This window comes from Ipomoea nil, unplaced genomic scaffold (assembly GCF_001879475.1).
Source record: "Ipomoea nil cultivar Tokyo-kokei standard unplaced genomic scaffold, Asagao_1.1 scaffold3384, whole genome shotgun sequence".
In the NCBI taxonomy this organism is placed as follows: Eukaryota; Viridiplantae; Streptophyta; class Magnoliopsida; order Solanales; family Convolvulaceae; genus Ipomoea; species Ipomoea nil.
Genome location: NW_017619812.1, coordinates 680,728 through 752,816, shown reverse-complemented (window position 1 = coordinate 752,816; position 72,089 = coordinate 680,728). Strand labels below are relative to the sequence as shown.

The 72,089-nt window shown below is 41.3% G+C and overlaps 1 protein-coding gene, 1 long non-coding RNA gene and 3 other non-coding genes across 5 annotated transcripts; 3 read left to right on the top strand and 2 right to left on the bottom strand.

Annotated features, from left to right (window-relative positions):
- Positions 1 to 24,737: 24,737 nt before the first annotated feature.
- Positions 24,738 to 35,266, bottom strand: LOC109171006. Its single transcript, XR_002052513.1, has 3 exons — positions 35,254 to 35,266; positions 33,452 to 33,453; positions 24,738 to 24,848 (listed from the first exon to the last, which is right to left on the bottom strand). It is a non-coding gene; the product is annotated as an uncharacterized LOC109171006 (long non-coding RNA).
- Positions 35,267 to 35,556: 290 nt separating this feature from the next.
- Positions 35,557 to 35,643, top strand: TRNAS-GGA. Its single transcript has one exon. It is a non-coding gene; the product is annotated as a tRNA-Ser (tRNA).
- A 1,358-nt stretch (positions 35,644 to 37,001) lies between these two features.
- TRNAT-UGU lies at positions 37,002 to 37,074 on the bottom strand. Its single transcript has one exon. It is a non-coding gene; the product is annotated as a tRNA-Thr (tRNA).
- A 1,671-nt stretch (positions 37,075 to 38,745) lies between these two features.
- Positions 38,746 to 38,818, top strand: TRNAF-GAA. The gene has a single exon. It is a non-coding gene; the product is annotated as a tRNA-Phe (tRNA).
- Positions 38,819 to 39,551: 733 nt separating this feature from the next.
- Positions 39,552 to 42,956, top strand: LOC109170968 (30S ribosomal protein S2, chloroplastic-like). Its single transcript, XM_019320102.1, has 3 exons — positions 39,552 to 39,747; positions 42,458 to 42,639; positions 42,693 to 42,956. Exons 1-3 carry the CDS (start codon positions 39,552 to 39,554, stop codon positions 42,954 to 42,956), a joined length of 642 nt encoding a protein of 213 aa, XP_019175647.1.
- Positions 42,957 to 72,089: the final 29,133 nt, after the last annotated feature.

The window sequence follows — 72,089 nt, the reverse complement described above, 5'->3', positions numbered from 1 at the left end:
TATATATATATATATATATATATATATATATATATATATATATATATATATATATATATATATATATATATATATGGTGAGCTGTGGTAGGCTCCCAAATTAAAACCTTACAAACGTAGTAGCGGGAGTAAGGATCAATCCCACGAGGAGTAACTAGTTTAATGTATGTGTTCAAATTAAAGTAAAGGGGGGTTTGGTATGAAGGCGATAATCAAAGAAAAAATAAACGAATAAAGCAATGAAAACAATATATTGAAAACACTCAGAATAGAAAACCTTGGTTAGCAAAGATCCACCATCGGAATTTAACACTGATCATTGACTCAAAAAGGTAATTGATATGCAAATGAATATTTGTCGTGAAATTATTTCATTTCCGTTTTCCCTTAGTTGTAGGTAACTAAAGCACACGCGGTTTAATTACCCCTAACTACTAAATAACCTAAGACAAGCGCTATAGATTTAATTTAATAGCAGCAATAGGAACTAGGAAAACCGACAAACTAAATAACACAAGCACAAGCGGTTGCTTTTAATTTAGGAAAATATTTTTCCTGAAATCAATTATCACTAAGCCGTCAATAATTAACCTCAGTTGCTACTGAATATTAGAATAATTTGTAGCACAACATTATCTAATATAGCAAAGAATTATATCAAATAGGTTAGAAGAATATTTAATACCCAAATGCATAAAAATTATATAATAAAATAAATAAATAATCTTACAGCATAATCAATTCCGGGGCTTCAATTCACTAAACCAAGCTAAAGAAATTAGTAATGAATGGACATTGATAACAGCTTTACAGAATAATCGAGAGGGGAAGAATGAACGATTTTACAATAGGAAATTCCTACTATTTATAGCATTCTAAAAATAGGCTCAATGAACCTCAACCATCCATTTTCCTACTCTTCAGCCTCACGTCCGAAGTCATCCGCTTTGTCTGCTGCCTTAATCGCATGATGGAATTGAAACATTCAATTTGCTTTTGCTGGACCAAACTAATTATAATATATATATATATATATATATCGTACTATATATGCTATAAATTATATATTATATATATATATATATATATATATATATATATATATATATATATATATATATAGTACTATATTAGCTCATTAGTTATTAAACTCTAAAAAGAACTAATTTTTGAATAGTAAGAGATAATTAATGCAAAATTATTATAAAGATGTACCTAAAATATGAGTGTAAAATATGCCTATCAAATTACCCCACACTAAAACATTTGCTTGTCCCCAAGCAAAAATATTATTTGCGAAGTAAATAAATAAAATCCCCAAAACTCATAACATATCATGAACAACAATCTGAAGCACCATGCAATTAATAAGATACAACCCCTGTCTGAAAATTGAGAAAACTAAATAAGTAAGCTCTCACAGGAATATCACTCATCACTCAAGTGTTTGATGGGTATAGATTTCACTCATGTTTATTCCTATAAAATTGCTCTACCATAGGCTTGCATATCTTCTCAATCACCACTACAAGAGTCATGCATGACACAAATCATAAGGGCTTTCCATAGGTTGTAATGGGGCTAGGGTTAAGGTAGGGACTATTTTAGGAAAGTAGCTTAAACAAAACCTTCAAACTAGAGGAGCAAATAAATACACAGAATCCAACACCTTCATTTTCCATTCAAAAACACTCCTAGTGAGGCTCCAACATGAGTATCATTCTCGAAAGTATAGAACACTTCCTCAGTAGTACCATAATTTCCCTTTACTTCATTTATTTAGAAGTAACTTCAACTCAAAATCAATTGCTGATTCTTTCTCATTTATTTCAGCAATATTTTTCTTTTTCAAACATATATTCTCCATTTTTCCATTTTTTTTTTCATTTTTTTCAATTTCCATATTTTTTTGGAATCATGAATTGTCTTCGTTTTCTTTTTCATAGAAGACCAGTGACAAAACGGCAATGAAGATACAACCCACCTCATTCTCCATCATATTAACACAAGAAAGTGACCTCCCCCACACTTCTTCCTCACAACCTCACGTAGATTACACGAATAATTCAAAATTTGCTCCACTAGTTATTCAGCTGGGTGAAGGCATTATTTTTAGATATAAAAGTCTTGTAATGTGGTTCAAAATAAGAAAAGAATGGCCATAAAGCTCAAAGTGGTTAACAAGGGGAAATAAATCATAGGACAAACCGGTTATTTGGCTAGTGAGGCTCAAGATCAAATAATGGCCTTAATCACACTTGAATCATGCATGGTCTAATTAGCTTTAAAAGAGAACCAAGGCAAGTTCTAGAGAAACAAAATTATGAAAGAAATCGCACAATAGAAAGAAAATAAGACCGAAGTGTCAGTCAATGGCTCAAAACACTCACAGGTTTATTGCTTACTTAATATAGCCACTACATATCAAACAAGAAATGCTAACAAACTAGTCATAATTTGCCAAACTATTTATTCAATCATGTTATGAATTCCAAGAAAGGAAAAATAAAATAATTTTTTCAAAATAATACTTATTTTGCATAAAATACTAGTAAAATATTTGTGAAAATTTTTGAAAATTTTGACATATGCAAACAAATAATAAAACTAAATTCCCTCCCCCACACTTATTATCAACATTGTCCCCAATGTTGAACAAAAAAGCACAGAAAAAGGGTTATTGAATGAGAAAAGGGAATAAAAGAAAAAGAATGGAACAAACACACCTTAGGTTGCCTCCCAAGCAGCGCCTTTGTTTATCGTCGTTGGCTCGACTTATGATATTTCTTTAAATTTCCATCGTCTTTTTGAGTACCTTCGATGATTATGAGTATTCAAAGAAACAATCCCTTCATGCAGATTAGTACTCAAAGATGATTTATTATTTCTTTCTTTTTCATTCGAAGCAATTTCATCAAATGTAACAAAGTTCAAACAATCAACAAAAATTGCAAAATTATCATCACTAGGAGATTTCATGGTATCATAAATATTAAAAGTCACAAGTTTACCATTAGACTCCATAGTAAGCATACCACTATGAATATCAATTTTTGTTTTTCCGTTTTTTTAAGAATGGCCTTCCTAACAAAATATGATTATTATTTTCCATATCAAGCACATAAAAATCAGCAGGAAAAACCAAGTTATCAACTTCAACAATCAAATCCTCAATAACACCCCTAGGATATGTAGTAGATCCATCAGCCAATTGAATTATTATACTAGATTTATTCAGGGGTCCAAGATTTAAAGAAGCTTAAACAGAATATGGCATGACATTATTAGAAGCTCCTAAATCTAACATAGCATTTTCAAATTTCACCCCACTTATCATGCATGGAATAGTAAACATACCTGGGTCTTTGCACTTTTCAGGAAGATTGCTTTGACTAGCCATAGAGACATTCTCTTGCACTTTCACTTCCTCAATTCTTTCATTATTTCGTTTCTTTTTCATAGTGCGTACCTCTTTTAGAAAATTTGCATAGCGAGGTACTTTTTCCATAGAATCTAAAAATGGTTTATTCGCCTCACATTCACGAAAGGTCTCATACAGATCATTATTTGAGTTTCCTCTTATTGTTTCTAAAAGAGCTTGAGGAAATGGGGGTACTAGTTCATAATCAGAAAAAGATGAAAGCTTACCTTTGGACTTCTCTTTATTGTTGGCAATGATTCCTGCACTTATTTCCTTGTTTAAATCAACATTCTTTTCCAGCGACATACTATCAACAGTAATTGAACTTACACTCTCTTTTGGATTAACCACCGTTTGAGAGGGTAGTTTGCCAGAACTCTGTGCTTCCAACCGACTAACCGTAGTTGCTAGTTGGCCCATTTGTCTTTCCAAGTTTTGAATACTAGCATTTGTTTCTTGAATACTAGCCTTTGTTTCTTGACGGAATATTTGTGTTTCTTGTTGAAACTGCAGAGTGTTAGTAGCAAGAGATTTAACAATATCTTCTAGATTCATACCTGAGCTAGAGCCTTGGGTCGGTTGTTGTCTTGAAGGAAATGGTTGTCTATACTGTTGAAAATTAGAACGATTCTGAACAAACTGGTTCCCTTGTGAGTTTCCATAGCTAAGGTTTGGGTGATCCCTCCGTCCAGGATTATATGTATTAGAAAATGGATCATACTTACCTTGAGGTTGTCCAGGAAAACCTCCAGCCGTGTTGACTTGTTCAATAGGTTGTTCTTGAAGAGTTGGGCAGGCATCAGTTTGGTGCCCAATTACCGAGCAAAATTTCACATGCTTTTACAGTTTGCATATTACATACAACTAATTGACGAACAAGAGTAGTTAAACCAGAAATTTGTTGTTCAAGAGAAGACATATTTACCTCATTCACTTGCTTAGACGGTTGGACAAATCTATTGCCAAACTGTTGAGAATTTGCAGCCATGTTTGCAATTAGAGTTCTTGCATCTTCTGGTGTCTTGTCAACTAAAGCACCACCGCTTGCGGCATCAATCTTGCTTCTATCCATTGGAAAAAGTCCTTCATAAAAGTATTGAATGAGTAATTGATCACTAATTTGATGGTGTGGGCAACTTGCACATAGTGTCTTGAAACGCTCCCAATATTCATACAGGGACTCTCCATTGTTTTGCCTTATACCACATATTTTCTTTCTAATGTTGGCCGCCCTTGAAGCTGGGAAATATTTTTCAAGGAACGCAGTTTTCAAGTTATTCCATGTGGTGATGCTCCTGGAAGGTAGATAAAATAGCCAATCCTTCGCTGAATCCTTCAACGAAAAGGGAAAAGCTCTCAACTTGAGTTGTTCTTCAGTAACCCCGGTGGGTTTCATACTTGAACACACCACATGGAATTCCTTTAAGTGCTTTTGAGGATCTTCACCCGCAACTCCATGAAAAGAAGGCAAAAGATGAATTAACCCAGATTTCAGTTCGAATTGTACATTAGCATCCAGAGCAGAGAAAGTGATGCATAAAGGTTGGTGATCTAAATTTGGAGCTCCAAGCTCTTTTAAAGTCCGATTTTGAGCCATGGGTTCCACTTCTAAATCAGAATTGGCGAAATCGGTAGCCAGATCACTAAACTCAAATTTTCTCAAAGATTGTTTCTTCCACCTACGTATAGTTCTTTCAATTTCCGGATAGTACGGTAAGATTTTTTGATTAGCAGATCGGGTTATAGGCATAAAAAAAGAGAAAATATATTGCAGCATTTATGTAAAAGCACTGAAAGAAAAGAAAATTATTCTTTTTGATTAAAAAAAACAAATAAATAAATAAATATATAAATAAAATAAACAAATAAATAAGTGAACACAAAATAAACAAGAAAGTCTCCCCGGCAACAGCGCCAAAATTTGGTGAGCTGTCGTAGGCTCCCAAATTAAAACCTTACAAACGTAGTAGCGGGAGTAAGGATCGATCCCACGAGGAGTAACTAGTTTAATGTATGTGTTCAAATTAAAGTAAAGGGGGGTTTGGTATGAAGGCGATAATCAAAGAAAATAAACGAATAAAGCAATGAAAACAATATATTGAAAACACTCATAATAGAAAACCTTAGTTAGCAAAGATCCACCATCGGAATTTAACACTGATCATTGACTCAAAAAGGTAATTGATATGCAAATGAATATTTGTCTTGAAATTATTTCATTTCCGTTTTCCCTTAGTTGTAGGTAACTAAAGCACACGCGGTTTAATTACCCCTAACTACTAAATAACCTAAGACAAGCGCTATAGATTTAATTTAATAGCAGCAATATGAACTAGGAAAACCGACAAACTAAATTGATGGGGTGAGAACCCCGGCCCAAGAAAAGAGGCCCAGAAAGAATGCATGGGCCGAGTCAGGACTCGGCCCAGGTCCAAAGAAGGAGGCCCAGTTCGGAGCCCGGAAGGACGGCCCAATGCCGAACGGGGGCGAGGAGTCGGCCCAGGCACGGCCCAGGAGAGGACCCGGTCCAGAGAGCCGTTGAAGGAGCCTTCAGAGCAGTTAAGGCAAGGAGCCGTTGAGGCATTAAAGGTCGGACTCGGTCCGCCAGTTACCGGCCAGAGAGAGCCGTTGGCAGAGTCCGTAACGTCGCCCAACGGCTCGGCGCATTAAATGTAATCTTGAAGTCGGCCATCATGAGCCTTTAAGTCAGTAGAGGAGGAGCCACTATAAAAAGGGCTCCTCCACCCTTGTAAGGGGCAGATTGAGAAAACCCGGAGAGGGAATAGAGAGCACTATTGAGCATCATACTTCACTAAAATCTAGACTTTTTGTGAAAGGTGTATCCTCCAGCTTAAGGTTGTGTTGGACCTCCTTGGGCCCGAAAACCCAAAAACCATCACTGGCGCCGTCTATGGGAATCGAAACGAAGAGTCGCGTGTCCTCTTGAGTAAGGTGAGTCCAAGGAACAATAGTTGAATTAGGCAAACTCCAGACATGGCTGGAAGCGAGGAACAGTCGAGCCGTCAAGACAACGGATGAGAGGCCGACTTGAGAAACCAGCTGAATAGAAGAAATGCCCGAAGCCATGAAAACGAGACGACACCGCCGCCGACGCCGCTGAGAAACCCGCAATTACCTCAAGTGCTGCTCACCCCGGAGCAGTTGCGTTCAATCGGACGCGCCTGCGCGGAAGCGAGCCTAGGAGTGAGAGAACAGTCCATCACTCGGCAACTGCAACGCGAGTTGCAACCGCCTCAGAGGCCAGACAATCGGCAATTGAGCCGACGGGCTGAAAGCCAACCGGTGCAATCCGTCCATTCCCGGCTAGGTCCCTGCGTCGGACGTCGGTCGGCAAGAGAGCGATTAGGCCGGAAGGAGCCCAGTCGTGCCCCGTTAGTCGCCCACGACCGACAAGCTGCACGAGAGAAGAGCCGAACCAAAAGAGCCAGGACTGAGACTCGTCGTGTGGAGCAACCTCCCCGCAACCCCGTCCAACCGGCTGAATCTGAAGTCGGCGAAAGCACGGAATCCACGGGAAATCGCACCCGGGAGAGGATCGAAGTGGCCAACCTAGTACAGGAGGTACGAAGTCTGAAAGAGCGGATGGAAGGAAAAACCAAATCCTCAGGACGTACGTTGCTGACCGCCTTACCCTTCTCGGACGAGGTTATGGCCTTTAAGATACCGAGCGACTTTAAGTTCCCGGAGCAAGCCACATTCGACGGATCAGGCGACCCGCGAGAACATCTATTGAGTTACCAAGCTAAGATGCAAGTCCTAGGAGTGCGGGATCCGGTCATGTGCTGTGCCTTCTTACCTACGCTGAAGGGGCCCGCCCAAAGATGGCTTGTAAGTCAGCCCCCAGGGTCGATTCACAGCTTTGAAGAACTGGCAGACCGCTTCATGAGCCACTATGCCGCTAACGTCAAGCCACAGAAGGATCTGACGCACTTAGGCGACATCCATCAGGATGAAGGCGAGTCCTTGAAAGCCTATCTTGCTCGCTGGCAGAAGGAGATCCAGTCGATAGAAGAGGTGGAGGACCAAACAGCGCTCACCTTCTTCATTGAATCTTTGCGATCCGGACAGCTGTATCGAGACCTAAGGGACAACCACCCGGCGACATACGCGGAGGCTGTCCAGATGGCCAACAAGAGGGCCAACACAGAGTAGGCCATGAAGCATAAACGGCAGCGCGAGGTCGGTGGGTCCGCCAGCGGAAAAAGGACGCGGGTGGAAACGAGAGAAAGGCGTTCGGATGCCGCCCGGCGACCCGAGGTCAGGCGACCGTATGACCGACCCGTCGTTCACACCTATCGACCGGTTCTAGAGCGACCAGTCCACGAAGTACAGGCGGTCGGCGCGCCTCCGCCTCCGCCGATGGACGACCGTGCAGCGGACGAGGATACGGGTAAGACTTCTAAATATTGTCGCTATCACAAATCTTATACTCACAGCACAGAAGAATGCTACTATCTAAAGAAGATTATGGAGGGGATCATCCAGCAAGGGACACCGCCCCCTAACCAATGGAAGCGAAGGTCGACCAGTCGAGGAGGTGAGGGACCCGTCGCCGACTCAGAAAACAGCCGAGGCAAACAGCCGGCTTCCGAAGAGGACGAAGCCCAATGGCGCCAGAAGCCGGTCATTAACATGATAGTCGGTGGGCCAGAAGGCGGCGATTCCGCGAACACCCGAAAAGCCTGGGCTCGGCAGCTATATGTCGGAACAGTCTATGGTCGAGAAGAGAGCTCCAAAAGATATGCCGGGAGCCCATCGTGTTAACCGATAAGGACCTGCCAGCCGGGGAAACCCCGCATCGAGACGCGTTGGTCATCGCCATGGACATCAACGGTGTGGTCGTTCGCCGAATCCTGGTCGACACCGGGAGCAGCGTCAACGTACTGTACCTGGAGACCTTTACCAAGATGGGGCTGACCCGAGAACAGCTCAGACCTGTGAACACCCCTCTCGCCGGTTTCACCGGGGACTCGGTGGAGGCGGAAGGGTCCATCACTCTTCCTGTGGAAATCAGCAGCTATCCGGACGTACAACGGTTGAGCATGAAGTTTATCGTGGTCGATCTAGCCTGCTCACACAACGCCATACTCGGCCGCCCGGGTTTGGAAGACCTCGGGGCCCTGATCTCAATTGAACATTTATGCTTGAAGTTTCGCACGCCAAACGGAATAGGAACGGTGCGTTGTGACCGCAAGGTCGCCCGCGACTGCTATCTGCAAGCATGTAGAGGAATGGGCAAGCGTGGGATGCAGGTCCACGAGATCACCGAGAGGCCCCCTAAGAAAACAGTGATACCTCGCCCAGAGCCGGCCGTCGAGCTAGAGGAAATTGAGATCGACTCAGCACAGCCGAGCAGGCGAGTGAGAATCGGAGTCGGCCTCTCGGAGAAGTCAAAGGGGGAAATCACGAGAGCACTCCAAGAGCACCGGCAAGTTTTCGCCTGGGGCCCAGAAGATATGCCCAGCGTAGATCGATCGATCATATCGCATCGACTCGCCGTAGACCCGGAGCACCGGCCGGTCGTGCAAAAGAAACGATACTTGGCCAACGACCGGAGGGAGTTTGTGAAGAGAGAAGTCAGCACGCTGTTAACAGCCGGGCACGTCCGTGAGGTCAAGTACCCGGAATGGTTGGCTAACGTGGTCCTTGTGCCCAAGCCCCCGACGTGGCGAATGTGTGTAGACTACACGGATCTCAACAAAGCATGCCCAAAAGATCCGTTTCCTCTGCCCCGAATCGACCAATTAGTCGACGAGACGGCCGGGTCGGCGCTGCTTAGTTTCATGGATGCCTTCAGAGGGTACCATCAAATATTCATGCACCCGGCGGACGAGGAGAAGACCGCCTTCCTAACTCCGGACGGAGTTTATTGCTATCGAGTTATGCCATTCGGACTCAAAAATGCCGGGGCTACATACACCCGAATGGTCGCCCGGTTGTTCCACCACCTGCTAGGAAAATCGATGGCCGCATACGTCGACGACATGCTCGTCAAGAGTCGAGAAGAGGACAAGCACGCGGAAGATTTAGCCGACTGCTTTAAAGTAATGATAAAGTACAACCTCCGATTGAACCCCAAAAAGTGTGCGTTCGCCGTCCAGGGCGGTAAGTTTTTGGGCTACATGGTCACCAAGCGAGGCATTGAGCCTAACCCAGAGAAAGTACAAGCCATCCTCGACATGCAGCCTCCTACTACTATCAAGGACCTACAACGCTTGTCCGGACGACTGGCCGCTCTCAGCCGTTTTCTGAGCAAATCGGCGGATAAGACTGTGACTTTCTTCGAAGCCATGAAGAAGAAAGAAGGATTCGCTTGGACTGTCGAATGCCTACAGTCGTTCGAAGAATTAAAACGATATCTGTCGACTCCCCCAGTACTGTCTACCCCCCAGGAGGGCGAGCCCTTACTGTTGTACCTCGCCGCCTCGGCCAAAGCGGTAAGTTCGGTGTTGGTTCGAGAGGAGGACCGAGTCCAGCACCCGGTTTACTATGTAAGTCGCTCACTGAAAGCTGCCGAAACACGGTACACCGCCCTGGAAAAGATCATGTATGCCTTGGTGGTCACCGTGCGCAAGTTGGCGCCTTACTTCCAAGCCCATACCGTCCGGGTCCTGACGGATCAGCCACTTGGGAGCGTGCTACGGAACCCCTTGTCCTCCGGCCGGCTGGTAAAGTGGGCCGTCGAGTTGACTCAATACGGGATCGAGTACCAACCCAGGCCCTCCATCAAAGGCCAAGCTTTGGCCGACTTTCTGGTCGAGTGTACCGCAAGTGAGGAGGAGAAGGAACACGCCTCGGAGAGCCATCCGGGCGAATGGTGGGAGATGCATGCAGATGGAGCATCAAGTCGACAGCACTGCGGAGGTGGCGTTGTGCTCATCACTCCGGAGGGATTTCGGCTGTATTACGCCTTAAGGTACCTGTTCTCTGCATCGAATAATGAGGCCGAGTACGAAGCAGTGTTGAACGGCCTCCGACTCGCCAAGGAACTAGGAGTCGAACGGCTACGAGTCAAAACCGACTCTCGACTAGTAGTCGGGCAGATCTCGGGCACGTGCGAAGCTAAGAACGCGAGGATGGCATTGTACAAAGAATGTGCCATTAAGATGTTGAAGGGGTTCGAAGCTTATGAAATAGAATACATATCCCGGGCGGACAATGTAGAGGCCGACATCTTGTCAAAGATCGCCCTGGAAGGGGTGCCGAACCGCTTGATAATGATTTGCCAGAAGGAGGAGCTAAGTCGGCCGAGTGTCGAAGAGGCGCCGCTAGATGTCCAGCAAGTAAACATCGAAGGGTGGGATCGAGAGAAAAACCCGGAGATGTTCTGGATAGAGGACATCCGGCGATTCAAGGAAACGGGCGAGTTGCCAGTTGACCCATCAGTCGCTGCGAGGGTTCGACGGAAAGCCCCCTCCTTCCGGATCGTTGACGGAGACCTGTATAAACAGTCGTTCGGAGGACCCCTGTTGAAATGCCTACTTAAGCCTGAGGTCGAGAAGGTAATGGATGAAGCCCACAGAGGCATTTGCGCTGCGCACCAGGGTGCTCACACGCTCGCCCGAAAATTGGTCGTTCAAGGGTATTACTGGCCGACCATGATGCGAGATTGTGTTGAACGGATGTCCAAATGTGGCGTTTGTCAGGCATTCGCCAGGAAAGACACTCGGCCAGCCACCTTCTATACGCCGGTCACCACTGCCATTCCCTTCGCCAAATGGGGAATAGACCTGTTGGGACCGCTACCCGTCGCCCCGGGAGGATTGAAGTTTTGCGTCGTGGCCATCGATTACTTCACCAAGTGGGTCGAGGCGGAACCCTTGGCTACCATCACCGAGTACCAGTGTCGACGTTTTCTATGGAAAAAGGTGATTTGTCGCTTCGGTTTGCCCGAGCACATCGTCAGCGATAATGGGCGACAATTTGATTGCCAGGCATTCGCCGAATTCTGCCGCCGACACGGCATTAAGCATACCAAGGTGTCGGTGGCCTACCCCCAAGCAAATGGGCAGGTTGAGAATGTGAACCGAACCTTGGTCGATGGGATCCGGAAGAAACTCGAAGACGTCCGAGGACACTGGGCGGACGAGCTTGATCGAGTCCTATGGGCCTATCGCACTACCCAGCGGCGAGCAACGGGAGAGAGTCCGTTCTCGCTCGCATACGGCTTTGAGGCCAAGGTTCCTGTCGAAGTGGTCGAACCCACCCACCGGGTTCGCACCTACTCGGACGCAACAAATGAGGAGAGCCTGCAGATTGAGAAAAATTTCCTAGAAGAAAGAAGGGAAGCCGGGAGTGCGCGAATGGCTGAGTACCAGCAGGCAGTGAAAAGATACCGCGACCGTAGAACTCGCCCGCGAACCTTCCAGGTTGGCGACCTAGTGCTACGGGATCGACAAGCCAGCCAGCCTACCGAAGGAGGCAAGCTCGCGGTCAAGTGGGAAGGGCCGTACCGCATCGCGGCTGTAGTTCAGGCCGGAACTTACAAATTAGAGACCATGGAAGGCAAGCTTATAGATCGTATATGGAATGCTACGCATTTGAAAAGGTTTTATCAGTAGCCAATGATAGGTCATGTATGAGATCGAGGATTCCAAGAAATCTGAATAAAGTGCGTGGATTGCAGCCAATCGTCCCAGGGACTCGGCGAGAGAAAGATAGGAAACAAGGGCCCAGACCCTTAGACGTTTCCGTGAAAAAGCCAAAAGGAGTCGCCTCGACTGAGGGACTCGGCAAGTATATATAGAAACAACGGGGCACTGACCCTAAACCGTTTCTGAGAACAGAAAAAGCCTAAAGGGTCGCCTCGACTGAGGGACTCGGCGAGAGAAAGATAGGAAACAAGGGCCTAGACCCTTAGACGTTTCCGTGAAAAAGCCATAAGGAGTCGCCTCGACTGAGGGACTCGGCAAGTATATATAGAAACAACGGGGCACTGACCCTAAACCGTTTCTGAGAACAGAAAAAGCCTAAAGGAGTCGCCTCGACTGAGGGACTCGGCGAGAGAAAGATAGGAAACAAGGGCCCAGACCCTTAGACGTTTCCATGAAAAAGCCAAAAGGAGTCGCCTCGACTGAGGGACTCGGCAAATATATATGGAAACGACGGGGCACTGACCCTAAACCGTTTCCGAGAACGGAGAAAGCTTAAAGGGTCGCCTCGACTGAGGGACTCGGCAAAAGGAAGCTAGGAAACGAGGGCCTCGACCCCCAATCCTTAGACGCTTCCAAGAGAAAAGCGTAAAGGAGTCGCCTCGACTGAGGGACTCGGCGAGAAAGGGCTGGGAGACAAATTGTTTCTCGGAGGAAGCATAAAATAGTCGCCTCGATTGAGGAACTCGGCGAGGAAAAAGTAAGGTTCAAAACCTTAGAAGAATGCCAATATTAAGAGAGCCCCAAAAACAAACTTCGTAAAAAAAAAGAAGAAGGGAAAACTGTTTTTTATTAAAATACGGCCGATAAGGAGGCCAGCCCTTACAAAAGAGGGTCTATTCTAAAAAGACCCTAGGCTACGGGGGGAGGGGTATCGACGGCGACCCCTTCAACTTGCGCCCCTGCCGATGGTCCAGCAAGGGGAACAGAGGAAGGGTCCTCGGCCTGAGGAAAGGACTCGGCGAGCTCTGGAGGCGTCGCCGCAGGAAGAGTCGCCGGGTCAGTAGGTGCAGCCGGCCCATCAGCGTCCAGCACCGGCTTGAGGCCCCAGCTCTCGGGAGTGAACGAAGAGTCGCGGGCCAACAAGGTGGCGTGAATCTCCATCTGCGCCTCGCGGAAGCCGAGGCGGTAATCTCGCTCGCCCAGGTCGAGGAGGAAATCATCGCCCTCTGGGGTCGCCAGCCACTCCTTGGCCACCTCTCTCCTCCGAGCTGCCACCGCCGCCTGCACATCTGCCTCGAAGGCCGCCGACTTCTTATAATCTACGACAGAAGTCGCGGCGATCGTGGCCACTTTGCCCCTCTCCTCCTCCCACTGACGGGTGACCCTCAGCAACTCGGCGTTGTGCACCTCCACCATCTTGAGCTGCTTCGCCTGCTCTTCCAGGAGAGCTTCCTCTGTCTGGCGCTGCTTGGCGGTCATGGCCCGCATATCGTTCCTAAAGCCCTGGAACCGATTGCCTAGTTCCATCTGGAGGGTGAGGTCCTGCACACCAAACCGTCAGTCGAACGGAAAAGGAAAAAAGAGAGTAAACAGAGGGAAAGGCCGAGTGGGTAACACTTACGCGATATGACTGCCGGAGCAAGGCCTTGATGATGAACCCGTCGCCAAGAGCACGGGTCGACTCCACGTCCTTTGGCAGAAGGACATCTTTGCACCACTTGCGAATGGAGGTGTTGCCCATCCAGATTTGGGCATCCTCGTCCACCTCGTGGCACAGCTTAATCCTCTTCGGAGTCGGCCCCTCCGTATGCTCAGCAGGCCGCTTAGAGCTCGAACTCTCAGTAGAACGAGGAGGCGGCTGCCGACTGGGCGATACCACGGGCGAAGGCGTGAGGTCGACCACGTTGTGGGAAGGTGGAGGAGTCGGTCGAACCACCGGCGACGGCTGAGAAGAGGACGCAGTGGCAGCACCGGTAGAGCGTTGCGTCAGGCGACGCCTCATCTTTTCCGCTCTATTTGCCATCTCAGGAGTCGGTGCGATTGCTTCGTCGGAGCTGGAAGAGTCGGAATCGTACGGACCTGTAAAAGAAATTCACTCACTCGTGAGTGTTCCCATAGGAAATAAGAAGCAACTCGAGAAAGAGATGAAAAAGACGCTACCTACGGAGGCGGCGCCCTCCGGCAGAAGGCCATGCTTGGCCATGGCCCGGACTCGGGACCAGTACTTGACAGAGTACGGCCCAAAGCCCTTCACGAAGTCGCCGCCCATGACAGCATCCTCCGTAAAGACGGCGCGCCGAGAGCAGGGCTTGAAGAGAGTCGCCGGCCAGAGGGTCGAAAAGGTGAAGGAAGAGGAGCGAGGTCGGACGAAGAAATAAAGGGGCTTCCACTCTTTTATCGAGTCGGACAACCCCTCAAAAAGTTGTCGCCCCGGACGGGCGGCGACTTGGATGAAGCCGGGGGAGTGAGAGCCGACCTTGTTCACGGTAAAGAGGTACCGGAATAGGTCCAAATCTGGCTCGCACTGCCACCAATGGCAGAGATTGATGAAGCTGGTCAGGAGTCGGTGAGAGTTAGACACTAACTGGCCCGGGACCAAGTTATAATGCCGAAAGAGAAGCGAAAGAAATGGGTGTGGGGGCACTCGGAAGCCGAATGCAACCGAGTGCAAATGGATACCCACAAAACCCTCCGGTGGGTCGTGGATAGGCCGGCTCTCCGCCGCAACGACCATGGCCGAAGGGCCAAGCAGAAAGCGGGCCATATCCAAGTCCGCCGCTGTGGCCGACGACGGAAGGCCGGACGGCCGGACAACCGAGTCAAACTTGCCTTGCGGCCGTACAACGCCGCCCAGCAAAGCCGCCACCGTAGTTAACGGGGCTGGGCTCATCGGAGTGGCCGCCCCCGAAGAAGAAGGGGCTAAGAGGGAAGAAGAAGACACCGCCTGGAAGCCCGCCGGCATTTCCAGGCGGCGGACGACAGAAGAAGAAGAAGAGGATGATGGAGAGGTCCCCGCCGGATTGTCAAAAGACGGCCGACGGGAGGAAGAAGAAGAATGAGAAGAGGAAGGCATTACTTACAGATTGGAGTTGAGGCTGAGAAGACGATGAAAGAGCAGAAGCTTGGTGGGAGAATTGAAGAAGAAGAATGGAAGGAAAAGGCCTTTTAAAGGGAGAAGGAAGTCCAAGAGGCTGCCACGCGGCACCTCCGTAGTGGAGGAATCGGAGGCGACAAGACGTCGAAGGGACGCCGCATTTAATGCCTCGATGGGCGGAACGACGGTTCAGGCCTAGGGCTAGCCTGCAAGCGGCGCGTCAACCCTAGGCCAAGGCTGAGTGACGATGACCCGGCCTGCCAGACCAAAGGCCCATCAAGGCAAAGACTATGGGGGCCCATCCAGATCACGCTGGAAGTTTCTAGAAGTGACCCGGCTGGGTCCGGCCAAATAGAGAGGCCCGGACGAGCTTCAGGTTGCAAGGTCGGCCGACAAATTTGCCGAGTCCTACACCCACGGGGCTTAGTCGGACAGAGTTTACAAGTCGGTCATAACGACCAAGAGTCGGCCAAAGGAACACGCAAAAACCAGGGACCGAAAAGTAAAAACGAGATTTTATTCCATAAAGACAGGGGTACAAGGCCGAGGACTCGGCTACAAGCATTACACAGAAAAGACAGGCCTAGGGCTTAACTTCCTCCTCCTCCGCGTGACGCACCGGCTGCGGACCCTCCAAGTAGTAGTGGGGGCAGAAAGGCAACGGACTCGGCTCAGGCTCGGGCTCGGGCAGTTCATCCAGATACACAGCAGGCTTCCCATCTACGACCATCCGCAGGGGCCTCTCCAGAGCACTCGGTGACATGACCACGCCAAAAAGCGGAGTCGCCCACCATGACCTCCCAGTCTAGGTCCCCCTCTGGCTCTGGATCTTCTACCATGGGCACCATCTCGTCCTCCTCCGGTTCCACGACCATCGGATCAAGCATGTCAGGAGGCACCACGATGGGATCAGAAGCGGAGTCGCCCACCAGGTACCCTCCGCTAGCCGCCCTCTTCCGCCGGAGCTCCTCTTGCCGGGCATGCTCCTTATTACGGATGGACCAACGACGATCACCGTCCCTGAAACTCATAGCTTGAGGTTTTGAGATGTAAAATGGTGAGAAAGCACAGAGCTACCAAAAGCCCTTATATAGAGCCTCGAGAGAGCGACGACCGAGGCGCAAATCACGGAGGGAATCGTAACTGACATAACTGAGCCGGATTGGATGGGCAGCGTGGATCTCTGTCAGAGATTAATCCCATCCAATTAGCTCGGGAAGGGTGAGATTCGCACGCTAAACTGAAAAAAGCCTGGCTCGCCCTGGGAAGCGAGATTTTACAGGTGTCAAGCGGAGGGAGGACTCGACATCGCAGCCGACTCCTCGACAATTGAGACGGACGAGTGCACTAAATATACTGAAAAAGATGAAAACTGAAGGCCGAAAATATTTTATTATAAAATAAAGAAGGTGCAGGTTACAAGGAGCTTATTACAGAGTAATCAAGTGCTCCTAACAGAACTACCCCTCTAGAGAATCCGGCCGACCCCAGTTCACAAAGATCACTCACTCGGCGAGGAGGAGTCGCTTCCAAAGAACCCTCCCGATGGTCCAGGAGAGGGTGGGCAAAGCGAGTCCCAGAACGCCGGCATGAGTGGCGGCACAACCAGCTCTTCATCGTCCGGGTACATCTCCTGATAACGAGCAAAGTCTTCCTCGTTCATTAGCCCTGTAACCGGACCGTCCAAGTCATCCAGAGGAATAGAAAAGGTCATACGGAAGGTCAGCTGCTCTGGGACAGGCACGTCAACAACGGTCCCGCCTGGAGAAGTTACTCGAGCAGACCCCGGAGGAGGAGAAGGGCGAGAAGTCGGAGCGACTTCACGACGAGCAGGAGTCGGCGGATGAAGAGCCATGGAGGCAGCGCCAATAGGTGATCTCTGTGGAGTCGGACGGGGAGCCTTCCTTTTAGGCTCCCTCTCAGGCCGAGTCCGTTTCGAAGGCAAAGGGCGCCGGGGCGACCCAAAATCAATCTGCTTCCCTTTCAGTGGTGAGCGACCCATGAGGAATTAGTAAGTTAAGAGAAGAACGGCCAAGGTCATTTATAGGTGCCAGGCCAGGCCGAGGAAATCAAAACGGTCCCGCGAGATCCGGGAGATAGCGAATAATCTGGGCCAATCCTGGGTCATTCAAGGCACGGATTCGGTAAGAAGGAGGCGGTTACTACTTTTCCAAACCCAGGTTGGCGGACCGGGTATGGAAAAGTGAGGGACTAGTTGATGGGGTGAGAACCCCGACCCAAGAAAAGAAGCCCAGAAAGAATGCATGGGCCGAGTCAGGACTCGGCCCAGGTCCAAAGAAGGAGGCCCAGTTCGGAGCCCGGAAGGACGGCCCAATGCCGAACGGGGGCGAGGAGTCGGCCTAGGCACGGCCCAGGAGAGGACCCGGTCCAGAGAGCTGTTGAAGGAGCCTTCAGAGCAGTTAAGGCAAGGAGCCGTTGAGGCATTAAAGGTCGGACTCGGTCCGCCAGTTACCGGCCAGAGAGCCGTTGGCAGAGTCCGTAACGTCGCCCAACGGCTCGGCGCATTAAATGTAATCTTGAAGTCGGCCATCATGAGCCTTTAAGTCAGTAGAGGAGGAGCCACTATAAAAAGGGCTCCTCCACCCTTGTAAGGGGCAGATTGAGAAAACCCGGAGAGGGAATAGAGAGCACTATTGAGCATCATACTTCACTAAAATCTAGACTTTTTGTGAAAGGTGTATCCTCCAGCTTAAGGTTGTGTTGGACCTCCTTGGGCCCGAAAACCCAAAAACCATCATAAATAGCACAAGCACAAGCGGTTGCATTTAATTTAGGAAAATATTTTTCCTGAAATCAATTATCACTAAGCCGTCAATAATTAACCTCAGCTGCTACTGAATATTAGAATAATTTGTAGCACAACATTATCTAATATAGCAAAGAATTATATCAAATAGGTTAGAAGAATATTTAATACCCAAATGCATAAAAATTATATAATAAAATAAATAAATAATCTTACAGCATAATCAATTCCGGGGCTTCAATTCACTAAACCAAGCTAAAGAAATTAGCAATGAATGGACATTGATAACAGCTTTACAGAATAATCGAGAGGGGAAGAATGAACGATTTTACAATAGGAAATTCCTACTATTTATAGCATTCTAAAAATAGGCTCAATGAACCTCAACCATCCATTTTCCAACTCTTCAGCCTCACGTCCGACGTCATCTGCTTTGTCTGCTGCCTTAATCGCATGATGGAATTGAAACATTCAATTTGCTTTTGCTGGACCAAACTAATTATTATATGATGCGTAGTATATTTGCAAACAAATAATTCTCGGAGTACGAGTTATCGATCCACAGGGAAGTGGTTGTATCAAGCACTAGTTACTAACTTATTCATTAGAGCTAATCCTAACAATTACTTAGATGATTGATTGGCATAAAATAAATAAAAAATAAAACAGAGGTTCAGGATTTTGAAAACAATTAGAGAGAAGTTGAGATTCATGGGATTCAAGTATTTAATCACCTAGTGCCAATTATCGTTTGCAATATTTAGTTTGGAATTAAGATTTGTGTGGGAATGCAAAGTGGAATCGAATTACTCCCGTAATCTCTATTCCTAGTGAATTTCCACTCCCATGGCTTAAACACCCAATAACATCAAAGATCAGCATTCAATTATTCCTAATTACTACCATCTCCCGATTGGCAACAATCTAGAATAAACTTCCCCTAATAAGTTCCCCTTTCCCAAGGACCAACCATTAGGTGCAATCGTGTGTGCCCTAATTTATGCCCCAACTCCCATTGGTGACACAAACATGGCTATGAAGCTAGTAACTATGGCCATTAATTACAAGCATCAAACAATATTATCACGATTGCAACACAAGTATTAAACCCAAATAATAATATATTAAAGAAACTGAGAGCTCAGGCACATAGGTTCATAAACACTTTTACCCAAGAATCTCTAAAGAATTTAGCCAAGCATGACTAAATTATACATAGCAAATATAAATAAAGAATTACAAATCATCAAAAGAGTACAAGAATTAACCAGACGATTTTCCCAAATCTCCCTAGTCTTCTTCTTGCTTTCCAAGACAACTTGTGGCTCTTGATTTCTCTCCTTCTTGTCTCCAAGAATCTCTGAATTCTCTCGGTCTCGGTCTCCCCCCATTAGGGTTGAGGAAGGAGGGATTTTATAGTGGGTACAAAGTTGAGATGAAATAGGAATCTTGTACCAAATTGGACTCAAATTCTAATTCCTATATTTAAATAAAGAAATTGTCGTCTTTAATGATATTTAGAATTTGGAAGATTCCTTGAATTGCTAACTTTTAATATGGAGATATGAGCCTTGAAATCCGCGCAATTGATATTAGGAAAAGAGATCTCGCGCTTGTATTGAATTTCGCCCAGCTGCGCCACTTTAAGCGTCTGTTTTTATCCCAGAAATAGACGCCTATTCTCTCGACGCGTCGAGAATTTTCTCCACGCGTCGAGACTTCCTGTGCGCGAATTAGTTAGCTACTGGAAAATTTCGACGCGTCGAGCCCTTGGCTCGACGCGTCGAGTCCACTGGGCCCCGAACTCGTCCAAAATTGCTCAAAACTCATCCTTGAACTTCCCTTGCTCATATCTTTGACCTAAAATGGTTCAAAAACACTAACAAACACCGTAAAACATTCAAAACAAGTGTGAACCATAATTAAATGATAATAGCAAGGAAAATATGTATTAAATAAGCAAAATTAAAGAACTTAAATACTGAGATGATTCAAAATAACTATAATAACAAGCAAAGATGTGATAACATCACCCCCTCACACTTAAGCTTTTGCTTGTCCTCAAGCAAAACTAAGGAATAAAATCACAAATCAAAACATACAAATTACTCATGCTCTCTCTTGCACAACCTTTCAAACCACCAACCAACTTGCTACAAAACAACAAGCTTCAAGAATCAAATTAGTTTGGCACATAGGAGACCCATTTCTAAGCCAATAACCAAGCACCAAGAATTTAAAGTATGTGAGGATCAAGTGTGGACAAATACTCAGTTGAGATTATGCAAGACACAACTCAAGAATGAGATCCCATAGGCTTGCCCTTCATACTCCCCTAGATCAAATCTAAGAATTCATGCTAAGATCAAATAGGACTTTATTTAGCTTGTAATGGGGCTACGGGTGATAGCTAACAAAGAAGTGGTATGGAAAAATTAATCAAAAAGAGAGAATGTCACAATTTATCTAAACTTTTCAAAATTTGGAAGAGATGAGATAATCATAATTCCAAGGAGCAAATTTCTTTTAAGAACTTAGCAACTCTTTGGTAAAGTGGGGATCCAAACTCAAAAACTTTCAATCTCTTTTTTTTTTTTTTTTTTTTCTTTTCATTCTTTTCTTTGTCTTTGGACTTCTTTTGGATACAGCAAGATAATTTTAATCCAAACTTTCATGACCCCCACACTTGAACATTTGTAACACTAGCTGCTTTTTTTTTCGTAGCACAACTCCATAAAACTCTTCTTACCGAAAAGATAAAGATAAAAGTTTCATTCTCTCAAGGGTGGAAGGGAAATATTTGGCTACGGGCTAAGGGTTATAATAATGGGGTAAATCAAAGAAAAACAATCACAAAGAGGGGATAAGTGCTTAGCACTTATTTGAACAAACAAAAGGCACAATGGGGAAACGAAGGATAAAAATATATATAGGGACAGGTTTAAAGGCTATGGCTAAACAAAAATGGCCTAAATCACTTCAAAACATGCAAAACTTAGACATCACTTAGGGAGTAATGAGGCAAGTTCTAGCAAAACACCCATGACCGGAATCTCACATAAGCCTTCACTAGCAATGCAAAACACAAGATCAAGAATTAATCCAATTATTAAGTGGTTAACAAAGCTATTGGCAAGGGAATAGATCAAATATGTGTTACACCTCGAATCATCCATCACAAATTGAGATGCAGCAAGCACCACTAAAACAAACCACAAACCAACAAGAGAGAATAATTGTAACTGCATGCTAAGACAAGTAGCTTATTCACCAAAAATAGCATATGAGTCATCCAAGCAAAAGCAAAAATTTTAAAAATCCCCAAATTAATGATTCCTCCCCCTCACACTTAAAACTTTGCATCATCCCTGATGCAAAATAAAAGAAAAGGAGAACAAGAGAAAAGAGAAAACTAAAAAGCAATAAAATAATCACGAACTAGAAAATAATAAAACTAAATAAGACGAAACTAGAAAGCAATAAATAAATAGGGAAAGTAATAAAAGATAACATGGGGTGCCTCCCATGAAGCGCTAAATTTAACGTCGTTAGCTCGACGTTACCTCTCTAGCCATCAGGTGATTGGAGAAGAAAAATCCCCTTCTTTCCATCAACTTTCTCTTCCAAGTATTTCTTCAAGTGGTGTCCATTTATAAACTCTCTTAAGCTCGAACCCTTCACGTCATCATGTAAGGAACCACATTTGCCCGAATCAAGAATTATGCCTCCATTCTCTTTTCCTTCTTTTTCAACACTCTTTTGTTCAACAAGTAATGAGAGTCTCGGATCATTCACATGAACCAGCAAGTATTGGGAATCATTGGATATATAGATAGGCAAATGTGTGCCATTATCCTTAAGAACTCCAATGCCTCCCAAATTCAAAATTTCTCTGAAGTTCTCTCCAAGGGAAGTGTTCTCCATTGGTGAGACATCCTCATTCAAATCATGTGCTCCATTAAGAACTTCCTCATCTAATGGGCAACTCTCTATATGTTCCTTGCCATCATTACCTTGCAACTCTACATTTTCCTCCCAGCTTGGTGTCTCCATTTCAATGCATTTATCAAATATTTCTTCATCTCCCTCCCTAAGATCCTCATCATCCTTTTTATTTCTCTCAACTTCATGACCTTCATTTGGCAAGAGCAACTCTTCTAGAACCTCTCCATTAAATGAATCTTGAAGTGGCTCTTGAATTGTCAAATCTTGTTGTCGTGCTATCATGTGATCGAGTAGAGCATTCATGCGATCAAGTTGAGCATTCATGTGATCTTGTAACTCCAGATATTTCGAGCACGCTTGCCCTTGATACTTGTAATTGGGATCCATGATAAAGCAATTTTCCGCCTCATGAGGTCCACCACATATCATGCACCATGAGGGTTGTGGAGTAGGTGGTGTGCATCTTTGATAAGTAGCTTGACTCATGTTGGCACAAAATCCTTGAGTAGATTGTTGAGGGATCTGGTTAGTGGGGTTGAGCGTGTAACAATTTTCCACAAAGTGATTCCCACCACAAAATGAGCACCATTGGAGTTGTGATGTTTGATATGAACTTTCTTGATAATATCCTTGACTAGAGTTGGCAAAATTTGAGAAAGGGAATTGTTGTTCCATTCCTCCATATTCTCGATTCATATTCCAACTCATCTCATAACCTTGAGAAGGAGGGTAAAACGGTGGCATGGTTCCTTGGGATGCATATCTATCCATAGACTTAATCACACTCAAAACAATGAACTTGTTATGGGTTAGCAAAATAAAATAAAATAAAATAGAAAATAAAAAAAATAAAAATGAACTAGTCTCCTAGAATAAAGATTTCACTAATGTTAATACTAGAAGCACCACCTCCCCGGCAACGGCGCCAATTTGATGCGTAGTATATTTGCAAACAAATAATTCTCGGAGTACGAGTTATCGATCCACAGGGAAGTGGTTGTATCAAGCACTAGTTACTAACTTATTCATTAGAGCTAATCCTAACAATTACTTAGATGATTGATTGGCATAAAATAAATAAAAAATAAAACAGAGGTTCAGGATTTTGAAAACAATTAGAGAGAAGTTGAGATTCATGGGATTCAAGTATTTAATCACCTAGTGCCAATTATCGTTTGCAATATTTAGTTTGGAATTAAGATTTGTGTGGGAATGCAAAGTGGAATCGAATTACTCCCGTAATCTCTATTCCTAGTGAATTTCCACTCCCATGGCTTAAACACCCAATAACATCAAAGATCAGCATTCAATTATTCCTAATTACTACCATCTCCCGATTGGCAACAATCTAGAATAAACTTCCCCTAATAAGTTCCCCTTTCCCAAGGACCAACCATTAGGTGCAATCGTGTGTGCCCTAATTTATGCCCCAACTCCCATTGGTGACACAAACATGGCTATGAAGCTAGTAACTATGGCCATTAATTACAAGCATCAAACAATATTATCACGATTGCAACACAAGTATTAAACCCAAATAATAATATATTAAAGAAACTGAGAGCTCAGGCACATAGGTTCATAAACACTTTTACCCAAGAATCTCTAAAGAATTTAGCCAAGCATGACTAAATTATACATAGCAAATATAAATAAAGAATTACAAATCATCAAAAGAGTACAAGAATTAACCAGACGATTTTCCCAAATCTCCCTAGTCTTCTTCTTGCTTTCCAAGACAACTTGTGGCTCTTGATTTCTCTCCTTCTTGTCTCCAAGAATCTCTGAATTCTCTCGGTCTCGGTCTCCCCCCATTAGGGTTGAGGAAGGAGGGATTTTATAGTGGGTACAAAGTTGAGATGAAATAGGAATCTTGTACCAAATTGGACTCAAATTCTAATTCCTATATTTAAATAAAGAAATTGTCGTCTTTAATGATATTTAGAATTTGGAAGATTCCTTGAATTGCTAACTTTTAATATGGAGATATGAGCCTTGAAATCCGCGCAATTGATATTAGGAAAAGAGATCTCGCGCTTGTATTGAATTTCGCCCAGCTGCGCCACTTTAAGCGTCTGTTTTTATCCCAGAAATAGACGCCTATTCTCTCGACGCGTCGAGAATTTTCTCCACGCGTCGAGACTTCCTGTGCGCGAATTAGTTAGCTACTGGAAAATTTCGACGCGTCGAGCCCTTGGCTCGACGCGTCGAGTCCACTGGGCCCCGAACTCGTCCAAAATTGCTCAAAACTCATCCTTGAACTTCCCTTGCTCATATCTTTGACCTAAAATGGTTCAAAAACACTAACAAACACCGTAAAACATTCAAAACAAGTGTGAACCATAATTAAATGATAATAGCAAGGAAAATATGTATTAAATAAGCAAAATTAAAGAACTTAAATACTGAGATGATTCAAAATAACTATAATAACAAGCAAAGATGTGATAACATCATTATATATATATATATATATATATATATATATATATATATATATATATATATATATATATATATATATATATGAATAATATACTAGTACCGTGCGTACTAAGTACTAAGTATTATTCATATATATATATATATATATATATATATATATATATATATATATATATATATATCTAAGTACTATATTCGCTCATTAGTTATTAAACTCTAAAAAGAACTAATTATTAAATAGTAAGAGATAATTAATGCTAAATTATTATAAAGATGTACCTAAAATATGAGTGTAAAATATGCCTATCAATATATATATATATATATATATATATATATATATATATATATATATATATATATATATATATATATATATATATATATATATATATATATATATATATATATATATATATATATATATACTCCCCATCCCAGGCGGGGAATTCAAAATTGTCCCCATCCCCATCCCAGATCCCCTATTTTTGTCCCCATTCCCGTCCCCGTAGGGGCGGGGAATCGGGTTCCGCGTTGGGTGCGGGTACAATTGACATCCCTACTTGTGACATTGGTACTGATTTGGAGCCCTCCACACTGATCCACTATGATTCGAGTCGTTGTGATGACTCGGCGGTGAATGACTTGGTTTGGCTATGTCCTTTGAGGATTTGGAACCTTGTCAACGATTGATTGATTGTGTTACTCGATGATAACCACATTGTTGATGATTGTGCTTACCTTACCTTACTTTTTATCTCTTGATTCGTTATCTCTATTCCTTGAATTGATCTATATCGTTGTCTCGTGGTATTGAGTGGTATTGTTGAGCACATTTCATGTATGGTCGGAGTATTACCTCTATTCCTTGTGATTTATAAAGCTAGAGTTGTTTAAGGATATACTTATGTATTCCCAAATCTCAAAATGGTTTTTATCTATAAAGTATACAATTATGTATTTCAACGCGTTGGAGTTGGGTTGCTTAGCATTATCGCTAACGGCTGTTATACCATATGTTTTTCAGGTGTTTAGTCGATCCGAGAGCGCGATAGTTGGAGCCCGGTTTATACTAGTTTCCCCTTCCTCTAGCTTAGATGTTTTGGCATGTGAGCCCTTGAACTTGTAGACTTTGTGGAGAGTGGATTTTGTAATAGCCTGTGCATCTAGGTTGGATGGCCTAGGTGTGGCATGACATCCCTATTCCTATGTTAGCCTCCGCTGGATTTTATATGTTAATGGTTAGACTTTTTACCTATCTTCTAAGTTTGAATACTTATTATATGTCTAGTTTTGGGGGCGTTGTAGATATTCGAAAAGCTTTTGATCTTCCAGAAAGGGATAAATCATATCACACTAATTTCTCATACTATGTGTATGATCACGTTGCTTTCTACGAGAGTATTCGAAACAAACAATCTCCACCCGAGATTAAATTTCCGATCAATTAGAAATCTTTTAAGATGGACTATGAGTTCACGGTTGATATTCTAAACAAGATAGTGGAACACAAGACATCCGATACTGATGATGTCTCCACTGAAAAGTTGAAGATGTTCCATGCATTTCTTCATGACAATAAGGTGGACTGGTCACATATTGTTTTTGAATTTTCGAAGTCAAATGTGGCTTCTGGCAAGAAAGAAAATAGAGGCTTCAAAAGAAACGTTGGTTTCGATCTCATGATAGGTAGACTGTTGGAATCAAAAGAAGTTCCTCTCAGGAAAGGAACACCGATAGGACCTAAAATGTACCATATGAAGTCAATGCATCTTGGTTACGCGAAAGAAAAAGCTCTCGAAATGGGAGTCGCACCACCTGAACCACCCAAGACGCGTTCAAAACGAAAGAAGGTCTCTGAAGCTGATGAACCCGAACCAGTAGCAGTTCTGAAAAAAAAAAGATTAAGAAAGGCAATCGAGAATGAAGAACCTATTCCAGTTCCAGCAGTTGTTCCGACACCAGAAACAAACAATTCATCAAAGAATAGGCTTCTTAGAAAAAAGAGATTTGAAATTAAACCTTCCAAGAAGAAAAAGTCTAAAAAAAAAAGAGAGGAAGAAATCATCATCTATAACACCTTCTGGCCCTACTCGAAAGTCAACCCTAAAGAGGATTACACCCATAAAGATTGGAGAAGTAGAAGAAGTTACTCACGATACTAAATCTAAGGAATCCAGTTAAGATGAAACACCCTTGGATAAGTCAACTGCTAGGGCCAAGGCGAGTCAAACAAGGTTACTTGCAGAAGCAAGGTCTAAGGGTGAGCCTGACAAAATACCAAAACCTGAGTTGTCGAAAGATTTCACAGTTGACCCCATACACAAGAAGGCTGTTAAGTTGCCTTTTGTCGAGTACAGTGGAATGAAAATCCACACATAACTTGTGTCATATGCTTACTCTTCATCCAGTTCAAGCACATGGATTGAATCTTCCTCACCCGAGTCTATATCTAAGGGGGAAGTTGACAGTGGTTTACAACGCACAAGGCAATGGTTTCAATGCCCTTTCAGAAGGAAAAATTTCTGAGTTAAATTAACCTTCGGCTCTTACACAAAAACCTGCTAAAGCAGAGAAGGCCAAAACGGTTCTTACACAAGAACCTGCTGAAGCAGGGAAAGCCGAACGTTTGATTCAGTCTCCGAAAGACGATAACTTAAGTCTTGCACAAGAACTTGTTTAATCAGCAAAGACGAGAGAAGTGATCATTGCCACTACTCAAGAAGAACATGTTGAAAATGTTTCACTCACTGAAGATCAAATCCTTAAACAAGCTATCACAAATGACTACCGCAGAGTTCATAGTTGGCAAGAATAGAGGACCTCGAAGCTTGAATCTCTTGTTGAACGACTTGACAACATGTGGGACGAAGAAAGTTTTTCTCTTACATGGCTCAAGACTCAAAATGTGTATGAAGAAACAAGACTTGAAACCATAAAACGAGCCTACTCATACAAGTTAACCAACAGAAATCTTGCAAAAGGAAAAGCTCAATCAATTAATCTTGATATCGAAAAGCCATCACTAGACAAGGAGTGTGAAGCAGAACTAAAAGACCTTAGAGTTTCCATGCGGCTATCAAAAATCAAGGTCGAACATGATCAGTTGCACAGGAATGACCCCGAGGCAAGCACGAGTCATGTGCGATAATCTAATCCAATTCCAAGCTCTCCAGAAGAAGAAGATAATAATGAAGATGATGAGAGTGATCAAGATGAATCAAGACGAAAGAATCATAGTGATGATGATGATGACGATGATCATGATGATAATCATGCTGATGGCAATACCATGATCACCGACTCAAAAGATGGAAATTCACATCACAACGGAACTTCTAATTCAGGTGATGCTAAAAAAGATCATTCTTCGAAAGATGTTAGTGAACCATGTCCAAGATAAGCCAGCGATGGAAATTTGAATGCATTGCTCGGCGCAAGACATGAAGACTCCATCCACAAATAAATACATGAACCAGAACATCTTGCCCCTTCAGCAGACATCCTTAGCACAACAGTTATTCTTTCAGCTTTAAGGAAGCTAAGTACTGGGAATATCACAAACTTTAAGGGGGCGTTTGGTTCAGGTTATATAACATAACCAAGGGAATGTGAAAGTCCAAAGCTCACATTCCGGTGTTTGGTTCATATTATCTTAGGGAATCTAACATTCCCAAGGAATGTCACATTCCCTCCACATAGGATTTTGAAGGGAATGTGATTCCCTTCAAAATCTTAGATAATGTAAGATAACCTTGGTTATCTTTAGGATATTATAGTGTGTATAAAAGATAACCCTAAATCAAACATGATTATATTACATACCCCAATTTTAACCAAACACATAAATCTGACATTCCCAGTAATCTGACATTCCCAGCAATCTAACATTCCCTAAGGTAATCTGACATTCCGTGAACCAAACGACCCCTAAGGAGTTAAGGAAAACACTTCGTCATACCAAGAGAGCAAGTGTCGAGACGAAAGATTGTGTTTACTCAGAAGGAAGAGCGACCCGAGATCACATCTCTGCACGAGATAACTCCTTTGAGCAAGCCACATTAAATTCTCTAAACTCTACCAATTCTGTGATGAATGGCCTTGCTAAATCAATGGAGAATATGCTTCAAGATATGATGTTAGTCCAGTCCAATCAACTCAAGTTTGAAGCAAATCAAGAGAAAATCCTAAAGGAACATCACAACATGAAGCATTCCAATTTCAATCTAAAGGAAAGGGTCGACCTTGGATGCACAAAGGTGGACATGGTTCATGATGACTTGTTTAAAGTTGGTAAAACCAAATGGCTACCTTGAATTATGTCAAAGAAATCTTACTTTTTCTTCAGGCTCTTACTCAACCCTTAAACTCGGCACTGGATGATGCCAAAAAGGGGGAAAGAAGAGATAGAGATGACAAAGCAAACGAAATGAGGGACGAAAGAAGCAATTCAAATCCTGGAGGAAATTCCAGTAGCCCTTGTTACCTCCCATCTCATAATCAAACAAGAATACTCAACCCGAGCTATCTCGAGGCACTCGCAGAGCTAGTCAAATGCAAAGGCAGCAACTTCGTCAAAAGTGGATGTGCGACAAATCCATAACGATTGATGCAGAAGGAAATTTCCTCCCCTTTGAACCCTATAAAGCAGGAAGTGGAAAGCACTTTGAAGGTTGCAATATGCCAATTCATATGAAAGGGAGAGACAATCAGACCAGACAAGAATATCAAAGAGCCGGAAACAAAGAGATCAGAGAAGAAAATGAAAAATAGCGTCTTGAAGAAGAAGAAATGAAAAGGAAGAGAGAACAAGACCTTGCCTACTTTCAAGAAGTGCAAGAGAAGATAAAAGATGCTAATCTAGCTGCAAAGCATAGTGCCGTCTTCAAAATTCACGAAGAATCTGGCAAAAGCTATGTCGAAGGGATGAGCTCCATAGAACTTGTTTTTTGTGGAACAATGGAGTCTTTCTAGGCCGAAACATTCTCGAAGCATACAACAATTACATGAACTATATCATGTCCGATAAGTATGCAGAAGTGGCTCGAGACAAAGATATTTGAGCATTCAGAAAAATCATAAATGATGAACTTGATTACCAGAAGATGATCAAAGATCAAGAAGCCAAAGAGAAGGAGACCCGAAGGCAAGAAGCTCTACAGAAACAGAGATTAATGAACATGTAATATCTAGATGTTTCATTCCTTTTGTAACGTGAATTCAACATGAATGAAATTTATCTTTCTGCGGGTTGCGTTGAGTTTTTATTGTTTTGTTTACTTAGATCTCTCTTGTAAACTCAACTATATGGCTGTTTTTTAATGAAAATCCTTTCGTGGATAATTTCAGCCTTATAACGAGAGTATAGGTTTTGGCATCATAAAAAAGGGGGAAACTATTAAGAACAAGTGTACTTAGATTTTGATGATACCAAACTCACTAGGAATGTAGAACACTATTTTGCTCTCGTTATTTTGTGTCTTTCGTGCTAGACGAAACTTGTTCATGCTCAACTTATGATTCATGTTTAGCAGAACATTTACACGAATCAGAGCAGTTCTCAGTCAACTAGGACAAGTTGAAGAGAAGAGAAGATCAAGAGAAGACCGAGAGATCAGCTAAGACCGAAACCTAGAAGGGTCTATCTCTTGTGTGATCATCAAATGATAAAGAAAGATCATTTGATCTGGAAAGATAACGAATGATAAGGTCAATCTTTCGTTACCAAAGCCCAAGACTACGAGTCAAAGTCTTACTCGATTGGACAAGTTCTATATGATTGTTCAGAAGCATATTTGTCCAAGTCTCAATACTGGGAAAATCATCCTAGACAAATGGTGTCCAAGGAATGATATTTCAAATATCAAGGAGCATTAAATGATTGGTACTTTTGTCAATACAAAAGGACAAAAAGGTAGGTAACCTTTTTGAAACCAACGGCTACACAGTACAGCCGCATTAAACTGTCCTTGCCCAGTAGTTATTACATGCCGGTTAATAGGTTTGAAATTTTCATCTCCCTCCGACAGATGGATTTCTCACCCTATAAATACCCATCTTCATCACTTGAAGAAGGTGCTGGTCTTTATCACTCTTTGTTATCAAGAAAAGCTCTTAAAACTCTCTAGTCAGAAGCTTTCTTAACCAACGTGTGTTTGTGAAGATTTTTCTCAAAGATCATCTACTTTTAAAGTCTTCACAACATCAAGAAATCTTGCATTGTCTATACGAAGATCAAGAACATCAAGACAAGATTTCAAGTTGGAGATACCATCAATCTTTTCCAACACTCAACTTTGTCGGAGTTGATAGAGGCGGAGTAAACTCGGAGGAGTTAAAAAACCTAGCAAGTTATTGTCCGGCTTAGTGATCAAGGAAGCAAGCTTGGATTAGTTTTTATTAGGAGTGATAGTGCAAACCCTTTCACGAGTTGTGAAAGAAGAGTGGAGTAGGCTTAGTTAACAGATGAACCACTATAAAAATCTCTCTCTCTCTCTCTCTCTCTCTCTCTCTCTCTCTCTCTCTCTCTCTCTCTCGTTACTTGTCTTTAACCATCTGCATTGCATTGCATCTACATTCATCAAAGCATAATATTTTACAACGAAAGTGTGCAAAGAAACAATTAAAAAGGATACGTATTTTCCGCTGTGCCTTACTCTTTCGAAATATGTTTTAAAAATTGCATAGAGTCTATTCACCCCCCCCCCCCCTCTAGACTCTCATCCTTAGTATCAGGACCAACAAAGTACTTTTTCATGTACTAAAAGTACCTTATCTATGTACGTAAAGTACATTTTTTAAAAGTACATTATTTGAGTACTGAACGTACATTATTTGAGTACTGAAAGTACATTATTTGAGTACTGAAAGTACATTATTTTATATATTCTATCAAATAATGTATCTTCAGTACACAAATAATGTACTTTTAGTATATTAAAAATGTACCTGATATTCATGGTCCACACAGGCATGACAAAAAAATTGATGAAAGAAGGAGAGGCGGGGAAAGGTGAGAGGGCTAACCTTGATCGAAAAGAGAGGTGATGGCTAGAAGAACGGAACTGACTCGAGAAGAGGTAGAGCGCATGTCGTCGAAAAAAGGAGGATGAAAAAGGTCCCCGGAGAGGAAGGGGAAGAAGATTTCTCCGAAAATTGGAGATAATGAGAAGTCGAAGTGCAGAAGGGGATTGTGTTAATGGACATGATTATTTATAAGTATGGCCGGCTGGCCAGATCATGACACTTGTGCTCCATCAGACGTGGGGGGGGGGGGGGGGGAGACGTCACGACGAGGCAGTTACAAAAAGACGCACATCGAGACTGTAACCAGCGGAGATCGAGGAGTTATCATAATTACAGGTCAGTAACCGTACCTATTCTCAGAACTAGTCAGATGTAGGAAAATAAGGTTGGAAAAACCCAATAATAATCCTACAGAAAAGGATTATTATTTTCTTGAAATATTGGGAAGGAAAGGACAAAGGGATACGGCTTGGGTGGTTAGTACGAGTCGAGCGAATCAATCTTTCCTTAAAATCGTATTTGCTACCTCCCAGAAGCGCTATGAGCGTTGTACCCTAAGTTTCCCAGGATAAAACGTACTACGGTTCAATGTTTGAGCACCCAAACGAATAAACCCAACGAACGAGATCTTGGGATGAACACATCAGGCTATGAAAAGAGTAGAAGTAGAGAGTTCTGAGAGTTGCCAAAATAGAGCTTGGGATGAGCACAGTAGAGTAGAGAGTTTTGAGAGCTGCCAAAATATAATTTCGTTGTGTTTTTTTTTTTTTTCAATCTGAAGGTGGTGTAAATAGCATTCATAAACTGTACAGGCTCTACCGGTAGACAGGGATTTGATTTGCACCCCCCTGCACGCGAGAAAGGGCCTCTATGCTATACAAGTCAATATGTTTTAGAAAGGCTCTTGTATGAATTGTGGTGCAAACCCACTTCCCAAACTAATGTGGAACAAAAGCTACTTTAAAGCCTTTCCCCTTCATTTTCCAACTCAAATGGGTCTACTTTGAGAATCAATTTCCCATTCACCCATTATCCGTTTTGAGCGTATAATATATCAATTTCTTCGCCTCACTACGAAGAACCTGGATCCACTTTCACCCGACCCAAATCGAAAGTGGACCCACTAATAATTGTACCACAAAATAGCTACTTAAAATGCCAATTTATGCTATTTTTCCAACATCAGATAGGTGGCGAAACCAGTCAGCATAGTAGCACGCGCCCGACTAAGTGCCTGTCTAAGCTAAAGGAGATAGCGATAAACCAGTCGAGAATCCGAGCACTACACTTGGTGATTTTATTCTACTTTCCTAAGTTGTCACTCGTCTAGACTTCAGGAAAGTGAGGGACTGGTGATAGATATCCCCCATATGGGTACTCAACCTGGAGCATGTAGGGTAGTCAGTCCCGATTGCCTAGGGACACTTACCAATTCAAGAGAAGATGCCCCATTCGCAAGCAGCGATGGTACGGGCACCCAGGTGAGCAGATTTCATAGTCGGTGTGTCCCCGACTGGGTTCCTAATTGGTTGGGATGGACGACCAGGCTCAGTAGTCGGTGTGTCCCCGACTGGGTCCATAGAGGGCTTTGATGGGCGGCTAGGCTCAGTAATCGACGTGTCTCCAACCGAGAACCAAGCTGGTCGGGATGGGCGAACAGGCTATGCAATCGGAGCATCCCCGACCGAGTCGCAATCCAGAGGTGGTTAATGGGCGGATTTTGTGGAGATTCTTTCCTTGAGCGGCAAGCTGTTTCCTTTCTCATTTTAGGCAATCAATGAACAGATTTCGGTAGTTTCTAAAGCATACCTTTAGTTATTTTCCGTTTTTTTCTTGCCTTGTAGAGGATCCAACTCCTTGTATAAATACTCCCCGGGGGTCACCTTGGAAAGGGTTCGAAAATTCAATCCATTAACGTTACTCTGCTCCTTTTTTTCTCGCAAAGACAATTCACTTGTTAAACCTAGTATTTTACGGTAGTGTTGGCCCGCCAATCGGCTGCTTTAGGTCGTAAAACCAACATTGGCACCGTCTGTGGGGATCGATACAAAAGGACTCGTCTCTAAGCTTTGCTAATGGCACGAACCCGTCGCAACGTCACTGACTCTGAGTACAATATATATAGTATGTGTTCATAACTACTTTCTCAACTTACTGAATCACAAAGAGTCAATACTGACCTCAATGGACGATACCATGACCTCTCATTTAGGAGAGTTACTTTGTGCCACTAGACCATAATGTCATTGGCAATATAATCTTTTACATGATAGTGAAAGAAACATTAAAAAGAGTTAATTACCAAAATTGTCCCTTGACTATAGCGAAATTGCCAATTTGGTTCTCGACTTTTTTTTTTTTTACCAATTAAGTCCTCAACTTTAAAAATCTTAACCAATTTCGTTCTCCGTTAGTTTTGCCGTTAGACTTCCATTAACTTGGGACCAAATTGGTAATTTTGCTATAGTCAAAGGACAATTTCAGTAATTATCTTTAAGCGTGGCAATTCGGTTCGGTTTTCCCGAACATTGAAGTAATTAACCGTACAGAACGATTCAGTTAAATACCGAAACAAAATACCATTTGATTTTATTTAAAATATTGTTGGTCCCAAAAGAGGTAAGGTGAAAGTCTAGAGGGGGGGGGGGGGGGGGTTGAATAGACTTTCAAACTTTTTAGCACAATACAACAATTGCTAAGGCAACAGAGAAACCAATACTCTTAACTAGATTGTTAGAGTCCGGTGCAAAGCGGAAATAATAAACGATACGGTGTGTGTGTAGATTGTGTCAAGATTATTCTCGTGAGAAGCAAGCAAGAGTAGTAAGTAAAGAAAACAGTAAAGAACACAAGACAATTTATAGTGGTTCGGAGGTGATGTAATCCTCCTACTCCACTTGCTCTTATCTCCAAGAGCAATTCACTATATCCACCACTTTTTGGTTCCAAGATACAATGAATTCCGTGATCTAGTGCTTTGATCACCAAGCCCACACTAATCACGCCCAGTGCCACCAACACTGCTGCTTCGGGTTTCACGTCGCCGCGTTACTTTCCCAGGATTTCACAACTCCGCGTTACTCCCCCCCCCCCCCCCGTCTTCTACACTCCCGTAGAAACGTATCCTTCCGTGATCTAGTGCTTTGATCACAAAGCTCGCACTAATCACGCCCAATGTCTTCCGACACTGCTGCTTCGGATCTCACAACTCCGTGTGACAATTCAGGATTTCACAACTCCGTGTTACTTTCATCCTTTCCCTTGTTTTGCTCCAAAACAAGTTTTGCCTTGATTCCAACTTTGAGACTCTGTAGATGATCTTCAATGGTGCGCTGAGTCTCTTGTAGTTGATGAAGATTTTAACACTCTTGGATATTTCTTTTGTAAGCTCTGTATCACTCTGAGTGTTTATCTCACAAAGAATATATCAATTTAAGCTCTTGAGATGGAAAGCTTTCTTTGAATTTCGTATGCTCTGTTTAGCTCTGTTCTTTGCTTTTTGTATTCATGCTTCTTGCTATTTGCTTCTACTTTCCATTGCTTCAATCTTCATCTATTTATAGCTGGTAATGAGAATCCGTTCGTTGGAAAGAAACGTTCTTATTTTTGAATTTCATCTAGCTGTTTAGCCTTTTCAGAGGATAAGATAAGGTTACAGATATGTCAGAGATTTTCTGCAAGTTGAGCTTGGGGTTTTTGCAAAAATGGCGTCCCATAAATCTTCATCTGGTGTAGATCACGCCTTTTGGGATTTTTATCTTCAAAATATAATCCCAAATATAACCCCATACTAGTTAGACTAGTATTTTTGCTTCTGCAACTTCTTCTTGTAATTCCTCTGTACTTCACGTGTCTGGGTTAATTTACTAATTAACTGTTTCCAGACTTCATCTCTTAAATTGACTTGGGAAATCTCTTCCCATGTGAACTTCATCCCTTACTATATTTGGAAATGAAATCTCATCCCTTCCTTGATTTGTCAATTGAAATCTCACCCCTTACTTGATTTGGACTTGCAATCTCATCCTTGATTTGTCAATTGAAATCTCATCCCTTGCTATTTATATCTCCTTCTGCCCCAAGGTGAGATACGTGAACTTCAACGGAAAGAAAAAGCGTTCTTTGCTTTGACTTTGATAAAAAATTGTCAGTTAAAGTTCAAATGGATTGGTCATACCTATCCAATAATCATGAATATAAAAGACTCGCTAATCACTCGGTTTTTGGGGCATAATAATTATGTAGGAGAGATGGCCGAGTGGTTCAAGGCGTAGCATTGGAACTGCTATGTAGGCTTTTGTTTACCGAGGGTTCGAATCCCTCTCTTTCCGTACCTTCAGTTAATTCACCGATTGGACTAGCACCAATGGATCAAATCATAGCAATGGATACAATTATTCCAACAACGAGTTCCTTATTTTTTTTGATATAGATCAGCAATTCCTAATTGCTGTGACGCGGAAACGTAAAATAAAATACCATAAAGAAACCAAAATACTGGAAGAGTCGACAAGGAATGAAAATAGACCTTTGGTCTATGATACAGAGATGAAATAGAATCCGGATCAAACCTTATCTTACTTAACCTTAGGTTCATTTACTTTATTACTTTACGGAAAAATTTTTAGGAACCTCTGTTCTTTTAGTTAGTCTGATGAGAATAATATTCTATGACTAGAAATTCATTTATTTTCAAACCGACCCATTTAGTATCTATTATTTGATTGACTAAGCCTTTATAATATGGGGATGGGTCAAGGGCCAAATGGTTTGGCAATTCCTCATGAGGGGATGACTCGAGAGAATTTTGAATCAGAGCTCTGGATTTTTGGTTATCCTTCGACGTAATAATATCTTGGGGTTTGCAGCGATAACTCGGTATATCTACTATACGACCATTGACTAAAATATGTCGATGATTCACTAATTGACGGGCTGCAGGAATAGTCGAAGCCATACCCAATCGAAAAAGGATGTTATCCAAACGCATTTCAAGGAATTGTAGTAAAACTTGACCTGTTGACCCCTTGGCTTTTCTGGCAATCCGAACGTATTGAATTAACTGTCGTTCTGTAAGACCATAATGAAAACGCAATTTTTGTTTTTCTTCTAGGCGAATACAATATTGAGATTTTTTTCCCGGAACGCGATTGGTTTCTAAGATCACTTTCAGCCCTAGGCCTTTTATTAGTTAGTCCTGGTAAAGCCCCCAGGCAACGTATTTTTTTGAAACGAGGTTCTCGGTTACGCGACATAAAGACTCCTTAATTCTGATATTCTTATTGAGTATTTACTATGTACTATTTCTTTTTATTTACTTACTTAATTGAATTTACTGAATTTCCTATTTAGCTTAGAATGAATTCTTATCTTTTATTTATTTCATTTTCAATTGAATTTGTTTATTGAATTCTTTTTTCCAGACTAAACCTAAACTGAACGAGATGATAAAGTAAACAAATTTTACTGAAGTAGTGTACTATAAAGAGAATGAAATGAATTGGATAAATACCCTTATATTATACATTTTCTATTATCTATTTTTCTATTTAAAAAAAGGAATCCTTTTCCTGATATAGTTGGAAGTTCCTATAACCTAAACTTAAGAAATTGACACTATTTCAATATTCTTTGATTTCAATTCAAAGGGACATTATCAATCATGTAAAAAATGGAATCAAAAATGAAAAGCCAGCTATCGAAATCGAACCGATGACCATCGCATTACAAATGCGATGCTCTAACCCCTGAGCTAAGCGGGCCCCCATCACATAAATTTTATATGCACAGGAATTCAATATCAATAAACCTTGGGAATCTTGGTTATGAACTATGTATTTTATATATTTCTTAATATTTCTGATTCTTAGCTATTCCTAAACTAGATGAATATAGAATTAGACTTTGAAAATGAGATTTTTATTCTAAAACATAATGATTCATATAGGATTTCGATTTCTTTATCAGAATTATAATCTTAATATTCTTATTATCTTAATAATTATTAGATAGGGATAGTAAATATTAACTTATATTTCATATTTTTTTAGCTAGTCAAATTTTATTTTTCATTTTTTCTGAATTCACCTGAGATTTGAAATCATTTTTTTACAGTTCGTTTTTTTTTTTTTTTAATTATTGAATTATATATATTGGATTTGAGTCTATATCTATATAATATAGATTTTTCATTCTAGATTGATTTCCAATTGTTTTGTTTACTGCGATTATGAGTTATAACTAATAAGACATTCCTGCGCTTTTATTCGTACTTTTCTTCGTAAAGGAGTTAAGACAAAAAAAAAAAAAAAGAATCGACCGTTCGAGTATTTCAAATTGAGTGTAAAAATGACAGAAAGAGAGACATATATCTATATTTCTATATTATGGGGGTATATATTCATCTGTATTGAATTGCGGATACAGAAAAGATAAAATCATTTTAGACCAAAAATGCATCTCCTTTTCCTAGAATCTCCTTTTCCTATATTAGGTAAGAAAGCAAAGAGGAGAAAACGCTTTTTTGAGATAGGAATCAGTATCTAATGAATTGAATGGTTCGAGTATAAATGAAAGAAAGAAAATAGGGAATGAGACATCACAACAAGATCTTCATCTCAAAACAAAAAGAAAGGGGGATATGGCAAAATCGGTAGACGCTACGGACTTAATTGGATTGAGCCTTGGTATGGAAACTTACTAAGTGATAACTTTCAAATTCAGAGAAACCCTGGAATTAAAAAAATGGGCAATCCTGAGCCAAATCCTGTTTTCCGAAAACAAACAAAAGTTCATAAAAAAATGATAGGTGCAGAGACTCAATGGAAGCTGTTCTAACAAATGGAGTTCACTGTATTGAAGAAAGAATTGAATAATCATTGAATTGATTAAATCATTCACTCCATAGTATAGTCTGATAGATCTTTTAACGAACTGATTAATCGGACAAGAATAAAGATAGAGTCCTGTTCTACATGTCAATACCGGCAACAATGAAATTTCTAGTAAGAGGAAAATCCGTCGACTTTAAAAATCGTGAGGGTTCAAGTCCCTCTATCCCCAAAAGCCTAGTGGACTCCCCAACTTTTTATCCCATCCTGTTTTTCATTCTCATTGGCGGTTCAAAATTCCTTATCTTTCTCATTCACTCTATTCTTTTACAAATGGATCTGAGCGGAAATGGCTTTTTCTTATCACACGCCTTGTGATGGATATTTGATACACGTACAAATGACCATCTTTGAGTTTGAGCAAGGAATCCCCATTTGAATGATTCACAATCAATATAATTACTCATACTGAAACTTACAAAGTCATCTTTTTGAAGATCGAAGAAATTCCGGGACTTGGATAAAACTTTGTAATCCGCTTTTGTTCTTTTAATTGACATAGACCCCAGCATCTAATAAAATTAGGATGCTACATTGGGAATGGTCGGGATAGCTCAGCTGGTAGAGCAGAGGACTGAAAATCCTCGTGTCACCAGTTCAAATCTGGTTCCTGGCACATCATGAATTTTTAGGAGTCCCCCTTCGGGACATGACTTGTTACTCCCCCTTTCGGGTCGGGGGAAATGGAATTTTTTATTTCAAAAATGGGCATGCTAGATCATCTATCCATATACAGTATAGATAGATCAACCGGGAGATTCCGCAATCTTTCTACAGATAGTGGGTGGGGGTATCCACCCCTAATGGCCATGTTCTATTCGGAGGAATAAAATAAAAATGATCTTTCGGAGAGATGGCTGAGTGGTTGATAGCCCCGGTCTTGAAAACCAGTATAGTTTTCAACAAACTATCGAGGGTTAGAATCCCTCTCTCTCCTTTTTTTGCTCATTGAATAGACTTGTTTCTTTATGGGTTTTGCCCGAACTGGTATCCAATCTCTTTTTTCTGGCTCGACTATCCCACTACAGAAAATTATTAGACTCTTCCCTTTCAAAAAAATTCCACAATACATCACATAATACAATACATCAAACAATCATTTATAGGATTTATAATGATTCCTAAGAGCAAACTCACCCCTTGCCTTGCATGCACTATCTAAATTTGGTCATTTAGTTTGGTAATAAAAACAAAAATGAATAGAAAAGAATAAAGGTTCGGGGCGTATATCTACGTCCAATCTACGATAGAGGAGAAGGTTCCTTCGGAACAAATTTTGTTTTTTGAAATTCAAAATTCCTCGTTTCTTTTTTTTTAAGAATAAAAAAGGGGGGGGGGGGGGGAGAGAAATGACAAAAATATATTGGAACATCAATTTGGAAGAGATGATGGAGGCCGGAGTTCATTTTGGTCATGGTACTCGGAAATGGAATCCTAAAATGGCCCCTTATATCTCGGCAAAGCGTAAAGGTATTCATATTACAAATCTTACTGGAACTGCTCGTTTTTTATCAGAAGCTTGTGATTTGGTTTTTGATGCAGCAAGTAGGGGAAAACAATTCTTAATTGTTGGTACCAAAAATAAAGCAGCTGATTCAGTAGCGCGGGCTTCAATAAGGGCCCGGTGTCATTATGTTAATAAAAAATGGCTTGGCGGTATGTTAACGAATTGGTTTAGATGTGTGCCAAGGTTTCAGATGGAAAGGATATACAATCTTGATCTGAATACCTTGTGTCAACCAATTTTCCGGAAATTCTGTTTCGGATAACGGATTACCAGTATAAGTGCACTTAATATGCTTTTCTCTATTCCATTCCTCGAAATCTTCAGACCATTCAGGAATTTGCAATAATAGCATACGTCCAAGATTTTTACCGATTATCAATGAAGGTAATATAAGATTTTTTCTAAGACTTGATTGGGCTATTAAAATGCAACCCCTTAACATTTGGGTAATTTCAAAAGTATCCCAGGCTTCCCCTATCTTTAATTGCTTTTTTTCCTTTACTCGGTCGTTTTTTTTTTTTTTTTTGTTTCTAGAAACCCAAGCATTGTCCAATTGATTAGGAAGAGTTTTTTCTAGTAGGATATTTATTTTTCTTTTGATCACTTTAAAAAAACTTGATAAACTCCTTGGATTGGTAAAAGATATTCTTTCTTTTCCATCACTTTGTTGTGTATCAAAAAAATATTGTGACATTTCATTTCTTATAGCTTGCTCAAGTCTATTATTTTGAATGTAGCGAAATGGGCGATACCATCGTCAATAATCAAAAAGCAATGGGCTAATGAGGCTTTTTCTTTCTTTTTCTTGTATTACACGTATTTCACTTTTTAGTACTTCGATTTTTCTTTTCGAATAACAGGTATTCGAATTTGAGTGGAATTCTTTGTCGGAATGTCCCCTTGTTCCTTTTTTTTTTTGTCTATCTTTTTTTTTTTTTTCAGATGATTCGCAAGTTTTCGTTGCTGTTCTATTTCTTCTATTTCTTGTTCTAATTTTTCCATTTCTTGTTCTATTTCTTCGTCTATTTTGTCATTTTCCTCTTCTTCATCTGTACCTTTCAAGATCAACGCGCGCTTTTCTATTTGTGAAAGGTTGCTCATTTTAGGAAGAAGAATGGGTGAGGGTATTCTGCCAAAAGAGTGGAGACTCATCATACAAAAGAGAATCACAAAGAAAAAATGAAAATAGTCAGATCGAATGATTGATCTAATAGAACGATTTTTACCTATGTGTTTTCCTACCAATTCAATACGTATGTGTTTTCCTGCCAATTCAAAAAATTCGCATACTAAAATTTGGCCAATGAACCAGGCAAGAAAAGAACTTGTTACGAATAACATCTTGTTGTTGGATCGAAACGTGTAAATGCTGACTAATCTCCTTGCCGCTGAACTTGGTAAAATGCAAGTGTTAAGAAACTGTTGTAAAATGAGATGATTTAGAAATATACAGCTGAGATTAGACATGGAATTTTGGTTAGCAAAAACGCGTTTCTGACTTTTCCAGAAGATATGGAAAAAAAGATAGAAAAACCCGAGTGCAGTTATTGTACGAGGTCTAGTCAAAGCAATATGGAAAGGTTTATAATATATTGATATGAATATGAGTCGAATTGTTAAAAACAATTTTCGTTAAAAATTTGCTCCCCGAACCTCAACGGAAAGAAAAAGCATTCTTTGCTTTGACTTTCATCCCTTCAAATTGAAATTGCATCCCTTTGTCAATTTTGAGAAACTTCATCCCTTCAATTGGAATTGCAAATTGCTTCCCGGCCAAACCATCGCCCATACTTCATCTGATGCATCTAAACTTGGCTTCTTTAAAATATGTGAGATGTGAGATTCAAACCTGTGACCTTACATATAATATTTCAAGCTTTTACCAACTTGCCTGTACAGCCTTTTAGTCATCATCTCGTTTCACTTGGTGTACTCCTTTCTTTTCATAGATGCTTGATCTTCAAGATAGCTTCATGCAAACTTCAAGTCACGTTCTTTCTTCTTCGGGATTTCTTGAGGGATTTCTTCTTAGGATGATAGTCTTCATAACTTCATACGCATACGTCTTCCTCTTCTGTTTGCCATTTTCTTTAGGCAAATTCTTGATTTTAAGCTTTATATCTTCTTCATCCATTTCCTCAACTAATGAATTTATTTTTCCCTTTCTTGGTCTATGACTCGACTAGTCTAACCAAAATAAAATTGGGGATCTACGATTTACAATATGGCATATCAAAATCTATTACAATTTATTCCTAACAATTTCCCCCCTTTTGATAATGCCATAACATATACTCAAACATTGGCTTTAAGTCTTTTAAAAGATAATTTCATTTTTGCTCAATTTTATTTTGACAAAGCCAAGATGAGTTTGACAAAAATAATTCTAGGGAAAATACTTGTGAATTAATTTAGACAAGTCTTATACGCATCCTTGATTAATTTTAATCAATTTTTATCTTTTCAATTTTGCATGCGTTTAACAACTCTTGTCTTTTTAATTCACGTACTAATACATGATAGCCAAAAAATAAACAAAAAATAAATCAAAACAGACTTAGATCAGACCAATGGAAATATTTATTCATTTTAGTCGATAGATGAAATTTTATTATAGCCAAAATCATTCCAAAATATTGATATTCAAAACATCATATTTTTGAGGAGTTCATATCTGATTACCTTCTGGGTTTCTTGACTCCCATGTCAGCTTTCAATATGTCCTTGATATGTTCTCTCATCTTGCAGATATCATTTTTGAACTTCTCACATTCAAATCTCTTGGTCACATTTCCAGCCATGTAGTGTCCAAAGGCATCTTTAATGTTGATGCCCGGAAGAACTCCGGCTTCCCACCAAATTATGCATTCTTCAAAACTTCTTTGGAGTCCCAAATTTTCACCATTATTGTTGGTGTGATCTCTAAGCTCGTACCACATCTCGGTTCGCTTTCTTTTCACTTCTTCTTCATTATTCTTGTCAGATATCCATTGAGCTTGACCAGCTTTGGGCCATCTTTTCACCATACTCGGCACATTCTCGGATGTCTAGATTTTCTGCGGTGTTACGGTTTCGTTTGAGCATTCGAACTAGCCTCGAGTTTCAGCAACTTTCGATGAGCTTGATCCAAGACTCGAATTTGCAAACTGAGCGAAACCAACTTGGGATTATTGACCACGTCCTCGGCCTCGGCCTTTTGTTTGTGCGGCGGTCAAAACTGGCTGTTGTGATTGACTTCCAAGGATGAATTCTTGTTGTTGTAAAGCCAGATGATTGAGCATTTCTTCCCCCCTTATGGCATTATCAACCAAAAAGCCAAGGGATTTGGAATCTTGTTCTTGATTGGCTTTAACAAGTTTAACACCATCATGTGTTTTGAGAGAAACATCCTGCAAAACAGACAATTTATTAGCCATAGAGGATAATTCCATTTCAAGGTGATTTATCCTTGTCTCTTGATCTTGTATGGCCTTTATTTGTCTTAAATGTCTTTCATTGTTGATCTTCTCGGTAGCTTCTCGTTCCTTCTTCATGAGTTTGATTATCTCCAATAATCCTTCGGTGAGATCTCCTTTCAAATGTCTTTCGGCTCTGTCAATCTTTGTCTGCAAAGTATTTTGATACTCCAATAACTCCTTCAAATTGGTTCGTGTGTCCTCGTAATGTTGCAAAGAGAGATGTCCTTGCTCGGTTAGAGTGTTTCCAATCTTTTGACACACAACATCACTTGATTCTGTGACTTTGGCAAACAATGAAATCAACAGATCATCTTCATCTTCTTCACGGCTTTTGCTACCTTTCATGTTCAGAGAGTGTAGACTTTTGAACAAACTTCTTCGTGAATCACCAAGAACTGGGTTTTCAAAGAGCTGCAAGTTTTCTTCTGGTGATTCGTCTTCTTCAAGATGATTTCCAAATTCTTCTTCAATAACCTCTGTTTTTTAAATAATCTCGGTATTTAAATTAGCTTCCAAAGAGGTGTTTTGAAGTGACATCATAGGGGTGTTATCGTGCACTGGCGCTTCATACAAATATTCCCCCCAATTGATTGTCTAATTTCACCATCAATTTGGTCCCTTACTTCATCCCTTGTAGGGTCCATTACATTTATATCAATATTGGTGGGGGTCACATTTGATATCAAAAGTTCAGCACAGTGAACTCTGACAGGAATAGACTCATGTGTTTCAGAGGCTGAAATTGGTGCCTCAACAAGTGTACTTCCTTCATTCGCCCTTTCTTCAAAATTTTCAAGAAAATCATTGGCTATATTAATTGAAGTATCACCTGGATGTCGATGAGTGTCAGTCAAAGATCTGTGTAGAGCAATCTGTAGTCTCATTTCATTCTCTTTTTCAAGGTTATTAGAAGGAACTGGATTGGCATCTTCTTGAGTTGCTGGTACCACTCGTTTTCCTTTACTGTTCTTCTCTTGAAGCTTCAGTCTATAAACTTGATTTGCATCCATGTTTAGTGCTTCAAGCATTGAGTCAGTCCCAAGCCATTCAAAGGCCAATTCTTCACTTTGTATCAACTCTGAATCAACTTTGGAGATAAAGGAGTGATATTTTTCAAGTTTCCATTCCTTCCATGCTTGAACTCGGCCTAATTCCTTCATCAGCTCTGGATCATCTCGGATTTGTGTTGTGTCGAACACTATGGGTTCAACAGTAGCTTCAACTATAGATTGATTTGAGATTCTCCTTTGTAAATCATTTGAAACTTGCACTTCAACTCCAACAAACTCCACTCGGGTGGTATCTTCTTCAGCTGGCATCACAGGTATGTCAACTTCATGAGTTTCAAACTCTGCCACTTCCTGAAATGGAATGAGTGCTATAGTCGAGCTTACGGTTTCTTGATCTCTGTTGCTTGGATTTCTAGAGCCCATGTGTGCACTTGCTGCAGATGGAGTTCTACTGTTCCTTTTTCGAGAGCTTTGTGGTGTGCTTATAGAACCACCTCCTTCTGATCCTTTCCTTCGATTTGATTTCTTGCCATAGTCGGGTCCAAATTTTCTAAAAAGTGTTCTGTAGATTCCAACATTTTTCTGTCTTCTAAGAGGCACATTCTTCTTTCTCAAAATTTCTCCAACAATAAGTCCATACCAACTTTATGGAGAAAGTGATTTCCTTCAAGTGGTCTGCCATGAGGTTTTGCACTGTTCACAAAGAAAAATAGGCGATTGAAGATGTACTTAGCCCAGTTGAATTTTATTCCTTGCATGATTCCGTTCATCAGACTCACGGATGTTCCAGATAGATCGTCCACACTTCCAAGTTTGTTGTCAAGAATCTTGTACATCATCTCTATAAGCATATCATACTCTGGTTTCAACACGTTTTTGGCTTGATCGAGTCATGAATTACAGGTGCTTTTGGACCACGAATTTCATTCCAGAAAGATTGAACGTCATAATGGTGAGCTTCTGGCATCAGCTCTGAGTCAGGGAATTTGAAGCACTCCTTGATGTCTTTTTCAGAAATTTGAACATCCGTTCTTCCAACTTTAGAATGAATCACGTTGTCCTTCATAGTGGCATGCAGATAGAACTCTGTCACATCTGTTTTAAAAGCTCCAGTATATTTGTAGGTGAAGAAATCGTATAGTCCACAATCCTTCAAAGCATTGAGAATTTTCTTTGCTATTTCCTTGTCGACTGCTCCAATCATGAAAAACTCCGGATTGAGTGTCATCCCATCGATCAGTTGTTGTTGAAGAATAAGTAGATTTTTGGGTTGCATGGCTTTGGTTCCAGACATGGTATTCGCCGGTGAGATTGAGAGCTTGAGAGAGAGAGAGAGAGATTTCTGATCTTGGTAGAACTGGGATTCTTGTCTGAGAGGAATACAAAGGGTTTCGTATGGTTTAAGAAGGATTTACGATGAGGTATAAATCTTAGAGAGAAATCTCAATTGAGACCTTTTAGAATAGGTGTGGTGACAAGGTACATTTAGGAGTGGAGGTGTCTTTTGATTAAGGTGTTACTAGGAAAGAGAAAGAGAGTTATCATTAGCAAACAAGGGCATTAAATGCCTCACAGTCTCTTAGGTACCCTATATACATAAGGTGTATAGAGTAAGAAGATTATGAATGGACACCTCTGATTATTCTTGAAGATTTGAGAGAGAGTTTGGATTTGGGAGGAGATTTACGAGAGAGAGGGGATCTGATTTTGTGAGAGAGGGTCAGATTTTTATGGGATTAATTATGGGTGGAAGTTTAAGAGGTATAGGTTTTGAAAGGTGAAGAGTTTTAATGGGATTGGGTTTTATGGGTAGAGGTTTAGAGGGAGGGGGTTTCAATCCAATCTGATATCTTCCTTTTTCTTCTCAAAAACACGTACACATCAGATTTAAACACATAATTTCACATAAATATAATCACATAAATTACACAAAATTTCGTAAATCTCACATGTAATTTCGAAACATATATGGAATTTTAAAATATAGCAATTAAATCACATCCATATATAAACATGCATATACATGTTAATTCCCAATTAAAATAAACACAAATTTGGAAATTAGTCAGATTTTAATTAATTACCAAAAATACACATACACATATACGGCAGTTTCTAAAACACACAAATGTAAGCACAACCAAATAAATAATCAAATATTTAGAAACTAGCCAATTATTTTAAATACCAATTAAAATAACTAATTAAAAACACTTAGCTTGGCAATTTTCACATAAGCAATCATACATAACACGTATATTATGCCATAGCTATTATTAAAACACTTAGACATGCAATTAAATCAAATAAACATAGATTTTCGAAAATAAATTGCATGGCACATAATTTCACGTTAATTTTCACATGCAATTTTCTAAATAGGCATTAAACACATTAAACTAAATTATTCATGCAATTTTCGAACAAATATATAAACGTAGATATCAAATAAAATATTTGAGCACAAGTATCAAATTTAAATCATGAGATTAAGTCCAGTGATACTTAGCTCATTTTAAGCATTCCCAATTCATGCCTTAAGGTAGAAAATCTCGTTTCGCATAAAGGCTTCGTGAGAATATCTGCAACTTGGTTCTCCGTAGGGATATACTCGATTTTTAGATTTTTCTTTTCAACATGATCCCTTATGAAATGATGTCGTATGTCGATATGTTTGGTTCTTGAGTGAAGCACCGGATTGTGAGTGATAGCGATCGCACTTGTATTGTCACAAAATATGCTAACATCGTCGCAATTCACTCCATAATGTTTCAATTGTTGCTTCATCCACAAAATTTGAGCACAACAACTTCCTGCAGCAATATATTCGGCCTCGGCGGTACTAGTTGCGATGGAATTTTGCTTTTTGCTAAACCAAGAAACAAGCCTTCCTCCCAAGAATTGACAAGTTTCGGAGGTGCTTTTTCTGTCTATTTTGCAACCTGCAAAATCCGCATCTGTAAAACCCATTAGAGAAAAATCTGTACGTTTAGGATACCACAATCCAACATTGATTGTGCCTTTCAAGTATCTTATGATTTTCTTTGTTGCGGTGAGGTGGCTTTCTTTTGGATTTGCTTGGAATCTTGCACACACTCCCACAGCATAAGAAATGTCCGGCTTTCTTGCAGTGAGGTATAGTAGTGAACCAATCATTCCTCTATACTTTGTTTGATCGACATCTTTTTCATATTCGTCCTTATCTAGCCTTATTGATGTACTCATTGGAATTTTAATCGATGATTTTCCGTCAAGGCCAAACTTCTTTATCAAGTCGCGGGTGTACTTTGCTTGATTGATGAATATTCCTTCCTTCAATTGTTTGACTTGTAAGCCCAAGAAATAATTCAATTCACCCATCATGCTCATTTCGAATTTATTCTGCATAAGCTTCGAAAATTTCTCACACAAAGAATTATTAGTGCTCCCAAAAATAATATCATCAACATATATTTGCACTAATAAAATATGATCACCATCTTGAATTCTAAAGGGAGTTTTGTCAACAAGGCCTTTGGTGAATCCACAGCTTATCAAGAACATTGACAAGGTATCATACCAAGCTCTAGGTGTTTGTTTCAACCCATACAGTGCCTTTTTAAGTTTGTAGACTTTGTCACCTTCGCCTTTTACCTCAAAACCTGGGGGTTGTTAGACATAAACTTCTTCTTCAAGTAGTCCATTCAAGAATGCGCTTTTCACGTCCATTTGATAAACGGTGAAATCTTTGTGTGCGGCATAGGCTAGGAAAATCCTTATAGCTTCGAGTCTGGCTACCGGTGCAAAGGTTTGATCAAAATCTATTCCTTCTTCTTGAGAGTATCCTTTTGCAATGAGCCTTGCTTTATTCCTAACAATCACGCCTTCTTTGTTTGCTTTGTTCCGAAAGACCCATTTATTTCATACAACATTGTGGTTCATTGGTCTTGGAACAAGTTCCCAAGCGTCATTTCTTTTGAATTGATCGAGTTCCTCTTGCATGGCGTCAATCCAACTTGGATCATTTAGAGCTTCGTCCACTTCTTTTGGTTCAATCTGAGATAGATAACATGTGAACAATGCTTCCATGGTAGATGATCTTGTTTTCACACCATCTCGAACATTTCCGATCACTAATTCTGGTGGGTGATTTTTGAGCCATCTTAAGTCTGGTTCAAATGGGTGCATGGTACTGGGTGGATTCACAAGTTGAGAAGTGATTCTAATTTCTGCTTCATTTTGTAGATTTCCAACTTCTCCAGTAATTCCATCCAAGGGCTGATTTGTAAATTCCATTTCAACTGCATCCCTGGGTTGATTTGCAATTTCAATACCAATTGCATCCCGCACTTCATTTCTTACTGGATGAGGGATGGATTTTCTAGAGAATTAATTTTCAACTCATCCATTCCCTGCAAAATATTTTCTTCACACGTATCATCACTATCACAAAAATCAATATGACACTTGTTACCATTTTGTTCAATATTTTCGCCATTTTCGTCCAAAGCATCAATATTGACGTGTGATTTTTCATCAAATACCACGTGTATGGATTCTTCAACCACCATTGTTCTTTTGTTCAAAACTCTGAAAGCTTTGCTGGTAGTCGAGTATCCTAGAAAAATTCCTTCATCTGCACGCTAATCAAAAGCTTTTAGATGCAATTTATCATTAATATGAATAAAGCACTTGCATCCAAAAATATGGAAATAACCAATATTTGGTTTTCTCCCTTTATATAACTCATATGGCGTCTTGCTATACTGCTTGTAGATCATGCTTCGATTTTGAGTGTAACAGGCAGTGTTGATAGCTTCCGCCCAATATCTTTTCGGGAGACCGACTGCACTAATCATCACTCGTGCGGCTTCTTTAGGCGTCCGGTTTCTTCTTTCGACAACACCGTTTTGTTGTGATGTTCTTGCGGTAGATAATTGATGTGATATTCCATGTGTATTGCAAAAAGCTTGTATCACATTGTTCATGAACTCGGTTCCACGATCGATTCGGATTTTTGATATTTGCAATTCTTTTTCATTTCGTAGTTGCTTCAACAGCTTTGGCAACACTTGTTCAACATCATTTTTCTTCTTGAGAAACACGGTCCAAGTGTACCTAGAAAAATCATCAACAACAACAACAAGAGTATATTTCTTACCACTTACACTTATTGGATCAACGGGTCCAAATAAGTCCATGTGTAACAAGCTTAGCGATCTTGATGTTGATTCGTGCGTCTTAGACTTGAATGATGATTTGATTTGCTTTCCGCGTTGACATGCATCACACACTTGGTCTTTCTCGAAGATAATACTTGGTAGTCCTTCAACTAGATTTATCTTTGCAAGCTGATTGATAGTCTTGAAGTTTAAATGGTTGAGCTTTCTGTGCCATTCCCAATTTGCTTCATTCGAATTTCTGGCCATTAAGCATACTGAATCCTTGCTTGTGCTCCAATCAACAACATACATGTTCTTTCGCCTTTTTCCAATGAGCACAACTTCATTTGTGAGCTCATTTTCTATTAGGCAATTATCTTTGGAAAATTCCACAAGATAGCCTTTATCACAAAACTGACTAGTGCTCAACAAATTGAATTTTAGGCCTTCCACAAATGAAACATCTTCGATCTTTAAACCATTCCTTTCAACTGTACTAACTCCTTTTGTAGTTCCATAATTTTGATTTCCTCCAAATATAACTTTTGGTCCATCGATTTTCTTGAAATTCACTAGATATGATTTATTTCTAGTCATGTGGCGTGAGCAACCACTATCGATGTACCAAACATCCTACAAAAAAAGATTAGTTGGTTTTAGGTACCCATACTTGCTTGGGTCCTTTGCTGTTAGTAATTTTTGGTAACCAAACCCACCTAGATCCTATTGAATTAAGATAAGGCAGTATGTAACCATTTGAAACACGATAATCATAATTAACTTTTGAGAACATTTTTGGCGCCTAACATTTTTATATTTAGGCACCTGGGAAGAGGATTGTTGCTTTGGTCTATAAGAAGCATTAAAACAAGATTTACACAACCCCAATCCTTTTGAGTGGAATAAAATCTTCCATCTTTATTTCTAGAAAAGCTTCCATCTTTTCTAAAAATTCTTTTTGCACTTGACTCTTTGGCATATCTTTGCTTGAAGAATTTTTGTTGCTTTGCCGAATTATTGAACTGTTTCGGCCTATCAACATTCAACTTTGCTTTCTCATGATAGCCAAGTCCTTGTCTCATTGTGCTATACTGACTTTTAACAAATTTTACCACTTGCACTTTATTGGTTAAAGGAATAGTAAGATTAGTCAGTTTCGGAGGGGTTTGAGAACATGCGGAGTCATAACCGACTCCGGTTCTATCTCCTGATGTCTTTTGCATGTCTACCATTTTATCCATAATTTTGGACGAATTAGTAAACGTAGCAATGGTAGCCCGAAGGTTATGTTCTCTAACCTCTCTAGCTTTACACTCTTCTTGAAGTTGAATATTTTCACTCTTCAAGTTACTCACTTCAAGTAACGCATCTTGCAATTTTTTATTCATCTATTCTTTTTCAAGAATTAGAATATTATTGCGCTCCTTGAGTTGAGGATGAGTGAGCATAATCTCGTGACAATCTCGCATTAGGTTGTCAATAGATTCACGAGAAAAAGAGGAACTAACGGAATTGAAAGAATTTGATGTTACCTCTTCTTCCTCTGCTCCAAGAGCCATAAAGCAATCTTCACTTGAACTCAACTCAATTGACTTACATACTAGAGCCGTGTCATCTTCCGAACTTGAACTTTCATCACTTGATGACAATCCATTCGACTCATCATTTTCATTTGGTTCATTGCTAACTAGAGCTTTTCTTTTGTCGCGCTTGAACCTTCGATCTTTGTTTTCGGATTTATTCGGTGTAGATTCAACATTTATGCCTTGATACTTGCTAACGATCGAATACGGACAATTTATTTTAAAATGTCCGGGTTTGCGGCAATTGTAGCATAAATTGTTGTTTTCTTCGACTTTTTCTTCTTGTGTCGTGCGAGAGACGAATTTTCCGCAAGCAGAATTTTTGTTGTCTCCTTTTCGCATGAACCTTTTGAACTTTTTCACAAAAAGAGAAAATTGTTCGTCAGTTATAAAATCAATATTATCTACTGACCTGGAGGTCGATGGTTGTTCGGCCATTAGAGCTGGATTTCGAATTTCATGAACTTCATCATCTTTGGCCTTCATTTCAAACTCATATGCTTTAAGATCACTAAATAGTTTGTCGGTTGACAATATTCTTAGATCTCGCATAGCCGTAACCTTCATGTCCCATGTAGATGGTAAGCCTCGTAGGATTTTGAGATTAATTTCCTTTTTGGCTAATATTTTTGCCAAGGTCATTAGTTCCTCCAAGGATTTTGATCGTTCGAGCTTCCATATCAACAATGGATTCGTTTGAGAGCATCTTGAAGTCCTCGAACTTCTTTATAGCAATAGTGAGCTTATTATCTTTCTCTTGTTCATCTCCTTCTCCGATCTTGATGAGAGTATCCCAAATTTCTTTTGCACTTGTACATTTTCGAACTTTTGGGAATATTGTATCATCAATGGCTTTGAACAGAATATCTTTGGCAATGTTGTCAAGATTGTTCCTCTTTCTATCATCCGATGTCCATTCCGGTTTCGGCTTTGGTACAAATTGTTGAGCATCCGGTGATAGAAGAAAAGCCGTATTTACTTTCAATATTTCGATCAGGCCGTTAGAGATAACTTCCCACATTTCATCATGTAAAGCTGATAGATGAACCTGCATACGAACTTTCCAATCATCACATTTATCAAGCGAGAATAATAGATTTTGAGCTAAATCTTTATTCATCTTCTCGGTGGATGCGAGAGATAAATAATTCAATTACACACATTGGGTAAGATGGATCTGCCTAGCAGTCAGAAACAAGGTTGACCCAAAGAGACAACTTGCTTTGAAACAAATTTGACTCAAATAGGCTACAGGCTAAGGTGAAAGTCTAGAGGGGGGGGGGGGTGAATAGACTTTCAAACTTTTTAGCACAATACAACAATTGCTAAGGCAACAGAGAAACCAAGACTCTTAACTAGATTGTTAGAATCCGGTGCACAGTGGAAATAATAAACGATACGGTGTGTGTGTAGATTGTGTCAAGATTATTCTCGTGAGGAGCAAGCAAGAGCAGTAATTAAAGAAAGCAGTAAAGAACAAAAGGCAATTTATAGTGGTTCGGAGGTGATGTAATCCTCTTACTCCACTTGCTCTTATCTCCAAGAGCAATTCACTATATCCACCACTTCTTGGTTCCAAGATACAATGAATTCCGTGATCTAGTGCTTTGATCACCAAACCAACACTAATCACGCCCAGTGCCACCAACACTGCTGCTTCGGGTTTCACGTCGCCGTGTTACTTTCCCAGGATTTCACGACTCCGCGTTACTTTCCCCCCGTCTTCTACACTCCCGTAGAAACGTATCCTTCCATGATCTAGTGCTTTGATCACAAAGCCCGCACTAATCACGCCCAATGTCTTCCGACACTGCTGCTTCGGATCTCACAACTCCGTGTGACAATCCAGGATTTCATAACTCCGTGTTACTTTCCTTCTTTCCCTTTTTTTGCTCCAAAACAAGTTTTGCCTTGATTCCAACTTTGAGACTCTGTAGATGATCTTCAATGGTGCGCTGAGTCTCTTGTAGTTGATGAAGATTTTAACACTCTTGGATATTTCTTTTGTAAGCTCTGTATCACTCTGAGTGTTTATCTCACAAAGAATATATCAATTTAACATCTTGAGATGGAAAGCTTTCTTTGAATTTCGTATGCTCTGTTTAGCTCTGTTCTTTGCTTTTTGTATTCTTGCTTCTTGCTATTTGCTTCTACTTCCCACTGCTTCAATCTTCATCTATTTATAGCCGGTAATGAGAATCCGTCCGTTGGAAAGAAACGTTCTCATTTTTGAATTTCATCTAGCTATCTAGCCTTTTCAGAGGATAAGATAACGTTGCAGATATGTCAGAGATTCTGTGCAAGTTGAGCTTGAGGTTTTCGCAAAAATGGCGTCCCATAAATCTTCATCTGGTGTAGATACGCCTCTTGGGGTTTTTATCTTCAAAATATAATTCCTTACTAGTATTTTTGCTTCTGCAATTGTCTGGGTTAATTTACTGTTTCCAGACTTCATCTCTTAAATTGACTTGGGAAATCTCTTCCGATCCCTTCACTTGGAAATCTCATCTCATCCCTTCCTTGATTGGAATTGCATCCCAGTCAAACTGGAAATCTCATGGAGATGTGAGATTCAAACCTGTGACCTTGCATATAATATTTCAAGCTTCTACCAACTCGTCCGTACAGCCTTTTAGTCATTATCTCGTTTCACTTGGTGTACTCCTTTCTTTTCATAGATGTTTGATCTTCAAGATAGCTTAATGCAAACTTCAAGTCACATTCTTTCTTCTTCGGGATTTCTTGAGGGATTTCTTCTTAGGATGATAGTCTTCATAACTTCATACGCATACATCTTCCTCTTCTGTTTGCCATTTTCTTTAGGCAAATTCTTGATTTTAGGCTTTATATCTTCTTCATCCATTTCCTCAACTAATGAATTTATTTTTCTCTTTCTTGGTCTGTGACTCGACTAGTCTAACCAAAATAAAATTGAGGATCTACGATTTACAATATGGCATATCAAAATCTTTTACAATTTATTCCTAACAAATATAATAATAATAGTAATAATAATAATAATAATAATAATAATAATAATAATAATAATAATAATAATAATAATAATAATAATAATAATAATAATAATAATAATAATAATGAAGTAAATCCAAGTCCCTTGATGCCTCCTTTACCGTTCAACCGAACCGTATTTCCTTTATTATTATTATTATTATTATTATTATTATTATTATTGTTGTTGTTGTTGTTGTTGTTGTTGTTGTTGTTGTTGTTATATTTTAAATAAAATCAAACGGTATTTCCAATCAGTTTTTAACAGAATCGTAGGTGTGGTTAATTACTTTAATGTTCGGTATGGTTTAGTTCGGGAAAACCGAACCGAATTGCCCACACCTAAAGTTAATTACTGAAATGATCCCTTGACTATAGAAAATTTACCAATTTGGTCCCAAGTTAACGGAAGTCTAACGGCAAAACTAACGGAAGACCAAATTGGTTAAAATTTTTAAAGTTGAGGACTTAATTTGTCAAAAAAATAGTCGAGAATCAAATTGATAATTTCACTATAGTCAAGGGACCATTTTGGTAATTAACTCTATTAAAAATGACTTATTGCTGGAGGCTTTTCGTTGGGTCTTTAAAAATAAATTATTTGCACATGTTATACGCTATATAGTATAGATTATTGCATTGATATAATAGAGAAGTGAAGAGTTGTCACTATTACAGAATTTTAAAATCATTGCAAACGCTAGACAGCTACGTGATTATGCGAGCAAATACCAATTTTGGTCCCACGAGTATTAATAAAATGACAGTTTTGGTCCACATGTTTAATTTATACCAATTTTCATCCAGGACTATTATTTTAGTACCAATTTTCATCCACAACTATTGTTTTATTGCCAAAATTCATCATGCCGGCCACCCATCCATTTAAGACATGTCGAAATTTAATTTTTTTATGGGTATTTTCATCATTTTCAACTTAAGATCCAAATTTGAGCATTAATAAAGAGATTTAAATCCTAAGTTCGATCTCAATTCACAATTCTTCTCCTCATCCTACCTTAATTTGAGGAGAAGAACTGCGAATTAGGATCGATCTTAGGGCTTAAATTCTTTTATTCATGCTCAAATTGGGATCTTAATTTGAAAAGGACAAAAATACCCTTCATAATTTCATATTTCGACATGTCTTAAATGAATGTGTGACCAACATGAGGAATTTTGACACTAATAATAGCCGTGGATGAAAATTGGTAGTAAAACAATAGTCGTGGATGAAAATTGGTAAGAAGTAAACATGTGGACCAAAACTGTCATTTTGCAAATACTCGCAGGACCAAAATTGGTATTTACTCTTGATTATGCGCGCAGGGCAAATTATACCGTGCACCAGGGCGCCCAGTGCATTGTGCGCCCTGGCCCAAAACGACGTCATTTTGTACCTTTTTCACGTGTTTGATGTTAACCCTTTAAAAAAATTCAAGTTTTGAATGTACATAATAGTATAATAGAAAACACAGAATTTTATACCTGAAAACACATTATTTTATACCTGAAAATACATAATTTTATACCTGAAAATCCCCATGTTTTGAATGTACAGAATTATATAATACAAAACACATAATTTTATACCTAAAAACACATAATTTTATAACTGAAAATTCTCATGTTTCGAATGTACATAATTATATAATAGAAAACACTTAATTTTATATCTATAAAACACAGAATTTTATAACTGGAAATTCTCATGTTTCGAATGCACATAATTATATAATAGAAAACACATAATTTTATACCTAAAAACATATAATTTTATACCTAAAAACACATAATCTTTTTTAAAAAGATAAAAATCCCCTGTTTCGAATGTACGAATTGTATACCGGAAAACACATAATTTTATAACAGAATACAAAAAGATGTCGTTTTGGGAGGCGCGGGGCACACATTGCTATGTGTTAGGAACATGTGTACTTAGATTTTGATGATACCAAAACTTGCTAGGATCGTAGACCCCTATTTTTTTAAGTTTATTTCAGAAGTTTCGCTGTTAGACGAAAGCTGTTGTAACTCAACGCATGATTCAACACACAGATCTTACGAGAGGATAGTATGTTAGGTCTACTTGATGATATGAAGACAAGAGAAGGACGAGAGACCAACTTAGACCGAAACTTGGAAGGGTCTAACTCTCGTGCAATCATCAAATGACAAGGATGGTCATTTTACTAACGAAAGGTCGAAAGATAAGGACAATCTTTCGAGTCACCTTTCCGAGACAGCAAGTCTGAGTCAGACTTGAAAAGACAATCGTTAGTAAGTGAAGCATGAAGAATGTTGTCTTTGTCTCCAGATGGGCAATCATCCTAGACAAAAGGTGTCCTTGGAATGATATTCACAAAAACCAAGGAGCATTAAATTATTGGTACCTTCTTGTAAGAGAAAAAGGACAAAAAGCCATGTTGCTTTTTATCATCAACGGCTACACAATACAGTTGAATTAAATGCTCCATGCCCACTGGTTTTTGCACGCTAGGTAATAGGTTCGAAGTTTTCATCTCCCTCTAACAAATGAATTTCTTCTCACGTATAAATACCTCTCTTCACCATTGAAGAAGTTGCTGGTTGTTCAACAGATTTTATCCTTAGAAAAGCTCTTTAAACAAGATCATTCATAAGATTTTCTTAACCAGCGTGTTGTGTTTGTGAAGTTTTCAAGAGGCTCATCCTAAATCTACACTTCACAAACCTGAAGAAGTCTTGCATCTTTTCTCACGTGAAGATTCATCCAGCCAACAAGACAAGACTTTAACCTGTTGGAGAAACACCACATCTTATTTTCCAACACTCAACTCTAAGGAAGAAGTTGATAGAGGCATAGTAATTAAACTCGAGGAGTTCAAAAAACCTACCAAGTAGCTGTCGACTTAGTGATCAAGGAAGCTAGCTTGAAGTAGTTTGTACTAGGAGTGATAGTGCAAACCCTTTCACAAGTTGTGAAAGAAGAGTGGAGTAGGCTTCGTTAATAGCCGAACCACTATAAAAATCTCTCTCTCTATCTCTCTTTACTTTCGTACATCTATCTATCTATCATTACATGCATATCGACCATATCGTAATCCTTCACAACAAAACTATGCAAAGTTCATTTTAAAACAAGTATATATCTTCCGTTGTGCATAACCCCGAAAAGAGTTATCCTTCAAAAAATTGAGTGAGGTTGATTGGTTTTGGTTTACCATTATCCCCAAAAGCAAAAATCGATCCATTAGATTGGATGCATGATTGAATGAGTCAAGAACATTTTGCAGATGTTGCTCCCTTAACTCTCTTTTTGTGTGTTGCTCCTTATGGAGATGAACTTGCTTCTCAAGCTGATTTTTCACGATGGCTAGCTTAATGTTCTCTATTCGAACGCGTCTTAGCTCATCATAACTGATCTGTAACACCCCGTGTTACGGCCTTCAATCCTGAATTAATTATTTAATTAATTCCGTTAATAATAATTAAAAAGGATTTAATTTGGTTAGGGTCCCCTTTAATTAATTAATGTGGTCCACCATGGATCGTGGACCCTTGCCTAAACTAGAGTGTTAAGCCTATTAGGAATAAAGAGAGTAAACCTTTTACTAGTCAGATTCTAATTAGGAATCCTAGACCTATATATCTGTTAGGAATAAAGAAAGTAGGTCTTTACTACTCAGATTCTGATTAGGATTCCTGATTCTATAAGTAAGGGATTAGAAAGCAATTAGAACCCTTACCACCCATAGTTATATTACACGAAAATATTCCCAAGAGATTCCCCACCACCAAGCTTAGGGAGATCAATCAGAGGGAAATCTTAGAGAAGAACCTTAATAGCCAAGGGAGGATTAATTAAGGCTAAGAGGTAACCCATGTCTCGACAAAACCTATTTTCCTCGCTATATCTTATTCATTGGCTCCTTTAATATATGTTTCTGTGTTTGAGTCTTGATAGAGCCTTGCCTAGGGTTTATATGGTGTTTATGTGATAATCTTGATGTTTATGTGTTGATCTTGATGTTTATGTGTTGATCTTGATGCTTATGTGATAATCTTGATGTTCTTGATACTATGATTAATTATATGAACGATCTTATATTTTGATTATGTCTAGAGCCCTAGGATTATAACGTGGATTTCGTATTATGATATTCTTGGTATATTTGGGTGGGATTTTGCATGATCGGGTGTTGAGTCTAGCCTAGGACTTGTGTTATTTTTTGATGTTCTTGCGATTTCAGATGTCCTTGGATCGTTATGTGTTTACGTTAAGTCTTGGCATGTAAACACATGGTTTCGGGTTCCACAAGGGACGTTAAGTCTTGGCATGTAAACACATGGTTTCGGGTTCCACAAGGGATCCCAGAATTGCTCCATCTCAACTAAAAGCCTAAGCTAATAGTTGGATTGCACATTAATGGTTATATGCTCAACATGCACCTCACGTGTGCGGTGGGTTCCAAGCAACACGTTGACCGTAGTCGCTTATGGGGTGAGGTAGAGATTCGAACCCATAACCTTTGGTCTGGCTCTGATACCAAATTGAAGCATATGCTCCATCTCAACTAAAAGCCTAAGCTAATAGTTGGATTGCACATTAATGGTTATATGCTCAACAAGGACCAAAAGTTGCCTGTGTAGCAGTGGAGGGTAGGTGGGGGGACTGACCACCCGCCACCTACCCGCTGCCCGCAATACTATTCCAGCAGGCAGCCGGGGGCGGTTGTCTGCCCGCCGGCCACCCGCTGGAATAGTAACCGGCCGCCGGCCCCGCTGAAATCCCAGCGTGGTTCGTGGTATTTTTCCCCGTTTGATGTTTCCTCGTGTTTTGTTGTGTCCCGTTGTACCCTGTTTGTCGTGTATGAGTCTTGTTTGGTGTTTTAGGCATCGTTCTAGGATTTGATGTGTGATTCATGTCATTGTTGTTGTGTCATGCTTGTTATGTGATTATGTGTTGATTGATTGGATGATGATGAGTATTGTGGTCATTGCGCAATGACCAGTGTGACTGATGATGATAATGATGATGGTGAGATTGTGATTGGTGGAAAATAAACTGTTGGCGGTTGGCACCACTTGTGCCCGGTCATTGTACTAAAGGTACAGGTCATAGCGGTGCGGATCATTGAATGGCACTGCGGCACCATCTCATATATTGGTGGTTGAAAGGTGGGTTCGTCGGTGGGGGCATGTAGTTGCCCGGAGGCATAAGGGGTGAGGATATAAGGGTGGCCTGGAGGTATAGGTTGGAACTGATATAATGACGGAGGGGAGTTATACGGTTGGAACTTGGTACAAGGTTGGAGGATGATTTGTGTGCTTTGTTGACTACTTGCTAATTGATTTTATTGAATGCCTTAGTTATTTGCATGCTTATCTTCCTGATATGTCTTGCATTGCATGGTTAGGGTGTCTATTAGTTCTTATGATTATTCTTTGATATTGAGTCTGTTAATATGCCTTGAGTCTTGATCTTGGATTTAAACTAGAGTCTCGTAAGTATATATATGTATTCCAGTTTCAAAATGAGTTTCTTATATCTACCTATATTTTACTTAACGCGTTGGAATGGGTTACCAGCATTATTCGTTGACGGTTGTTATGCCGAATGTTTTTCAGGGACAGTGAGTAGCTTTGGAGTGCGCTAGTGGATTCGTGGACTTAGTTAAGATAGTTCTAGCCTGGATGAGATGGCCTGTAACACCCTATGTTACAGCCCCTAACCCGGACTAATTATTTAATTGTCTACCATTAAAAGAGAATTGAATTCCCTTAATTAATTAAGAATGATCCACCATGGATCATGGACCCTTATCCCTAAACCAAACCCTTAGTCCTATGAGGAATAGAATAAGTAAATCCCTACCATTCAGACCCCAGTTAGGACTCTTAGATATATATATATAAGGACATAGGAGGCACCTAGAATTCACACCACACAAGAATTCCCCTATCACCAAACATAGGAGAAATCACGAAGAGGAGATCTTAGAGAAAGAACCTTAATAGCCAAGGATTCTAATTAAGGCTAAGAGGTAACCCATGTCTCAACAAAACCTATTTTCCTTGCTATAATCTTCTTCATTGGCTCCTTTGATATATGATTCTGTGCTCGAGTCTCGATAAAGCTTTTCTTGAGATTGATAAGATGATAATGAGATAATCTTGATGTTTATGGGATGATTCTTGATGTTTATGTGTCGATCTTGATGCTTATGTGATAATCTTGATGTTCGTGATTCTAAGATAAATTATATAAACGATCTTATGTATTAATTATGACTAGAGCCCTAGGGTAAAAACGCGGATTTCGTATTGTGTTATTCTTGGTATGTTTGGGTGGGATTTTTCATGATCGGGTATTGAGTCTTGGTATGTTTAGGAGTCGTGCTAGGATGTATTTGATGTGATTCTCGGTTTTATTCCATTACTTGATTACGTGGTGTCGTCGTTTGTGTTTAAATGTGTTTGGACATGGTTTCAGGTTCCACGAGGGATCCCGGGACCGAATTATTATATAAGAGTCAGTGGGGGGTAGGTGGGGACAATGGTACCCGCCACCAACCCGCTGCCCCATGAGGACCGTCTGGCAGCGGGCAGCCGGCAGGCAGGCGACTGCCTGCTGGGCACCCGCTGCCTCGTGATGTGCCGCCAGCGGGTGGACCTCCACCCGTTGGAATTCCAGTGTGAAACGTGGTGGTTTTCCCTGTTTGTGTTTCCCTGTGTCCCGTGGTGTCCCATTGGACCCCGTTTGTCGTGCCTGAGTCTAGTTTGATGTTTCGGGTACCGTTCGTAGGATAAGAGAGTCTTGTATATTGCATGCTAGTCGAATTGGTATCCCATTGGCCTAGGAAAAAGGTGCATGAACCCCTTAGGCGTATCTCTTGTAATGTGGTTGACCGCGCATAGGTTATATATGTATGATTTCCCCCTCCTTATATGTCAATGTGGGTTGCATGTGCTTGGCTATGTGTTATTTGTGCATGATTCCCCAATTGGTTGCGATCAATTGGCAATACAGGCAGTTGGATGGGTTGAGAACCATCGGCTGTAAACCCGGCCGGTTGCGATTGGACGGGTATATAAATATATATAGGGTTGCGGTCCATAATCTCGTTGCGATCAGATATACATACTATTCGGGTTGCGGTCCACCGTTTGGTTGCGATCAAACGTTATAAATGAGCTGCGGTTCATCGATTGGTTGCGATCAATCTCCTTGTGCTGCAGTACAGGCAGGGTGCTTCGGGGCCATGGCAGAGCTATATGCGCTGGCGCTTCGTGTATGGGCGTGTTAAGGGTCCTGCGGCACCACCAAATGTGTTTACGTGTTGAGATAATGATTGAATACTGATATGAATGATGTGAAATAGTCTTGTGACCTTAGGGTGTATGATAGTATCTTTATATGCGTTACTATATCTGCTGAATGTGCCTACCCTTACTTGTTGAGTCTATTCTCGGTTTTAAATTAGAGTTTCTTAAGTATATATCTATTCCGGCTTCAAAAATGGTTTTCCTTATATATATATATATACATATATATATATATATATATATATATATATATATATATATATATATATATATATATATATATATATATATATATATATATATATATATATATATATATATATATATATATATACCTATATTGTATTTTAACGCGTTAGAGTGGGTTACCAGCATTATTCGCTGAACAGATATATTTGTCTTTCAGGCACAGATGAGTAGCTCCAGAGCGCGCTAGTCGGACCCGTGGCTTAGCTAGTTTAGTTCCTGATTGGCCTGCGTGCCATGATGATGTACTTGATATTGATTTGAGGATTTATGATGTTTAGATAGTTTAGCCTGTGCATCTAAGTTCTCAGGCTCAGATGTGGCATAGCACCCCAATACTTATGTTTAGTTTTGCTCTGTTTCGGGATTTAATGATAATATTGCGTTTATTTCATAAGCATTCAAAGTTTAAACTTTTAGGGGTGTTACAGTTGGTATCAGAGCCTAAGTTTGACCCTAGGATAAGACTCTTAAGACAAGACTTTAGGACAGTAAGCTTGAACTCTAGGTATCTAGGTACATAGGATTCAGGAAACCTAGGATGCGCGGTGAGATTGTGGGTCACCTATCATTACATGCCTAACCCCCTCTCACTCTATCCTGTGCTTAATTTAAAGATTCCCCCTACCCTTATCGCATCAAGGTAATGATGCAACCCACTAGCTTAAACATTACAAATAATATTGGCCCTGTAGACCATCAGGATGGCACCAACAAGGAGACAATCAAAGACACCGGAACTGGCCCAAGATTGCCCGAACACTAAGCAACACCATCCTCCATAACAATAACCACTGCTGGAAATTTACAATTTTCCGACCACTTCTCCGACCACCTAAAAGTATGGTCGCAAACTATTGTTTTTTTTTTCTTTTTTCGTCAAGCACTTGAGTGGTCGGAAATTTCCGACCGCTTCTCAGAGCGGTCGGAACTTTCTGACGACTTCCAAAAGGTGGTCGATAAGCTATTCGGATTTTTTCTAGCCGACTTCCAAAGAATTAGCAGCCACCTTCTGTGATCGGAAATATCCGACCACTCTAATAATTAGAATATTAATTTCATTAATTAAATTCTAACCGAATGCAATTACAAAATATATAAAGTATAAGTTAACGAGAGTTCTCCTAACAGACAGAGAAGCTCAAGTCAACCTATCCTAAGCCACAAAATAAAACCATATAATATAAATAAATAACCCTGACTAATACACCCCCTCAAGCACAAGGTTGGTGCGAGACAACATTGAGCTTGTCACGGAGTTGCGCGAACCGTGGCCCTGCCAGCGGTTTGGTGAAGATGTCTGCAAGCTGGTCTTTAGTTGATACAAAATTGACGACGAAGTCTCCCGAGGCAACCTTGTCCCGAACAAAGTGGAAGTCAATCTCAACATGCTTTGTCCGTGCATGAAAGACCGGGTTTGCACACAAATATGTCGCACCTAGGTTGTCACACCACAAAGTGACTGGATGAGACGAATGCAGCCCAAGCTCCTTCAGCAGAGAGACGACCCAAGTTACTTCCGCGGACACATCGGCTAGGGCTTTGTACTCTGCCTCGGTGGAGGAGCGTGCCACCGTGCGCTGCTTCCTGGATAGCCATGAAATTAGGTTGGTCCCGAGGAACACAGCATAACCGCTTGTGCTCTTCCGGTCAACCGGACAACCTGCCCAATCGGAGTCTGAGAATGCCTGGATAGTCGTGGACGCGGACGGAGAGATACGCAAGCCATAGTCTAGAGTGCCTTTGATATAACGCAACACTCTTTTAGCCAAACCCCAATGATTGTCTGTTGGCGCATGCATAAACTGGCACAAACGATTTACCGAGTAGGACAAGTCTGGCCTCGTAATCGTTAAATACTGGAGTGCCCCTACAATGCGTCTGTACTGAGTGGGGTTGTCGAAGGGAGCGGCATCTGAAGACACTGATACTGTGACAGCAGCTGGAGTGGTGAGCGGCTTACAGTCGAGCATCCCGGCACGATTAAGTAGATCTGTCATGTACCGTCTCTGGGATAAAATCATTCCGCCAGCTGCTGATATGGTCTCGATCCCTAAAAAGAAGCCCGGTTTACCAAGATCTCGAATCTTGAAAGCCGAGGCAAGTCGGTGTAGCAAGGTGTGCATCAATGTCTCGTCGTTGCCCATCATGATGATATCATCTACATAGACAAGTAGATATACCCGAGATGCAGCGGCAGTGTAGTGAAATAAAGAGACATCCGTTTTCGACGCTTTGAACCCTGCAAGAATCAAGAAGTCATGTAATCTCTTAAACCAGGCCCTTGGGGCCTGTTTTAGCCCGTATAGTGAGCGCTGCAAGTGACACACATGGCCCGGGTGTGTCGGATCTTCATATCCTGGTGGCTGTTTCATGTAGACTGTCTCAGCCAGATGCCCATTTAGAAAGGCGTTATGGACATCTAACTGACGCATCGTCCAACTGGAGGAGATAGCAAGAGAAAACAGCAGCCGAACTGTGGTCGGCTTTACCACCGGGCTGTAGGTGTCAAAAAAGTCCTCGCCGGCTACCTGGTTGAAGCCTTTGGCCACCAAGCGTGCCTTATAGCGCTCAACTGTACCGTCTGCCCTGCGTTTGGTGCGGAACACCCACTTACAGCCAATGATGTTCATGTGTGGGGTCGGTGGCACTAAACGCCAGGTGCTGTTGTGTAGCAAGGCGTTGAACTCCTGATCCATGGCGTCACGCCATTCGGGATGCCCTACAGCCTGGGAATAACACGTAGGATCAGTAGTTACAGTAAGTGCCTGAAAGGACTCATCCGTGCCCCTAGTCTGATGTCGAAGACGCATAGTGTGGCCTCGTTCTTGAGGTTCAGTGCGCTGCCGTTTAGCCCTATGCCGTGGTGGCCGGGTGATGGCTAACGGCCCAGGCTCAAAGGCTAACGGCATAGGTTCAGACTCTGAGACCCCCGGTGGGACATGCGGGCGTGGGGCCAGCTGAGCCAGCCTCGGGATTATGGGCCCAGAGGCCCACGATGTAGACTCCGGAGTAGCAGACGGGGCGGGGGTCCCAAGGCAAAAAGGGAACACCGTCTCGTCAAACCGGACATGACGACAGATATAAACTTTCCCCGTTGTGCGATCCATGCATCGATATCCCCTAAAGGACGGGAGGTATCCAAGGAAGACACAGGGTGCTGAGCGATATTCTATCTTATGGCGATTGTAGGGCCGTAGATAAGGATAGCACAGGCACCCGAAAACTCTAAGAAACGTGTATGGTGGTGACACTTTATGAAGAATAGAGTAGGGACTTTCATAGTTTAGTACGGGAGTTGGTAGATAATTAATTAGACACGTTGCGGTTTCAAACGCAAAGTCCCAATATTCCATTGGGACGGACCCTTCGGCGAGTAAAGCAAGGCCCGTTTCGACTATATGTCTGTTACGGCGCTCAACTCGTCCGTTCTGTTCATGTGTGTATGCACACGACTTTCGATGATTAATACCCAGTGTTTGGAAACGTGTGGTTAACTTTTGATATTCACCCCCCAGATCTGATTGTATATTTTTGATAGAGCGCGAGAATTGTCGCTCTACCATCACACGGAACAATTCAAAAGTTTTATATACATCTGATTTTACCCGTAACGGATAAAACCAGCAAAAACGGGAATGGTCGTCTACAAACAGAAGAAAATAGCGATGACCAGTACTTGACACTACAGGAGCTGGGCCCCATACATCCGTGAATATTAAGTCTAACACATTTGTACTAGTATGCGTTACATTATCTAATTTGAACCGACATGATTTGCCAAGATGACACGACTCGCACGATTTTATTGATTTCTTGTTATTGGAAGAAACTGGACAATTCTTTAGGATCCTATCTTGGACAACACCATGCGGATGTCCTAGTCTGCGGTGCCATATTTCAGGAGTGGCCCGGGAACTGACAAAGGCAATGTGGGTGTGAGAGAGCGGAAGCTTGTACAATCCCCCGGAGGTTGGCCCTTTAAGCAGAGTGACCCTGGTTTTGGAATCCTTCACAACAAAAAAATCACTGTGAAATTCAAAATAAACTCGGTTTTCTTTTGTAAATTTGTTAACCGATAATAATGGGACGGATAAAGTGGGGACATGTAACACATTAGACAAACTAAGAATTTTGGACTCGGAAGGAATCGATGCATGCCCGACGCGAGAGATAGTCAAACCTGCGCCGTTCCCGACTCGTAGGACATCGGGCCCGGTGTATTCATCTGAGCGCGTCAACATGCTCGCATCTGGAGTGGCGTGGGCGGTGGCGCCTGTGTCCGGGAACCAGCCATCCGAGGAGACTGCCGATGGCGTCACGGGAGGCTCGCCGGCGGTAGCTACATGTGCTTCAGCCGGTGGTTGTGTGGTGTATCGTTTATAACAATACACTGCCGTATGTCCCTGAGCACGGCAAATTTGGCATTTTGGAGTCCCGCGCCCGTTTCGATTGCCTCTGCCCCGATTATTCCGTCCATTGCCGCCGCGTCCTCCACGCCACTGCTGACCATTACCGGACTGCCCGCCGGGCGGTCCTCGGCCTCGCCCAATATGCATGGCAGTCGGCCCTGCAGTGTTGTCACCCCCAGCGCCGAAATCGTCGGAGATGATAAACTCCTGGGCTTGGAGGAAATCTGCCAATTGCGGGAGGGAAACAGCAGCGGTGGTGGCAGTCAAAGAAGCTGCCATAATCCTCAAATCTTGCCGCAATCCACGCATCACATATAACATCTGCTCGGAGGAGGAGAGTGGTCTCCCAGCTTGAGCTAATGCCTCCGCGATCACCTCGGCACGGCCGAGATATTCTGCTGTCGACGAACCGCCCTGCCTCAACGACTGAAATTGTCCAAGGAGGCTTAGACAACGCGCCTGTGTGGAAGAGCCCAAAGCCGTGTTGATCGACGTCCATAACGCCGCGGCAGTCTCTCGTCCGATCGCTAGGTGGAGCACCTCATCGGTCATAGAAGAGATCAACATCGAGAGGATGGATTGATCTTGAAGAATCCATGCCTTGTAGGCTGGATTGGGAGAGACGCCGGACGCCGGCGTGGCACCTGAGCCGGAGTCGCCAGCCGCGGTCGCGGCAGTTGTGGCCGGAGGACATGGCGTAGAGCCATCAACGTAGCCCAGCAGGTCTTGGCCTCTTAGGAATGGAATTAGTTGAGTCCTCCAAAACAGGAAATTCCTGCTGTTGAGCTTGATGGAGACGTGATGATGCGCGCCGGAAAGTTGGTTGGACGTCGCCGGCGAAGGTGTGGCACCGGCAGAAATCGTTCGCTCGGACGATTGCGACATGGCTTCGGGAGGAAAAACGTTGCGATGCGAATTGGGTGGGTAAGGTAGAGAGATAAGCGAAGAGATCGTTACCTATCTGATACCAAATTAGAATATTAATTTCATTAATTAAATTCTAACCGAATGCAATTACAAAATATATAAAGTATAAGTTAACGAGAGTTCTCCTAACAGACAGAGAAGCTCAAGTCAACCTATCCTAAGCCACAAAATAAAACCATATAATATAAATAAATAACCCTGACTAATACTAATAAGTTGTCGGAAATGTCCGACCACTCTAACAAGTAACAAGTGGTCGGAAAGTGTCCGTATTATTATTTTAAAAGTTGCTTTGTTTCTGACCACCCACAGGTGGTCGGAAATTACTTTGTATTTACTCCAAAACCAGACCCTCTGTTCAGTTTTATACTCTTCTCTCTCTTTCTCTCTCTATATATACTCTCTCTCTCTCTCTTTTAATCCGCGACAAAACATTCCGACCATTTTAGTTTACCAGTCGGAATTTCTGACCGTTCCATGTAGTGGTCGGAAGTTCCGACAAGTGTTTTTGCGGATTCCAAAAGTGGTCAAAAAATTGGTCGGAACAGGGGTTTCCGACCCGATTTTGGCCATTTTCGACCACTTTTTGGTGGTCGGAAAAACGCGAATTTCCAGCAGTGAACCAACCACCACCACCACCAAATGAGAACTAAGAAGTCGACCGTTAGATCTCAAAACATCAGCCGCCCTTCTTCTCGGGGGAAGAAGACCCCACAATCCTCGAGGAATGGATCCGAACCTTTGACAAAATCTTCAAAACAGTAGAATGCCCGGAGAAACGCCGGGTAAAAGTGGCCTCCTTCTATTTCGGACACGAAGCTGACCTTTGGTGGGTCCACGAGGGACTTGCTTATAAACAAGAACCAGGGTTCAACTGGGAATCCCTGAAAGCACGTGTAACACCCCGTGTTACCGCCTTCAATCCCGGATTAATTATTTAATTAATCCCGTTAATAATAATTAAATATGATTTAATTATGTTAGGTTTACCTTTAATTAATTAGTAAGGTCCACCATGAACCGTGGGCCCTTGCCTAAATTAGAGCCTTAAGCCTATTAGGAATAAAGAAAGTAAACCTTTTACTATTCAGATTCTGATTAGGAATCCTAGACCTAGTAATCTATTAGGAATAAAGGAAGTAGGTCTTTTACTATTCAGATTATGATTAGGATTCTCTTTAATTAATTAATATGGTCCACTATGGACCATGGAACCCAATCCTTAGTCCCTAAAGGAATAGAATTAGCAAGCCTATAATATTAGATCCTAATTAGGACTCCTAAATATATAAATAGGGGACTTAAGAGGCACCTAGAACCCCCCCACCACAATAAACGACTCACCATCCCAAAAGAGCTCCAAGAATTCCCTTAGAAGAAATCAAGAAAGCAAGAAAGCTTAAAGAAAGACCCTTCATAGCCAAGGAATTAATTAAGGCTAAGAGGTAACCCATGTCTCAACAAAACCTAATTTCATAGCTATGATTCCCCCTTAGGGTTTCCCCCATATTATTGTGATTGGCGAGATATGATGATGATTATTAATATTTGATGTGATGATCCCATGAGGGATCTTGATAATCTTGATATTGGGAGATTCTTGATAATTATGGTGTTCTTGATGATTATACGGAATTGATCTTGATGATTAGGTGTTGTTCTTAATGATTGTGTGATGCTCTTGATGTTTATGTGCTATTCTTACCGAATCTTGCAATTAGAAGACGAATCGTATTCTTGTTGATATAAAAGTGATTAGAACCCTAGGTTGTATCGTATGATATTATTCTTGGTTTATCGGGTGGGGAAATCGCATGTTTGGGTGTTGTTTATGTTTAGAAAAGCATGATAGGTTATGTGACGTACGTTTCTCGTATTTGATCCGTTAATTGTCTACGTGTTAATTATTAGTTGCGTTGTAAAGTCTCTAAGCATGGTTTCGGGTTCCACAAAGGTTCCCAGGACGTTATTGTGTGAAAAGAGTCAGTGGGGGTAGGTGGGGGGTAGGGGACCCGCCACCTACCCACGGCTGAGAAACACCGCCCGACAGCGGGTAGCCGGCGGGCGGGCAGGTGCCCGCCGGCGACCCGCTGCCCGGAACAGTACACTCCGGCGGGCAGCCGGCGGGTGGCCCCCCACCCACCGGCTACCCGCTGGAAATTCGTCCCACCCGGGATCCCGGCTTCCCCGTTTGATGTTTCCCCGTTCCCCGTGGTGTCCCAACGGACTCCGTTTATCGTGCCTATGTCTAGTTTGATATTTCGGGTACCCTTCGTAGGTTTACGAGTCTACTATATTGCATGCTAGTTGAATTGGTATCCCGTTGACCTAGGTGGAAGGAGTATGAACCCCTTAGGACTATTCTTAGCATGTGAAGGATCACGCATAGGTTTTTGTTATACGCTTTCTCCCCCTTCCCAATATGTAATGAGGGTTGCATGTGCTTGCTATGTGATATGTGTGTGTGTTACCCCAATTCGGTTGCGATCGGATTGGTTATCCTGAGCTGCGGTTCAGAAGCTGGCTGCGGTCAGATTGATACTCTTGGGCTTCGGTCCACCGTTTGGTTGCGATCAAACGTTTCTATACGAGCTGCGGTTCGTCCTCTTTCCTGGCTGCGGTCAGATGACATTCTCTTGGGCTGCGGTCCACTGTTTGGTTGCGATCAAACACTATGATGAGCTGCGGTTCATCGGTCGGTTGCGATCGACCCCTCCGTGTTGCGATACGGGGCAGGGTGCTGTGGGGCCGTGTCAGAGCTATATGCGCTGACCCTCATGTATGGGCATGCGATTGGTCCTGTGGCGCCAACAAAGTGTGTTATGTGTTGTGATATGGATGAGTTGTGATTAAGAGTGTCTTGGGGGATGTGACTATGGGATTTATATTGGGGATTGTTCATGTTGGGTTATGATTATTATTTATGCTTTGCCTTATCTGCCTTATCTGTTGTGAACTGCATATGCTCGTTATAACTGTTGCTTGTGTCTGGCCTTCTCTATGGAGTCATTCCCGGTTTTAAAAGCTAGAGTTCGTAGGATATATCTTCATGCTCAAAATGGTTTTCGTATATCTATATATATCTCTATATGTATTGTATTTCAACGCGTTGGAGTGGGTTACCAGCATCTCTCGCTGAACAGATATATTTGGCTTTCAGGCATAGAAGAATAAGTCACTGGAGCGCGCTAGAACTTGGAACGTAGAAGTAGATAGTTTCCCTTTTCGGCCTGCGTGCCATGCTTATGCCTTTACATTATTGAGGATATTAGTTAGTTAGCCTGTGCACCTGAGTTCTCTAGCTCAGGTGTGGCATAGCACCCCATACTCTTGTATTATGTTTTGGGATTTAATGGGATTTCACCTTTATTTTATAAGTTTTAAATGTCTTGAAAATCTGGGGTGTTACAGTTGGTATCAGAGCTTAAGTTTGACCCTAGGATAAGACTCTTAAGACCGGACTTTAGGACACTAGGCTTGAACTCTAGGTACTTAGGAACATAGGATCCAGGAATCTAAGGAGGCGCGCAGTGAGATTGTGAAACCTACACATAACCTCCCCTCACTTCATCCCTCCCTAACTTAAAGGAACCTCCCCCTACGCTTACCACACCAGGTAAGGGTGCGAATAGATAAGTTTACTTCCACAACTGGGTAACGTACACTTACCCGATAAATCGCCTCGTCCTAACTCCCGTCAAAAGACTTGACAAGGACCCTGACCAAAGAAAAGGAAGATTTGGATGACTACTAAGAAGAGGCGTTACAGTCAGGACTGCTAAAAGGGACGGACTGCAATACGCACCAACCCTGGGTAACCACGATAACCCCCGAGTCAGACAAATGACATGCACCTTCCGACAAGTTGCCTTATCTCGGCAAACCCGGGTTGCGGCTACAACAAACAGGAAGGAGAACTAGGACACCTATTAAAGTAGCGAAGGAACAACACCATTAGTCGAATCCTTGGTGCAAGGTAAGTATATCGCGACACCTTGCGACCCCACCACCCCAATTTAAAATATCATCCGCCCTGAAACCCCAGCATCTTGATACCCCTATTTGTTGAAAACTCCCACCCCGAATCCTTAATTACCTTAAGGGCAAATTCGCAGCCGTCATGACCTTGCTCAAACCCTCGGAAACCCTAAATTGTTATTTCCCTTACTCTAAGTTCATATCCCCACTCCGTTTGGAAACCTTGTTAAAAACCGTAGAGCAGCATAAGGCCCTTACCCTGCCCAGGGGCGTGAAGAACCGACATTCATTGATTCAATACTAAAATAAGTTGTTAGATAGGAATCGGCGAAGTAGGTGGAGGTTACGAATACGTATCACCCCACCCTTGCACGAAAACCGTGAAGGCTTCACGAGAAACCATAGCCTGTACGTACGCCACCGAAGAACGCCATGCGTTGATAAGAGCGGGCAAAAAAATATGTTCAATGTATCAGGGGCCCTCGCTACAGAAAACATCGTCAAATAGGTGCAACAGGCCGAACCTCAAGGAGGACATAAAGCCTTGCTAAGAATTTCATCCACCAAGGAAGGGATGAAACCCAATGGAACAAGAAAGACTAACCCGAAACCCCCTTACCCTTAAGAACCCTCGGCAAGGATTAGGAGTCAAGACCTAGGGGTTTGACCCACTAAACCGACTGGGTCCAGACTTCTGGACATCCGAGGGGAACGTGCACGGAAACCATCACGAGAATTCCCCTGGAAGCCATAGAGACGAAGGGGACTTCGACACGGGAAGAGAAGATCAAACGAAAACCTTAGAATCAAACAAAGCCAAGGAAAAGGGATCACCAGTTCGACTGCACGCCACAACCAAGCCCCAAACAGGCATAATCACTCGAAGCCAAGAGTCCTTAGCCCCGTTCCCTCCCCTTGCCAATCAAGTACCATTTCATTAAAAGAATCCGTCCTATCACTCCAAACCTCGCTCTTGATCCCTCATTACAGACAAACCCATACAAGGTGGCAACCTTCCTTCCTGTATTACGACCTTGAGACATCGACCCTATCCGCCCCTCGACTTTGAAACCCAGCCCTTGCACTCCTTACACCCCTTTAAACCCAGACCAAGAAAACATAGATATATATATGTATGTATATCTACCTCTAGAACTTGTGCTTAAGGATCAATGAACATTGTACGATGGGTCATCCTATGTATCCAAGTCCCTTTTATTGTGCACAAGGGCATGGGACTTGTCAGGACATGAATCTGTGCATTTTTGGGGTCTTCCCGAAGGAATTGACTATTCCTAGTCACTT

Coding starts and splice junctions, on each gene's coding strand:
- LOC109170968 (XM_019320102.1), top strand. CDS start 39,552: ATGACAAAAATATATTGGAACATCAATTTGGAAGAGATGATGGAGGCC. Junction 39,748..42,457: donor TTTGGTTTTTGATGCAGCAA/GTAGGGGAAAAC, acceptor CTCATCTTGCAG/ATATCATTTTTGAACTTCTC. Junction 42,640..42,692: donor TTGGTGTGATCTCTAAGCTC/GTACCACATCTC, acceptor TATTCTTGTCAG/ATATCCATTGAGCTTGACCA.